This window comes from Sciurus carolinensis, chromosome 1, assembly GCF_902686445.1.
Source record: "Sciurus carolinensis chromosome 1, mSciCar1.2, whole genome shotgun sequence".
Taxonomy (NCBI): domain Eukaryota; kingdom Metazoa; phylum Chordata; class Mammalia; order Rodentia; family Sciuridae; genus Sciurus; species Sciurus carolinensis.
The window spans coordinates 160602788-160674876 of NC_062213.1; the positions used below are offsets into that span (position 1 = coordinate 160602788).

The 72089-nt window shown below is 37.4% G+C and overlaps 1 long non-coding RNA gene across 1 annotated transcript; it reads left to right on the plus strand.

The window, feature by feature from the left end:
- Positions 1-35701: 35701 nt before the first annotated feature.
- On the plus strand, positions 35702-56390 carry LOC124968073 (uncharacterized). The gene is made up of 4 exons (XR_007105633.1): positions 35702-35781; positions 52399-52564; positions 54143-54243; positions 55554-56390. It is a non-coding gene; the product is annotated as an uncharacterized LOC124968073 (long non-coding RNA).
- The last annotated feature ends 15699 nt before the right edge of the window (positions 56391-72089 follow it).

The following is a 72089-nucleotide window of genomic DNA, read 5'->3' on the forward strand; positions in this document are numbered from 1 at the left end:
GAATGGAAAAAAATAGGGTCATGCAGATAAATAGGGATAATAAATAATGCTGCCTCTTATTGGCATTAAAAAGAAGAAACAAAAAAGCAACCAAAAAATTTTCAAGTTTGTACAGTGTTTCAACATAACTCTCTAGCAAATATAAATACATTCAGTAATTTGATAGAAGAAAAATCTAAGCATTCGGTGTGCTGCACAGGAAATGATGGTTGAAGATTAGAGTCCAGTCTTCATTTATGCTAACGTTTATACTCTTCTTGCTAAACAATTCTGTCTCAGTCTAGAATGCAAGACACCTGCCAATTAAATAAACGAGTGCCAGCCTAAAGGAGTACAATACAATGCACATTGTTCTAATTCCCTCCCAGCTATGGGTGAACCTGGGCATGTCACTTATTCTTATAATACTAACAGCTCTATTTCATTGGGCTCTATTTTTATTGCAATAAGCACTCAAAGTAATTGGTTGTTTTATTCTTACAGTTCTTTATGAGTGAGATGCAATTAACTATGTTTTATAGATTGTGTTCTGAGAGGTTAAATAATTTTTCCAAGAAACATCTGGTATCTGGGATACAAGTCCAGGTTCTTCAGACTCCAAACCTCCAACTCTTAATCAATATATCATAGAAGCTCAATTATAGAATAACAGATTTCAAAACAGATAAATGCTTTGGTGACATCACTTCTATGATAGTGAATTGAAATAAGGGGAAACAGATTTGAGGGATCAAGAAGGGTATTGTATTGATAGGAAAGAGAATGGACATCAGTGAGAAGGGGGAAAACTCTCTAATGGTATCTTAAGTGCCTAAAGACAGTGTAGAATGAATAACTTTGGATTCTGCCTTTATCAGGAACTCTGGGTTCCATCTTCATCTCCAGCACCATGCACAGGAGATTTAAACCAATACTGCCAGCAGAAGTACTGGTTCTCAAACCCAAGCTTCTCTGAGGAAGGCCCTTATGGAACTTTGGGAGTATCGTCTCAGTAAGCCAGGCTTTATTATCTAAGAGTGTGCCTGCGGAGTATCAGGAGGAAGAATTATAGGATAAAGTAACCAGGATCTTATGTTTTAATATAAGGTCATTGGGTTCATTGAAACAAGCCTGTTGTAAAATAGGGGGAGAAATTAAGGAGCTATGAATGCAGGGAGAACACCTTCTCTGTATGAGGGAAACATCATTATGGAGGAATTATGAGAACCCTCAAGTCTTATTAGGTACCAATAGGATTTTTTTTCCCTGAGTCATATTTTGTGATGTTAAAAGACTGTCCTAGGAGTAGGGGAAAAAAGGAAAAACAAATAAAGGAAAGGACTGGCAATGGAGAGGTGATAGGTGTAGCCAGGAAACCAGCCCAGGGGCCTTTCATTTGACTCTAGGTACCCCAACTCCATGTGCCCGTTCTCTATAGATAAACACATCTTCTCTGGCACTATGGATTTAATCAAATGCCCTCCCCTACCCACCTCAGCTCCATTTTCTGGATATTTCATATAAATGCAACAGTACAGTATGTAGCCTTTTGTTGCACTAATTTTGCTTAACATAATGTTTTTGAGGTTCATTCATGTTGTAGAACACATCCGTTTCTTTTTATTGCTAAATGATATTCCATTGTAAGGATATACCACACTGTTTATCTATTGCCCAGTTGATGGGAATTTGAGTTGCTTCCACTTTTTCTGTTATGAATACTGCAGTTATGAACATTTCCATACAAGTCTTTGGGTAGACATATATTTTCATTTTTCTTGCCTAGATTACAAAGAGTGGAATTGCTTGGTCTTATATTAAATCTATGACACTTAAAAGAAAACTACTAAACTGTTTTTTCCAAAGTGGTTGCTTCATTTTGCATTCCAATTTCTAGTTTATCCACACCCATATCAACATTTATTTTTGTCTCTTTCTGACAACAGTCATTCTAGTAGGTGTAAAGTGATAGCTCATGGTTTTAATTTATGTTTTCCTAATACCTACTGATGTTGGGCATCTTTTCATGGGTTTATTGGTTATTTATACAGTTTCTTTAATAAAATATCAATTCAAATTTTTAACATTTTTGAAATTGTTTTGTTTTCTTCTTTTCCTAGTAAGCTACTTTTTGTTCATTTTAGATATAAAGGACAGTAGAGTACATTTTGACATATTATACACACATGGAGAATAACTTATTCTAATTATGTTCCCATTCTTGTGGTTGAACTGTAGTGTAGAGTTTGACTGGTTCTTTATATATGAACATAGGAAAGTTATATTCAATTTATTCTACCATTTTTGATATTCCTATTCCTCTTCCCTTCCCTTCATTCCCCTTTGGCTAATCCAATGAACTTCTATTCTCCCCCCCACACACCTTATTGTGTGTTAGCATCCATATATCAGACAAAATATTTGGCCTTTGTTTTTTGGGGGATTGGTTTATTTCACTTAGCATGATAGTCTCCAGCTCCATCCATTTCACAGCAAATACCATAATTTCATTCTTCTTTGTGACTGAGTAGTATTCCATTGTGTACATATACCACATTTCTTTATTCATTCATCTGTTTAAGGGCACTTAAGTTGGTTCCAAAGCTTATCTATTGTAAATTGAGCTTCTAAAAACGTTGATGTGAGGCTTGGGTTTTGACTCCTTCGTAGAACACTTGCCTGGCACTTGTGAGGCACTGAGTTCAATCCTCAGCACTACATAAAAAATAAGTAAATAACATAAAGGTATTGTGTCCATCTACAACTAAAAAAATAACAAACAAACAAAAAACATTGATGTGGTGGTGTCACTGTAATATGCTGGTTTTAAGTCCTTTGGGTATATGCTGAGGAGTGGCATAACTTGGTCAAATGTTGGTTCCATTCCAAGTATTTTCTGAGGAATCTCCACACTGCTCTCCAGAGTGGTTGCACCAATTTGTAGTTCCACCAGCCATATATGAGTGTACCCTTTACCCTGCATTCTCACCAACATTTATTGTTACTTGTATTCTTGATAAATGCCCTTCTGACTAGAGTGAGATGGAATCTCAGTGTAGTTTTAATTTGCATTTCTCTAATTGCTAGAGACGTTGAGTATTTTTTCATACATTTCTTGACCATTGTAATTTTTTTCTGTGAAGTGCCTGTTCAGTTGCTTTACCCATTTATTGATTGGGTTATTTGTTTTTTTGATGTTAAGTTTTTTGAGTTCTTTATGTTACCTAGAGATCAATGCTCTATCTGACGTGAACATGGCAAAGATTTTCTCCCATTGTAAGCTCTCTTTTCACATTCTTATTGTTTCCTTTGCTGTGAGGAAGCTTTTTAGTTCTATACTATTCCATTTATTGACTTTTGATTTTACTTCCTGCCCTTTAGGGATCTTGTTAAGGAAGTCAGTTCCTAGGCCGACATGATGGAGAGTTGGGCCTACATTTTCTTCTAGTTGGTACAGTGTCTGGTCTAATGCCTAGATCCTCAATCCACTTTGAGTTGAGTTTTTTGTAGGGTGAGGGATAGGGGTTCAATCTCATTCTGCTACATGTAGATTTCCAGTTTTCCCAGCATCATTGGTTGAAGAGGTTATCTTTTCCCCAGTGTACATTTATGGCGCCTTTGTCTAGTATTTTTCTGGGCTTGTCTTTGTGTCTTCTATTCTGTTCCCTTGATCTTCATGTCTGTTTTGGTACCAACACCATGCGGCTTTTGTTACTCTAGCTCTGTAGTAAAATTTAAGGTCTGGTATTGTGATGCCTCCTGTTTTACTTTTCTAAGGACTGCTTTGGCTATTCTGGGCCTATTATTTTTCCAAATGAAGTTCATAACTGTTTTTTCTAATTCTGTGAAGAATGCTATTGGAATTTTAATAGGAATTGCATTAAATCTGTATAGCACTTTTGTTAGTATGGTCATTTTGACAATATTAATTCTGCTTATCCAAGAACATGGGAGATCTTTCCATCTTCTAAGATCTTTTTTGATTTCTTTCTTTTTATTGTAGAGGTCTTTCACCTCTTTGTTAGATATATTCCCTTGTGTTCTTATTATTAAGTTGTGAGAGTTCTTTTATTCTGGATACAAGTCCCTTATTGATTATATAATTTACAGTTATTTTCTCTTAATCCATGACATTATTTTTCACTTACTTGCTGTCCAATGTTTCTAATTTTGATGAAATCAATTTTTGTTGTCCTCTTTACCCACCGAAGCTTTGTTGCCATATCCAAGAAACATTTGTTTACATGGGGTCACAAAAATTTTTTCTTATGTTTTCTTTTAAGAAAGTTAAAGTGTTAGCTCTTATATCTAGGATCCAGTCTAAGTTAATTTTTTTTGTGTATGACATAAGGTAAGGGGATAAATTCATGCTTTAGTATGTGAATATTCAGTTGACTCAGAAACTTTACTTGATGATGATAGTTTCAAAAATCATCTAGAGATGATCATCATGTTAGTAAATGTCTTCCTCCATTGGTATATTTTTAAAAATTATTTTTTTAGAGTAGTTTCTGAGCTTCCTAACATCTCCCACTTCCCAAAGCCCTGTGCATAATGACCCTCCTTTCCTTGGTATCCCTAATCATGGGTTCATGGGAATATTCCATTGTCTCCTTATCAGTTCCCAGGAGTTGGACAGATACAATGACTTTGCTCCCATTTTGCTCCCATTTTGATTCTGATGTCAGAACTTGCTTTGCCGTCTGCCAAGGCTCTTTTCCTGTGTTTTCTGCCTGAATGAAACCATTCTATCTGCGGTACTGCTAAGTTCTTATTTTGTTTTTGAAGAAGAGCAGCTTGGGAGTGAAACACTGACGATGACATTTTAGTTTATTGACTTGTTTGCTCTGTGGTGAATCCAAAGTATGTTTTATGAGATTTTAAAGCTAAATGAACACCAGAATTGAACACCAAATTGCTATAGTCTCAATGATCTCCCTCTCTCTTTTTCTCTCTCTCTCTCTTTTCCTCTGAGAAATTTTTAGAGTATAACAGGAGGCATTTTAGAATTCCACAGACTCAAACAAACAAACAAAAACTTGTGGTCAGGCCATGGAGCACATCTTATTTCAACACTGACTCCTGGCACAGTACCTGCCATGTGTTTGTGCTTAAATACAAAGCAATTTTATTTCTCCACTTCTATCCTTCCGTGTGTCCTTCTCTTTGAATTTTCCTAGGAATCCAAACACCTCTGAGCTTATCAAGTTTCATGTGAAAAGTACATCCGCTAAAATACTACTGGAGATCAGTGGGCCACCTTCACAGGACATTGAGAATGATATACTGCCATATTTCATTTGCAGTCTTGCCACCTCAGGGCCAGCAGCTGACTCTCAGAAAAGACCTTTTGTGGCTTCTTAATTTGGAGATGTATTTAAAGTTGGATGCCACACAGCTAGGCTGACCGGACCTTTAGAACGTAGTCAAATGTAAGTATTGCAGGATGTCCTTGAATTCATGGAGGTACTCAAACAATAGGCATAGAATATCTACCCTGCACCATCTCTGAGTCGGGTCTCTGAGTTTGGAACTGGGGCAGAAGGGGGAAGATGGTCTTTGTCCTCAAGGAGCTTCCACCACAATTGGGCGGCACAGAGAATGGACTCTGCTGAGCTGCACTGAGTGCTTCATTAGAGGAATGAACACTGTGCTCTGGGAATCAGAGGAGGCAGTGAATGATGTTGCCTGGGGGTGGGGAAGTGTGTTTATTTTGTTGGTGAGATACTCTTTTGTCACTGGAAGCCCTGAGGACAATTTTTACACATACTCATTTGGCAAGATAATATTTGTAAAATATTTTACTGTCCCCAGATCATAAGGGAAATGATTCATATGGCATAGCAGGACATGAAGCACCAGTCTAACACTGGATTAATATTTTCAAAGTATTCACAGGCATCACTGTGAAAGGACCCAGAAAGGTTCTAATTGCATTGTGACAGTGGATGCAAATTGAAGTTTGCTGGACAAAAATCTGTTTCCTCTAACCAAGAATATCTTTCTCTTCATTTTCTAGTGTTAAGAAAATCAATTCTCCCCTCCCTTCTTATTTTTCCCCTCCTCCACACTCTCTCACCTTCAAGTGTGTTTAAGCACTTGCCATGTGTTAGACCCTGTGTTAGGTGTTGAACATACAAAGATGGCTAAAACAGTCTAGCAGAGGGACAGAAATAAACAAATCAACTCTGCTCACTAAGACACATGCTCTAAGAGAAAGAACACAATATGCTGGTGATGCTGAAAAAGCCCCAATTATTTCTATCTACTTCACTACAATCCAGCAAGGCTTTGGAGAAGGGCAAACATTGAACAGGTCTTGACAGATATATGCTACCTGTTTCAAGTGTGAGATTTTACTAATGACCCATAATAACACCTCTTATCCAAGGTCTTGCATTCTGTAGTTTCAGTTACTTTGGTTCAACAAGAAAGGTGAGCACAATACAATAAAGTATTTTAAAGGGAGACCACAGTTCACATGGCTTTTATTATGGTATATTGTTCTATTTTATTATGCCATTATTAAGCTGTTACTGTACCTAATTTATATATTGAATATTATTCTACATATAGTCAAAATCATAGAATTAGAAGGTGTAGGATTTAGTATTCTTGGGGGCTTCAGCATCCCCTTGGGGTCTTTGGAATAGATCCCCTATGGATCAAAGGGACTATTGTAGAAAGTTCCTAGACAATTGGAGTAATGTATTCAACTATGAGCTCAAGTTGTATAGAAATAATGTTATAAATTGTATATTAAAATTTGATTCCTGAAATTCTGTATTATAAAATATGTAATTGTCCATGAAAATAAGTGAAAAGCAAGAAAATTTATAAGACATTAAATAGTAAAATTGTACCTTTAATATAAAAACTATTTCATGAGTGTTCCTTTGAAGTGTTTTTAAATGAAAGTTGGATTGGCTGAGACTTCTTGAAAATAAGTTGTGATGAAGTCTAGATTAAATATTCCTTGTGCTTGATGTCCTTTGATGTATAAAAGGCCACTAAGTTTTTGAAATGCATTTCTGATAGAAGGGTAGTTTCCCAAGCAATCATATAAGGCTATGAAATCTTGTTCAGGTCTAATTTAAGATCTACAAATTTGAAAGATTGAGAATGATATGAATTGTGCTCCTGTAAGTAGTGTTATGGCCCTGATATTTTCCAAGATGATCTCATACTTGTGTCCTCTTTATGTTCACATACATACACATACACACAAATATAGAAAAGTAAACATGTCTTAACTATACAACTCAATTATCACAGTGACACACCCTTGTAATAAATATGCAGACAAGAATGAGAACATTATCATAAAGTTCTACCTGTGCACCCTTCCCATCTACTCATAAAGTAACACCTATTCTGATTTTGGAAAGCATCAATGTGCTCTGCTTGCATGTGTGTGTTTTAATTAGTTCTATAGTACATCTCTGATGTAGTCTTCAGTGTGAGTGCTAAGATTTTCAATGAGCATCTTTATCATAGTCTACATTTAAATAATATTATACCATCTGTTATAATATTAAAACCTTATGACAGTTTACATTCATTTTTTCCTTTTGTGCTGTGTGCTACTGTTGCAATACATATAGATTATATATATATAATACCTTTATTTATATATTATATGACATATATGATGCAATGGTAGCAACATATGTGTGTGTGTATATATATATATATATATATATATACACACACATATATATGTTTTAACCCTCAAATACATTATTAGTGTTTTTCTTTAAGTGAATCTTTTAAAGAAATTGAAAAACAAAAGTAAATGCATAACTTCATTTCTTTGTGTAGAGTTATATTTACATTTGTGTAATTTTTCTTCAGCTTGAAGAATTTCCTTTAATATATATATTTTTGTGGTAAATATGCTGGTGAAGAATCCTTTCAGCTTATCTCTGTAATGGTATTTATTATGCTTTTATTTTTGGAGAATAATTTTTTCTTGGCCTAGAATTCTAAGTTATTTTTAAAAATTTTTCTCATAATATTTAAAAAATCTTATTCTATTGCCTTGGAACTTCCATATTTTTGATATAAAGTCAATATTACCATCTTAGTTACTCTGTAAGTAATGTGCTTTTACCCTCAAATTTATTTTAAGATTTTCTTATTGTAGAAACTTAGAAATTTGTATTTATACATCTTTGGATTTGTTGAACTTCCTCCATCTTTCAGTTTATATATCATCAAATTGAGTAATATGTTGCCCATTATCTGTTTAAACGTTTTTTTCTGCCTCTTCTATCCTGAACACCAGCTACGTGCTTGTTAGATCACTTGACATTTTTCCACAGCTCCTTTCTTTTGGCCTGGCATGTGTGTTACGTGGGCCTGCTCTATTTTGGATAGTTTCTATTTCCCTGATTTCAAATGTATTGATTTTTCTTCTTTCAATGTCTGATTTGTTATCAAGACTATCTGGGTATCACCTCAGAACTTCAACTTGGTCATTTTCCCACATAGTTCTTATTCCTCTCTTCCTCATGTTAATTTTTCCTAAATGTTTATAAAGGCTGTTTTGCAGCTGACTAATGCTGCCATCTTTGTCATTTCTGGGTCTGTTTCTATAGATTATTTTTGTCCAGAGTCATCTTCTTGGCATGTCTAGTAATTTTGGTTGGATATTCGACATGTTTTTTTGTTGAGTGCATTTTGTTATCATCTTTCTAAGAATGTCCCAAGTTGTTTCCAAAGACAAACAGTTAACTTGTAGATTATCTCAATATTTTGTCAGTTTATTTTTAAAATTTCTTAGTGCAAGTCTTAAGATGCCTTTACTCTGGAACTGGATTAGTCTTACTGCTAAACTACAATCTCCTAAAATATGTCTCTACTGAATAAACTCTCTTCATACTGATTGGTAGGAATGAGAACATTTGCAAACTCTATTTGAGCTCTAGTAGTTGCTAAACTTGAAACTTTCTGGAAGTTGTTCTTTTCCTCATAGTTGTTTTCCATGGGGCTTATGAGGTGTCACCTACGTGTGAAAAGCTTAGAATCCAGCAAATGGTTCATTGGGACTGCTATACAATTTTTAAAATGTTTTTCTTTGCATAGCTTCTTTTTCTCATTCATTCTGTGTCACAAATTCCACCCACTTCTGCCTCCTTGAACTCCAGTCTGGGTCCTCAGTTTAGTGATACCACCATGCTCTTCTTGGGTTCCCCTCCTCTAAACAAGGGTCTGGAAAATGTTCAGAGACATAGATATGGGTTAAACACAGATCTCACCTTCTCTTAGGGAGCAAAGTCTATACTATGAGTTTCCCTATATGTGAATGCAGTTGTTTCAAATTTTTTTCCTGGTGTTTATTATTTTTGGTGATAGGACTGGTGCAGAACCAATTATATCATCATGGTCAGGGCATATTTACAACTTCATGAGACTGCAATCATACATGGAGTCATTCCTTGGTTGATGACTCCTTTTACTCAATATTATGTTTGTGAGTTTCATCCATACTTTAATGTGTAGTGGAAGAAGTTCACTCATTATAGTAGCATATACAAATTTGTGAATAGGTCACAGTTTTCTATCCATTTCAACTTTGTTAGACTGCCTACAGGTTTGAACTAATGATCAGAAAAGGAAAGAGAACCATCATTTATTGAACTATATGCCAAGTGATTTCTTTACTGTATGGCCAATACTCAATAGTATTGCTAAGTAATAGGAACTGTTCTAAGTGCCTTACATTTATTAGCCCACTAAATTTACAACTACCTTCTAAAGTAAGTGATGCTATTATTGTCTGTTTCCAGGTGGAGATACCAAGACAAGACCAAATTCTGGGGCCAGAGACATACACTGAAATAGCATGAAGTGGATGCAAACAGAAATTTGCCTTTAGAGGACTTGCTGTGCTGTCCCTTGGTGACCAAGACATTAACTCCATCTCTTGTCTTTGCTACCACAGTGAGTTGCTATTTCAGAAGAGAGGCAGTTTCTTCTGGGCAAGAGCCAGGTACATCACTTTAAAGTCTGTTTCCTGTTTTTGTCTTTTATTCCTAAGCCTTCTTTCTTTCACTTTATTTTAAAAATAATTTTGTATTTACAAACGGTTTCAAAGTTTCAAAAAGATAACAGAGGTCCCACACACACTTTGCCTCCTCTCCCCAATGGTAGCATCTTGTGGAACTAAACATCACTCTCCAAACCAGGAAACTGACATTGGTGCCGTACACAAACCAAGTTTGATTTTATAACAGCTTCCCTAAAAGTCATAGCACCTGAGAGAGACAATAGTTATCTTTTCAGCAGACAAAGGAAAAATTAATTAAAATGGACCAACAGATTTTCTAAAATTTCCTAAAATTCTGATTTTAGGAATCAAACAGATTTATAAACATCTAGGCAGAAGGAAGGTATGTATTAATGGTAGAACTTTTTCTAATATTCTAATATCATATAACATTATTATATATTAAAATTCTAATTCCAAAGAAAAAGATGAGTTAAATTGTGAATCTTTAAAAAAATACATTAAATCATATTCAATGCTTGACAGCAACATCCATGTGAGAAATTATGGAATACCAGATTCTGAAACATATTGTAAGTGTAACGTTTGTCCAGTATCTCTCTAAAGATTGATGTCTGGCCTCTTTCGGAAAGTTTTCCATTCAGTCCATGGTGGAAACTTTTGCTCTGCAGTATTACAACTCTAAAATCTTTTCATGGAAAAGGGAGATTCATTGCTCAGAAATGAGTGCAAAACCACTTACCCTATAAGGCAACAGAGGGCTGTATGTGCTCTCCTTAGGCCATAAAGCAATCTCACCTCAGGTATTCCAATAGCTACAGCTGCATGAAAATGAGAGTTGTGATATGTTCACAAAGATAAATCTTCAGAGCTTTTCCCAGGGTGGAAGACTGAGACTACTCCCACATTCCCTTCAAATTTAAAAACCAAATCCAGAGTTGATGCTGTGCTGCCTGGTCCTTCCATTTATTTATTTATTACATTTATAGAGCACCTTTCCTCCAGAGCAACATCTTTGTCAGACCTGGTTCTAGGAGGAACAATTGATCACAGAGATGTTGTGGAGCCTGCAGGGTAAGCAGAATATCAAACACCCTTTCATATTAGAATCAGAAAAGGCTTCCCAGGATCCTTATGGTAGCCTTGTTTGTTTCATTGTGTTTGAGTGTGGTTACTACATGAATTGCTGAAATCTTGGAAAAGGTAAAGTTCTTTAAGATCATTAATATATTTATAACCATAAATCATGATTCATTCACTGCTACCTCATCACAAGCAGAATGCAAATTAAAGCAGGAAAGTTTCTTATTTGCTAATTTAAACAAGACAGGAGAAAGAAATAGAAACCTGTCTGGGTATTTGGAATTGGGCTCTGGTAGATCAGCAGACATTTCGGTTTGTAGAAATATTTCTGTCTCTCCAAGCTCTGCCATACTTCTGCTTTCCAGAACACTCTGAAAAACACCAGGCAAAGTTTAAAACTATGAATATCCATTTCAGGTTTATTTGTGTGTGAGAAATCAGGTTTGTGACTGATGTCATGATAGTTGAGTGTTAGCGCACAGACGTAGAAGCTTTCTCATCTTACCACTCATTCTGTGACAGCCCCTTACCACATTTCCTCATAGTGGATAAATAGAAATGCTTTAAAAATTGCCACAAAGGACAGGAGAAGAAATATATAATTGAAAGAACATTAGGCCAAGATTTAGAAAATTTGAATTTTAATTTAGGTCTGTCATTAATTGTCATGGGATCTTGGACAATTCATTTGCTGTCTCTGGTTCTTAGTTTCCCTCATCTATAAATTATTAGAAGTATGGAAATCCTAGATGGTCACCTCTTAGGTTGTTTCCTCTTCTTATGTTCTAGAAGACTCAAATCAGATAGTTGAGCCTGAGTTTTCATATTTCACTAATAAGTGAAGTAAAGTTCAATTTGGTCAAAAGCAAAAAATATTTATTGTATATATTTATTTTAAACCTACTATGTGTCAGGTACTGTGCTAGGTTACCAAAACATTAAAAAAGACACCCAGTCTCCTAAGTAACAGAGTTTATAGTCTAGGGAAACTGATAAAAATTTTAAAAACAAACAAATGCTTAATCAATTAAACTGATAATCAAAGTTATGGGAGGAAAAATGCAGGATATTACTGAGAGTTTATAATAAAATCTGACTATCAAAGCCAGGTGCATACTTTGTTAACTTCTGTTAAAGCATCTCTTAGATATTCCAAAGAGGCATGTTTTTCTCATAAATATTTGTTTTAGGAGAATCAAAAGAGTACAATTTTTAAAGCATCCTTCATAGCACCATTTATATCACAAACTATTTCCTGCATGTAGTTAGTTATCTCATAATAAGAACCACCTGAAATCATGTTGGACCTCCACCGGAAAACATAGACCATCAGTCTAGTTTCCTGGCTTATTTTTGTGCCCTTTCTTCTGGGCTATCTTTCAAGGGTGTTGCTTGAAAGAAATTCTTGGGTGTTCAAGGTCTTGGAAGATAGAAAGCATACCTTTCGTGGTGGTGAAGGGCAGATCTGCTTACCGTCCAGGATAACAAAGACGATGTTTCTCCTTTGCCTGGAGAAAGGGCAGGCACATCAAACAACCATTTAAAAAGATTGAGGTTTCCTAATCTCACTGCTCCTTTCCTGTGACACAATTTGTTGTCAGTACAGGTGACAGTTGGTCCTCTTCTTGTCACACTGAGAGAATTGAGGTTTGAGGGACTGATGGAAGATTGTTGACACTCTGACTAGTGCTATTACTATGAGTAATTTTGGCTTTTGCCTCAGTTTTCCACCGGTATCCATGAAATTATGGCAGGCTAATTTATGCAGTTAAGGCCAAGTCTTGAACCTTCACAGTTATTTGTAATAGAAAATAGGGAAGAAGAAACAAGAGTTTCTTTTGCTCTTTTTGTTTTAGAATGACTAATATTACAGCATAAGTAGATTATTTTCTGTCTCTCTTGAAACCAACAATTGTGACTTTGAAGAATTTAGTATTCTCATCTTAAAAAGATGCACCTATTGAAGTGATTGTCTATTTATTTCAGTGCTACTACTATTACTACTAATAATAATTTAAAAACCAGCTATCCCACTCCTTGGGATTTATCCAAAAGAACTAAAATCAGTCTACTATGGTAATACACACATACCAATGTTTATAGCAGCAGAATCATAATAGCCAAGGTTGAGCCAGCCCAGGTGCCCATCAATAGATGAATGGATAAAGAAAATGTAGTATATATACATAATGGAATTTTACTCAGCAACAAAAAAGAATGAAATTACGTCATTTGCTGGTAGGTGGATGGAACTGGAAAATATGCTAAGTAAAATAAACCAGACTCAGAAAACCAAGGGTTGAATATTTTCTATCATATGCAGAAGTTATAGACAAAGAATAAAAAAGGAGAATCTCATGAAAATATAAGGGGGAGCAATGGAATAGAGGGAGGGGATTAAGGAGAATGGAGAAGAAATGGGAAAGGGGAGAAACTGAAATTAAATGGATCAAATTATGCTCTGTGTGTGGACAAGTATAGCACAGTGAATTCCACTCTTATGTGTACCTCTACTTTTTATGTATAACTCTACTTATATGTATAATTAAAATTCACCAATTATAAATAAATAAATAGATAAATAAATAAAAGGAAGAGCAGTAGAGTAGAGGAAGGGAGGAAAAGGAGAAGTACTAGGGATTGAAATGGAGCAAATTGTTATGTACACTTAGGAATATATCAAAATGAACCCCCACTATTGTGTATAACTATAATACACTAATAAAAACACAAAATAAAAATATATCATTTATTGAGCATGTATTATACCCTAGCACCATGGAAGCATTTTATATGCATCATTACTTCTAAACCTAAGAACAACGAATGAAACAAGATGCTTAAAGCTTCGTGCATTTGATAACTATATCTACTGTCTCATTACTTATTTGTGTAGGATCTCTGGTCATTCAACTTCTTGTCTACATGGTCACTTAGAGCTCTCAACTTCTCCATGTAAGGCTGCTGTGGCTCTCAGAATCACTTAGAATTAAAAATGTAACTCCAGGGCACCATTTTTCCTCCCTCAACTATGGCATTTGGGGGAGGGACACTCCCTTTTTCTACCAGCCTGCAGAGACCAGAAAGTCAACTCTCTGCTAAGATATACATTTACTTAACTTTAACTGTGTCCCTAATCACCTCAGGCAAATCCTAAATCTATATTATCCCAGATAAACTAGAATTGCTCTTTTCTAATACCATTACTTGTGATTGCAGTAGTATGGAAGTATTGTCCTGAGGCTAATTATATTTTAGGTTAGTTTTCTTGGTTTTGAGTGTAAGTATTCCTCTTTTTTTTTTCTTGCACTTTTTTTTATTGTATATAAATGGGATACATGTTGTTTCTCTATTTGTACATGGAGTCAAAGCATACCATTTGTGTAATCATACATTTACATAGGGCAATGATGTTTGATTCATTATTTTTTCCCTTCCCCCCACCCCTCCCACCCCTCTTTTCCCTCTATACAGTCCTTCTTTCCTCCATTCTTACCACCCTCCTTATCCCTAACCCTAACCCTAACACTAACCCCTCCCACCCCCCATTATATGCCCTCATCCGCTTATCAGCGAGATCATTCGTCCTTTAGTTTTTTGAGATTGGACATCTTTGTACCTACAAGATGCCACACACTGGGTAAGGTAGAAGATAGGACTTCAATCTTTACAATAACTGAAAAGAAACTAAGATTCAAAATTTCACAACTGAGCAAATTCTAGTATAGTTGGGGTTGTAGAAGGCAGTCATAAATGTTTTGTTTCTGGAATTGGGTTAGCTATGGATTCAAACTCTGGCTTTGCCTTATACCACCTCTGATGACCAGTTGCTAAGCCCCAGTTTTCTTATGTATATAAGAGAATAATAATAGTACCTACTTGTTATGAATTGGTTCTAATGTATTTCCAAGTGCTAAAGGCTTATTGCCAGCATGTGGCACTATTGAGAGGTGGTGAAACCGTTAGGAAGTGGGGCCTGGTGGAAGGAAGTTAGATCATTGGAAGTATGCCTTTGAGCAGATATTGTGACCCTGGCTTCTCTTCCTCTCTCTCTCTCATTCCTTCTCAGTCACCAAGAGGTGACAACCTCCTTTTCCACAGATACTTGCCACCATGATATACTTGGCCACCACAGACCCAAAGAGAGAAGACCAAGGTATTCTTGGCTGAAACCTTTGAAATCATGAGCCAAAATAACTCCTTCTTTTAATCCAATAACTTCCAAGTGTTCAATTCTGTGAATATTTCAATGAAATTGAAACAGGCACATTGAAATAGATTAGCAATCATAATCTAGAGTTTATAAATTATATTAATTAATATCAATTAGTGTTATTGTTATAATGATTGCATTAAAATATAATTATATTTTTTTCATTACTATATTATGTATTGTGTACTATATTTAAGTTTTTTAAAGGTGTTCCATATCTGGGATAATGGGACAAAATGAGGTAAGTTGATTATCACAGATATTTTGATACAGCAACAGAAAACTAACATATTACTTTATAAGACTATTATAAGTATTTAAAAACAATGCTCTCATAATCCTTGAGTATAGGGAAAGTGGCTGAAAATGTCTTCTTTTGTGTGTATCCCAATTTAAATTAAAAAGTGAATGAGTGGTAATTCATTACTTGATAGGGTTACTAAATAAAACAGTGGACACCCAGTTAAATTGAATTTCAGGTTAATTTTTTTTTATTAGTGTAAGTAAATCCTAAATAGTGCTCAGGACATACTAAAAATTACTTAGTCCTTCTTTGACATCTACATTTAACAGGATGTGTTATGTTTTTATTTCCTGAATCTGACAATCCTAACTCAGGGTTAATTGGTCCCCAAGCCCATGTTTTTTCCACTGTGCAGCATTAAAGAAAAAAAAAAATGGTACTTTCTATACCGTCTGCATCATCTCCAATTTCTTTTACTAAATCCCTATTTCCTGTGTTTCTAATTATTCTTAAAAGTCATCAGAGACCAGTTAAGAAAGGGGAGTTGTGAAGAAATTCAAATCCTACAATATTCTTAGCAGCCTAGTAGAATTTAAGAACAAGAAAAAGCTGAATTAAGTGATAAAAAGCATCAGGTGTTACCCTCCCTAGAAAGCCTGCTTTGAGGTTTCCACACTGGGTTAATTAGTCCCTTCTCTACACAGTGCTCTGAAATGTCCCTCTTCCAGAGTGCGCACGCTTTATTTATTATGTGGGTTCTCAGCCACAGGCCATGATCAGAATCACCAAGAGGGCTTGTTAAACTAGAGATTCTTGGGCCCACTGCCTGAGCCTCTGATTCAGTAGATCTGGGGTGGGCTGACCTGTTCCCAAGAAGGCTAATGCTGTTATTCCTGGAACCACACTATTAAAAATATTAAGTCATTTTTTAAATTTTCTTAGTTTTATTGAGTTTATATCAACAAGTAAAAATTGAATATATTTAAAGTGTACAAAGCAGTGCTTTGATATAAAAACACATTGTGAAATGCATTGATCAAGCTAGTTAATATATACATCACATAACATTGACTTTTTATGATAAGAGGACATAAGATCTATTCTTTTAACTAATTTCAAGTGTACTGTACAATATTCTTAAGTTACCTGGGAATATTCTTACAGTTACCAGGTTATATGTTGGGTCTACAGAAATTGATGTTACAATAGGAAGTTCGTTCCCTTGGAACAACATCTTCCCATTTTCCCTACTCCCTGACTCCTAGTAACCACCTTTCTAATCTGTTTCCTTGAGTACAACATTTTACTTTCTCTGTGTTTGGCTTATTTCACTTAATGTCTTCCATGTTCATTCATGCTATTGCAAATGGAATGAATCATATTTCACTCTGTGTAAGTGTGTGTGTCCCCTTTTGTTATTCATTCATCTGTGGACAGGCCTGAACACTTGGTTATTTCTTCCTCCTGGCTCTTGTGGATAATGCTTCAGGGCCCACACTCTGAGGAACATTCTTCTTTTGGAATTGATAGTTTACATCTTCATTTTCTTGGACTAGATGGTGAGGTCCTTGGTGGTGATTCTCTTGTTGACCTTCTAAAACTCAATTTTCCAAAGTCACCAAAAATTAGCTCACCTCTGCATTACAGATTTGTTCTCGGTATGTTTGGGTGGTTGTTCTGGCCCTAGCTCTTGCCTGGAGAAAAAAAAATGGCCATGGTGAGCTGTTTTAGAGTCTGTTCAAAGTGTTTTTCAAACAATTTTCATGGCTGGACCAGAGGTGGGAACAAGAGAGGGCAAACACAAAACGAGTTGTAGGGCATGTATCCATCCCTAAATAAAGGTTGAAATAATACACACACGCACTCACTGAAGAGGAAGAACATACCATCACCTTAAATGAAGGCAAGGGCAAGAGTAAAATGATTTTTTAAAAGAAAAATTTGGTGAAATAGCCTTCCTCTGATTCAATCAGCTCTTAAGTGAATTTTATGTTATTGTTCCTGAATTGCTATTTTAAAAATTGACTTTGATTTCTTCGTGGGCAGGAATTGTGTCTCATTTATGTATCTGTGTAACATCAAACAATATGTTGCAGTTCCAAGTGCTTAATAATTTTTTGTGTAATTGTTGAGTAAATAAATGTATAGAGCTCAATTAGTCATGATATTCTTGAGCCTAGTGACAGATGAAGAATTATTCAAATATCAAATTGGAAGGAAATTTGCAGTTTTTCCTGTAATATGGGTCAAAAAATAAACATTATGGATTTAATGCAATATCCCTAAAAGAAAATATGTCTCTCTTGGGAGTAGCTTCTGTATTTTGGGACTATGATTCCATAAATTATATCTTTTTCTTCTGGCAACAACTCTCTTACTGTATTAAAGAGCAAAGGTTTTACAGAAATTACAGAATAGTACTGAGAAGAAAAGTCAAAATCAAGTTGTCTACATTATCCTGTCTCTTGAAGCTGTAATAATGTAGGATTTCTTTGTTGTTGTTGTTGTTTTTGTCCTTGGTTGGAAAACTTCGGGTTGTAATGGAAAACATGTCAAGGGGATGCTGATAATTACAATTAATTTCGGGGAAGCTTAAATAACAGTTAGGAATGTGGATGAATGTGCCACAAAGATGAAATTTCCATTAGCCTTTTTTGTACAGTTTAGAGGAAATTATTATATGACCTAGAATCTTTAAAAAAATTAACATCATTCTAAACATTATCCATCATAGAATCTCATAATTGAAGATTTGAAAGATTACATCATTAAAATACACATTTAAAATAGAACTTCCTTTTATATCATTCCTTCCTCTTTTTCTTCTGGTGTCAGGGAGTGCACCATTGCACAAGGAAGATGAGGGTTTGATTGCAATTCCTATGTTGGGCTAAAAATGTCCACTTTCAACATACTGTGAAATATTGATATTAATTCATTTATTTACTTATTCAATTTATCTATTAATGTGTACTATCATAACCACTTTTTGAGGTGGGGAGAGGTACTAGGGTTAAAACAAGGAAAAATATGACTTGCTCCTAGAGACCTTATAGTTTGTTGGGAAAAGAAACGAAACAGACCTGGTAGCAAACAACAAAGAAAGATTGTTTTAATGATGATACACATAAGGCATAGTGAGCATTTTGGAGGAGTGCCAAATCATCCCTGGAGGTCAGAGAAGGCATTATGTAATATGTAATGTTTTAATTGATATTTAAAAGGCGAGTTACATTGTGGACAGGAAAATGGCATGCACCAAGGCTCGAGTATTAAGAAAGATCACTCTGGGTTCTGGAGCATAGACTGGACGAGTATACATGTGAGAGTGCATGTGTGTTGCAAGCAGGGGAAAGGGTGTTATGGGGTGCAACTTAAGAACAGACCGATCACCACTGAGAAGTCCACATTTGAGAGTCTTTATTAAACCAGCCGGCTGACTGTCTTGCACAATGTCCCCAAAAATGGCTATTGGGAGAATAGGCCCAACCATAAGGTTGTAGGGGTTCTTATACCAAAAATCACATCAAACATAAGTGTCTGTTGCTATGATTCTAAATTACAAACTAACATCATAAGATCACCAACAAAGGGGGAAGTGGGTCAAAATGACCCTTACCTAGGTACAAACTAAAGAATGGTTACTAACATCCACACAATTACTGTTTACATGGTACATTGGTTAAGAGCTATAGAGATCAAAAGAGAAATTTTTCATTACATAAGAATTGTCATTTTATATTGCTAAACATGTCACACTAAGTAACTGATAATGGGTAAGGGTGGGGTGTTCCCATGGAAGAAGCTTATTTCCTACATAACATGGAGTCTCAGAGCAAAATGGAGTCTGTTTAGTCATTTCCCTTAGAGTTTGGCCTATAACATTCTCATGGAGTCAGATCTGTCATCCCATCACAAGGGGAAGTTAAAAAAGAGTTGCAGGAGTGACAGGACACAGAGGAGGGCAAAATTTCAGACCAGTTCATCTTTCATCCTGCAGGAAGCTTGAAAACTGTTAACCAGAAGGTATTTCATTATCATATTTTCATGTGAGATAGATAATCTATTTTTTGGGGGGGGAGGACTGGTGATTGAACCCAAGTGACCTTTTTTTTTTTTTGTTTTGTTTTGTTTTGATACAGGGTCTCTCTAAGTTGTCCTCCTGTCTCAGCCTCCCGAGTTGCTGGGACTACAAGCATGTGCCATCACACCAGCTGAGAAAGGCAGTCTGGACAAGAGCCAGTAGGCCATACCAATATGGTTGAGACCAGTTAAGTAAGTGAGAAGCTCATTGCAATGGTTAAAAGCAGACAGAATAAAAGAAAGTAGAGAAGACAGGAGAGAATAGATTTGAAAGGTAATTTGGAGGAATAAGTGACAGGATGACAGGATTAGGGTGGCTGATAGCTTTTGAAGGAAAAGGGAAATGAAGGAAGGTTTCATATGAATTCAGGTTTTGTGACTTTGATCCTCACCTCTCATGACCTAGGACTTGGTATTTTCTGCAAACTTGTTAAAAATGTAGATTTGGGGGCTTCATTGTAGACCTACCAAATCAAAATCTTTATTTTGTCTGAATTCCCAAGTGGTCTCTTTGCACACTGAAGTTTGAGAAGCAATGAATGAGACAAAATCATGGAGAGGGATGTCATACATTGATTCAGGAAACCCAGGAGGAAAATATAATAGTTCTGGAAAAGCTTGTTCAGAGTAGGAAAGGTTAGAGGATAACTTTGGCATATTGAAGAGTTTGAGCTGTCTGTGGAGGGTTCAGTTAAAGAAGTCATCTTATATATTTTCTAGAGTACTAGAGATGTCATTTCTCCAATTACCAGAATACACAAAGTATGAAAATATGGGATTTGAGATTACCCAAAATGTAAACAGAGTCCCAATTAATTTTGATATTGAATTTAAATTCTGAGTCATTATAAAGGTAAAATAATTCCCTCAATTTGGATCTTTTGAGAATGTATCTGAGGTTGCTAAGTTCCCAAAGATGGCCACAATGTTCCATTCTTTAAATATGCACTCTCTTCTTCATATGGAGATGTGACACTTAATTAACTTCTCCTTGTTCTGGACTTTTTTTGAGATTGGCTTTACTAAAACGAAGGCATCTGATATGATAACACAAATCCTTCATGCCCAAGCCCTCAGAGGGCTGGCATACTCTGAGTCCATTCTTGTGGAAGTCTGAACAACATAGGGAGGTCAAGTGGAAGAAGACCTGACACTGCCTTCCACATCCTCAGTGGAGCTCCCAGGTGACAACCAACACCAGTGTTAGGCATATGATTGACTTATTGATGGTCCAGCCCAGTCAAGGTAGATGATCCAGCTTAAGTCAACTTCATGTAATGGAACTGCCTAGCTCTGCTGAACTTCACCGAGCCACAGAATCATGGGATATGGTAAGATGGGTGTATCTTTTAGGCAATTAAGCACCCAAGTCAGTTACACAGCAATAGGTAATACGAATAATATAGCTTCTATAATGATTCTCACAATCTTTGAACAGTCAGTCTGATACAGAGCATATTTGTATTGAAAAAAATATGCTTGTGTATTTGTCAAGAAATAATAGAGAAGGAGAAATAGAATTGAATTTGCAATACTCATTACTTATATTTAAATGCTCAGACATAAGTTGGGGGAGTCCCTTGACACTTATTTTTGCCCCCAGTTGTTCTTCTATTCCCAGTCTCCATTTCTGTTGCCATTACTTTAGTCTTTTTTTTTTTTATCTATTTTCAAATGACTGTAAAGATCTTTATATTTCAGTTTGCCAGGTTAGTCTCCTCTCTAAATGCCACCAGAGTGCTCTTCCAGAAACTTTATTTTAACAAAGATTTTTTTTTTGTTGTTTTTTGCAGTATTGGGAGTTGAACCCAGGGCCTCATACATACCAGGGAAAGACTACCACTGAGCTACACCTCTAGCCCTAAATAAAAATTGTAATGCGGTATCATTAAAGTACATATAAAATAAACTAAGTCATTCAATTATGCTTTTTATCAAGGCAAGAAGGTTGTGATTTTAGTACAACCTAATTGTCTGGTACTATCTGCCTCTAAGAACTCCCTACTCCCCACAATGATTATTTGGATCTGTCCACACTGGTTGATCTGTTCTCTACATCTTTGGCATCTGTTGCTACTACCATGCATTTTCTTGAGCCTTATAACTCTTCTCCCTTCTCATTCTTGATTTTTCTGTACCTACACTCAGAATTAATAGCCCCTAGAAATTCCTATTTTTAAACCGTTTTAACAAAGTGGAAGCACATTACTAAGCACACTCTGTGTTAAATACCTCACATATCATGTGCCATTTAATCCATGAAACATAGAAATTGATACAAAACACAAAACCTTGAAGTAGGATTGTTATTTCCGTCTCATAGATTAAAAAGTTGAGACACAGAAGGATTATGTACCTTGCTCAAGGTTATAGCGTTAAGTTCTAGGTCAGGTTTATCTAACTCAAATGACTGAAATCTTAAGCACCCAATTAAAAGGTATTTCCTTACAGAGTAAATTTTAATTTTGTTTCTGCCCTTCTTAGTTATGAAAGCACTGTCTCTTAAGCTCCTCGAGAGAGGGATCTCTCTATCCTACACTTAGCAAGATCTCACTACTGCTTTGCTAAATGCTTTGCTAATTGATATAAAATAGTGTAATTTGTGTTAGTTAGGTATCCCATTTTGAAGAAATTTCTATATGCCCTCTATTGTTTGAGATGCCAAGGGAGAGAGGAAGAAATCACAGTGCAGTGTTCACTGCTTACTTCTTACATCAACCCTGGGAGGAGAAGACCTTACGATCACTCCCACCCCAGCATGGATGGAATTAACAAAAGATTATGATGTAAAAACATCCCCTTTCCAGTTTCTCATTTTCTTTCCTTTTTTATTTTTTTTAATTTTTAAAGATGTTGACAGACTTTTATTTTACTCATTTATTTATGTGTGATGCTGAGAATCAAATCCAGTGCCTCACACATGCTAGGCGAGCGCTTTACCCTGAGCCACAACCCCAGCCCCCAGTTACTCATTTTCTGTGGAAGCATCTCTCACGTTTTCCATTCCTTCTGTGTTAATAGGGACCACAGTTCCCATTGCTGATGCACATTGCCATAGCAGATATTACCCAAGAGAGGAGGGGACAAAAGCACTTCCACAAGGTATGGTCTAATAATAGACCATTTATTCACCTGGCACGTAATAATAACATTTGGAGTGAGCTCATTGTTTTGGCAATCAGCATGCTCCTATCCTAGGGAAAAAAGGAACAGATCTCCCATTTCACATCTCTGCCTCAACCGTATCCTCAAACCTTTCATTTTGCATCCCACTGTACATACTCGTGATGGAAGTTTGACCAAAGAGTAGAGTACACTTTGAGTAGGAAACAGAAATGTTGAAAGCAGGAATACCTCAAGGATTCTCCCAGATTCTACACATTGCCATGAAAATATGATGAAAGCTACAGTTCTTCTCCTTAAAAAGGTTCACCAGGTCCTAGGACTCCCTATTCATAATTCTCATCTTGTTGTGCTAATATTTTTTTGCATAGCAAAAGAGGCTCTTCTCCATTTCTAATCCATTCCCTAACCACGTACCCTGAGTCCTTTCTGTCCATGTCTCAACTTTCACTTCATGTAATTTCTATGTTTTTTTGATGGTTCATAGGACACTGTGGCCTTCTTGCCTCAATGCCTTTGCATATACCCAACTTTCTGAGATTTGCCCATAAGGCATACTTACCACTAACCTTCAAGCATAGTTATGGTTTGGGTGTCCCCCAAGTGTCTGTTGTAATTGAAGGGTTGCTCTGCAGGGCAATGCTTTCGGGAGGTGGTGGAACCTTTGGGACATGGGGTCTAGTGGCAGGACTTTAGGTCATTGGGGGTATGCCCTTAGAAGGAATTGCTCAGGGAATTCATCAACTCTCATGAGAAGGTTGATATAAAAATTTGAGTTTGGCGTCCCAAGCTTTCTCCACTTCCTGTCTGGAGATATGACTGCTGGTTCCCACACGTGCTCCCACCATTCCACCTGCAGTTCACTATGGCCCCAGAACTGAGCAGATGTAGGCATCCTGCTGGTGAACCTTCAGCACTGTGAGCTAGCTAAACCTTTTCTCTTTAAAACTAGCAGCCTCAAATACTTGGTTGCATTGGTGAAAGATGACTAATACAAGCACTAAGTCCTCTAAGAATTCCAATGTTCCAAGTCAATTTAGGCTTTTCTTTCTTTATATTCCCATTAAACCCCTTTTATAAATGTTTGTATTCTTATGACCTACTATGTAAAGGAATTCACTGAATTTTCTGTTCAATAAATAGTCAAATTGTAGTTCTGTATGTCAATATCTTTGTGGGTTCTATTTCAGATTGCCTGGGTAGACACCCCAGCACTGTCATGTCATGAGTTGTCTAATTTGGGCAAGTCATATGTCTCTGCAGCTTCTATGAATATGTTTCCATCCAGTACCACATCTCTATCTTTTACTGAAGACAAAAATGCATGGGAGAGAGCCCTGAATTGCCTGACTTTATTCACTGGCCACTTTCTGTCTAAACTGGACAAACAGAGGAAGATCTGTAGTGGGAGGCAGCCAGATCTTGCAGGAACATACAACTTGGGGAGTTCCCCCAAAGGGAGATAAGGGGGCAGATGGAAATAGGTGCCAGGGACTGGGAGCAACCAAACCATTGTCAAAGGGATAAGACCCTATTTCATTTCAAGTAAATTCCTTTTCTGTTTAAATAGCAGAAACTATTTCTTTTGCATATAACAAAGAATTCTTTTTTTAAACTTTTTAAAATTTTATTTGTTCTAATTAGTTGTACATGACAGTAGAATGCATTTATACATTTTGATAGATCATGAATAAATAGAGTGTAATCTCTCATTTTTCTGATTATACACATTGCAGGATCACATCAATAATGCAGTCATACTTGTATATGAGGTAATAATGTCTGTTTCAGGTAACCAAGAATTCTGAGTAATAAACCTTAACTAAACTTCTAAGGAAACAGCATGGGAGACAGAGATCTCAAAAGGGAAAATCACCCAAAATAATATTTGGGACCCTGTGAAGTTGTCTTATCCCATCTAGAGATATTTGCTAATGTATACATCTTTATTCCTCGAAAGATCTAAGTTTTTATTGAAATAACCTTTGTGTTATCCTTCAAGAGTCATCCTGTCAAACTTTCTGCACTCTGTAATGCCTTCCCTGACTACTTCCTACCCTAAATTATTTTTCTGAAGTTTCCTACCATCACTCGAGTACCAAGTACATGCTTCTATTTTGAAGGTAACAACTGTGTCTTCAATGCTCTGTTTGCAGGTCTGTCTCTGAGGCAACCTAATTTCTATGAGAAAACAGTTTATCTTAAACAGTTGCATACACTTAATACTTAGAAATCTAAGTAGGTTAGTAATAAAAGAATTGATGAATGAGGACGGAAGTGAGTGGATGAACTGCTGAGTGCAGTTGGTTTGGAATGGAGAACCCTACTTAATTCCCTCACCTCCCAGTTGATTTCCCTTTCCCCCTCCAGCTTTCTGGACTGCAGACATTCTTTTTGAAGTCCCATCGACACAGTCTACATTTGCACCATGGCTAATAAATTAGCATCACTCTGAAAACAAAAACGATTCCCGTTTGCACTTGGAATGTGGTCTGAGAATTAGAAAGGGCAGGGGTGTTATTCTCCCTGAGGCCTGGAAAGTCTGTTGGTGTTTTATTAGGTAAAGATTTCTGTTTTTCCTGGATTTGCTGGTCACTAACTTGCCCCAGGGAGCCTGAACAAATGCCAAGAGGAAAAAGGAAAGCGTGCTCCCTGCTACCTAGAGACCAAGTAACCTCCAAACCAAGAAGTATCTACTATTGAGAATAGAGGCACCTCAGGTGGTGATTCTGAGCATGGATTAAAGGGAAAAAGTAAGCAGTACTAGATGAACAGTGAGTGTGCATGGCTTGGTTATAGCACTGGTGCCAGGTCCCCTCTGCTTATGGGGAAGACATACAAATGAGGGAAAGGGGCTTATTTCTCAAGACGACTATGATCTTAAAAATTTGTATTTCATGAAGGCAAAGAGGAAATGGGTCCCCTTTCCAGTATAGTGTGAAATTCAGGAAAGCTGCACTAATTTGGGGTGATTTTATGCTATAGTCACAACCTGGGTATCTCTCAAAATCCATGTTGATCTCCTTCATGAGTTGTCCTTCCTGTTATGTCACAGACCAGAGAAGCTCTGTGTCCTGGAACATGATCTAGCTATTCAATCACTAATTCAGAAGTTAGAAGATATAGGTGTCACTCCCGTCTCTACCTTTCATAGATGAGTGGACCTAGATAAAACTGTTAACACCTCTGAGCTTCTGTTCCTGACCTGAAAGTCACCTATACTGTTAAAAGCCACAGAGGAGGCTGAGACTGTCAAAGAAGTGTGCCAGCAGAAAGACATTTGCAAATGGGCGAGATGATAAGAACACAAGGGGACAGGAAAGGCTATTTCCCTCTTTTCTCCTCAACTGACCCTCTATCAGCCCCTAGCAAGCCATCAGAACTCTATGTGAGGTTGCAGAAACTAAGAGTGGAGAAACAAACCCAGGATTTTGTCACAGACAGACCTTGATTCAAATCATTCGAGGAACCCTGCATTCTCTGAACTCTGATATCTCCATTCTAAACTGAATATGATAATACCAGCTTTTGGGGGTTCCTATAGGGGATGAAAAGGTAGGCAAAGTAAGAGAATGAAGTTGTTAGAAATATAGGAGTTACTTAGCTTTATCATATATATATATATATATATATATATATATATATACACACATACATACATACATACACACTCAGGACATTGCATATATGCTAGGCAAGTGCTCTGCCACTGTTCTCGTACTCAGCACCTGGTTCTCGTTTTCATTTCTCTCTCTCTCTCTCTCTCTCTCTCTCTCTCTCTCTCTGTTTAGGGTTTTAAAGATTTGAAGAGAGTAGAAAACAGTAATTGCTAAAAGGGTAGACATTCTGGTATTTGCTATCCACAGTCTTTGTTGAATAGAAATTTGCCCAGCTGATTTTAACTATAACTGCTCATTCAGAAATACAAAATGGAATTTCTTTAAGAAATCAAAATGTGGCAAAATAATTTCTATTTTGTCTCTTTAAGAGAAAAATAGGAAGATTGGCAATGGATTAGAGCACAAACATGCAAAGTCATCAAATGAGATGCAATATCTTTCTTGTTGATGGTCTTCCCTCCAACCTGATTAAATATATCTGCCTAGTTAAAGGAAATGATCACTCAGGTTTAAGCGATATTGGTCAGGCAACAGAGATACAGAAAGAAGAGAATTACATAGGTGGCTAATGACAGAGCCTGTTTTTAGTTTGTCCTCTAATGAAAAAGTCTTGGTAAAGGGATGGCAAATATTATAGCCCCATTGGCTAGATCACCCAAGACTTGGGAAGGGTCGTGTTGGTCTTAAGGCAGGCAGCTCAGGGTAGGAATCAATAGCACTGCTGTGCGGTAAGACAGACTGAGGCTTCAATCTTGGTCCTGATATTTACTAGCAGGGTAACTTTGACAAGGCTAATGAACCTCTTTAATGTGGGAAATGGGGATAATATTATAGCCAAATCATAGGGCTATTGTGAAGTTAGGATGACAGAATAGGTAGCTATTATTTAGCCCAATGGTTGGCACTCAGAAAACATTAAAAATAGTGTTTTTACTGTTTTTGAGCTTGTTGAAATCTGGCGACCATGCAGTTAAGTCTTTTGGGTCTGAGCACCTGCTTTGAGGAAACCACTTTGCTCTCCAGGTCAGTCTGGTATTAGGAAATGTGCCGTGACCTTCAAGGTCAATAATTCAGAAACCAACAAGGGGCAATGGGGATTAGAAAAGACAGCTAGACATATATATAGAGAAAGTTGAGACCAGGTGGGATGGACATTACACCCAGATGGTGATGCAATGACTCTGAACTAACTCAGCACATTTATTATATAGATTTTATCATTAACAGTTTATTTGTGAGAAAGTTTCTACAAAGCAGGCAGACTTGAAGTTCATAGTGCTGAGGAGACATTACAGTTATCTTGCTATGCTCAGAATCCTCTGTCCCTGGGAGTTAGTGTCTGTGATTCAAGGTTAAAACTGATATCTCCGAGTTTTTGCACAGAATGAACACTGTCCGACATTTCCATAGCAACTGGGCAATGTTAACTGGTACTTTTGCACAGAAAGATCCCAGCCCAAGAGCACCACAACCATGAGGCGACTAGACACCTCCATCTACATCACCACTCCCCACAGAAATGCAATGGCAGTTAATACCACTGTGAGTTTAAAAGTTGCCATTCTTATTTACATGTCCTTTCTACTAGCTGGGATCATTTCAGTCCATTTCCGAGGTTAACACCTACAGACACACAGAGCTCATAAATGTCAGATTTCTGAGTTCATACAGGTCAGATCCTGATATGTGTTCAATGAACTGTGGAAAATACCTTTGATCAGGCCTTTCAGAAGTCAGCAAACTGGCAGTTTCAGGCTGTACCTCAAAAGATCTACATGTGCCTTCAATGAGTGCTTCAGATTGGGAGAAGTTGGTGGGGCCATCAAGGTCCTATCTGGCTGGTTTAAGAACTTCAATTCATGAGTTCATTAGAATAAATTCCAAAGAAATATTTCTTAAATGTCAGCATACATGCATCACAATCACCCAGAGGGCTTGTTAAAGCTCATATTTTGAAGACACCCCTTTTACCCTCCCAGAGTTCCTGAGTCAGTGCATGTTAGCTGAGGCCTAATTACTTGCATTTCTAACAAATTGTCAGGAGATACTGATGTTGCTATGGTTTGGGCATCACAGTTTGAGAATCAGTGCTTCCAAGTTTTTTAGAATATTCATATTTCAGTATAACTTTTCTTCAAATGCAAAAACATTTGTTGAGTGTCTGCCATGTTCAGGTACCCATGCTAGGTTTTATATGTAGAAGAATAAGCCCCTACCAAGAGATAGATAAATAAACCAGAATGCCAATAACTGGAAAAATTAAATAAGCAAGTCAAAGTACCTCATTTGACTGGTCCCTCCTTTCAAGGAGAATCTATTTGGGAATGCAATCATTCTGAGGAACTTGTTGGGATGCTTTGATGTGAACCACAAGAGTATCTAGTAATAGTAATGAGCAGGGATGTTGAGGAACACTTGTATTTCTTTATCAACTTTTCTAACCTTCAATCTGCCTTCTTTCTTTCTTATTTCTCAAAAATGATTTTTTAGTCTCATTAGTCAAATTGAGTCCCCTTAGTCTCATTAGTCAAATTGGGTACTGTCTGAGAAAAAGCTGCATATGTGTGGCTTTGTTCCCCGTTTCTACATTTTCCTTCAAGGTATTTAGATGGATAAGGTAAACCAAAGCTTGCTTCCTAAGGACACATCTTACCATCTTGATTTTGTTAGCCGGGATGAAGGAAAAAATCTTTGTGGCCTTCAAGGTTATAGCAGGTATCACCATGAATTCACAATGAATTTTATTGAGAACCAGCCTGGGTCATTGTAACATAATATCTTGTTTCCCATGATATTGAAATCTTGTTCATGTTTTTAAAATAGACTTTTAAAGGAGTTTTAGGTTTACAGCACAATTGGACAGAAAGTACTGAGAATTCACATATACCCTGTAGCCATACAGGCACAGCCTCCCTGACTATTAACATCATGTGCCAGAGTGGTACAGTTGTTATAACAGATAAGCCCACATTGACATAACATTTTCACCTAAAGTACATAGTTCATGTTAGTTTTCACAGTTGGTATTGTACATGCTTTGGGTTTTGATAAGTATACAGTGACATGTACCTATTATTTTAGTATCAGAAAGAATGGTTTCACTGCTTTAAAATTCTTTACTCTGCCTGTTTGTCCTCTCTTCTCTGCTACCCTTGACAACCACTGTTATTTTTATTGTCTCCATAGTTTTTACTTTTCCAGAATGTTATGCAGTTGGAATCAACACCATTACATTTTTATATATTCAGATGACTCAAGAATGTTGTGAGTGATTGTCAGAAAGCATCACTGGCAATTTTGTGTTCTCTAGACAAATAATATCTCCTAGACAAACACTTACATGGAGAGGAAAGTGGTTGATTACTAAGCCATATCCAGAAACCTACCTGAATAAAATATACTGTCAAATTCTTTCCCTCTGGTGAAAGTAACTAGATTCTGCAGAATACTGTTTTTATTAGCATATCCTTTCTTCATGTGATCAAAGAAAGAATATAAAAATGATAGTGGTACTTCAACAATGGATAAAGACCCCAGAGGATGTTATCTGTGTTCTTCTCTATTATGGTCTGGATATGAGGTATGTACCAAAAGCTCACATGTGAGACAATGCAAGAAGATTTAGAAGTGAAAGGATCGGTTTATGAGATCCTTAACCCAATCACTAAACATATAACTTGACAGGGATTAATTAACTGGTAACTGTAGGCAGGTATGGTGGAGATGGAGGAGGTAGGTCCATGGGGGCATGACTTTGGGGTATATATTTTATCCTTCTTGAGTGGATTTCTTTCTTTATACTTCCTGGTGATGTCATGAGTCACTTTCCTCCATCACACTCTTTCACTTTGATAATCTGCCTCACCTCAGACCCTAAGGAATGAAGCCAACTGTTTATGAACTGAGACTTCTGAAACTGTTGAGTCCCAAAATAAACTTTTCCTCTAATTGTTTTTTTTAAGGTCTTTTGGCCACAGGAGTGAAAGCTGACTTAACCACCCTCTCTGTAGAACTTCCAACACTATAGATCCTATTTTCATTATAGCATTATGGTTCCCGTGTGAGGTGACTCTCCGAAGTTTCTGTATTAATGCAGGAACGTTCAGAGGTAAAGTGATTATATTGTGAGATCTGTAACCTAATCAGTTCATCCTAGTTTGAATGACTGGGTGGTAACTTTAGGCACGTGAGGCATGACTGGATGGAGTAGATCCCTGGGAGCATGCTCTGGAAGGGTGCCTCTTTCTTGCCTGCTCCCCCACTCCCCATGCTTCTTGATCCTGTCATGAGTTAAGCAGTTTTACACCTCTGAGCTCTTCCCCCTTGATGCAATGATGCAGTGTCTCACCTTGGACCCAGAGCAATGAGCAATGGAGTCGGCTGCCTATGGACTGAGACCTCTGAAACCCTAAGCCCCAAGGAAACTATTCCTCTTCTGAGTGTTCTTCGATGACAAAATTTTGGTCACAGTGACATAATAATTGACTAAGAAAGACTGCAAGTCCTAGAATAATGTTTAGTTGTTTTAGTGTCATGGACTCCTCACTAATTTCATGAAATTATGAAACCTACTCCCTCCCTACAAATAAAAAGAAACCTGAAGACCACTGACCCAAAGCAAAAACAACATAAAACACAACATGTAAACAAACTTTAAAAGGTAATCCAAACTAGCCACACCAGTGTCTGTATGAATGAACATATCTAACTCAACTAGGGTATTATTGTCAGTCATAGATGCTGCACCCCATTCAAAGAGATGCTGATTGGTTATTCTGGTGCAATTTGAAGGTAAAAAAAAAAAAAAAACCTCATGAGAATTATAAAAAAATATTATCAGTGATTAGGAAATAGCTTCAAGTGTCTGAGCTGGCGTAGTCACTGAAATTTTTAACCATGCCAGAAACTTTTCAAATGATTTTTTAATGTAAGTATATCTTTGAATACTTGTTTTTGGAAATGTATGCACCCTCTCACTAATAAGCAACATATATAGTTGGCTATTATATTTCAGCTTTCAGTTTTTCTGTGGTTTAAAGAAAATTGACATATGTATTAGGCTTGGTTGTGTCTAAGAACTTTTCAGTCATATCTCACAGGGTTAACTTTTGTGTTTTTTCATTCAACACAAACTCATTCAGACTATTCAGTGCCTGGTGCTATGCTAGATCCTGGAGTTACAGTGATAATCAGAGACAGGGAAAAGACAGTACATAATAAGATACATAAAAATTCTAATCCCACTTTTAGAACTTATCATTATTTTTGACCTTCTTCAAATTATTTAGCATCTATCTTTGAATATACATTTTATCACTTGAAACAAAAAAGAATAATAATGAATATTCAGTGGAATGGTTATAAGGATTATACCTCCATGTCTAAATTGACATTGTGTTGGCTTTTGGGGGGGTTTCCTCCTTTCATGGTGCTTTTTTGTTCTTCTGATTTTGTTGCCATAGTCTGGAGATACTTGAGTGTCACTGCAGTAGATGTATACTTTTATTTATCAGCCATCACTGTTGAGAAACCCCTCCCTTGGTTATTTCAGTCTTCATGTGTCTCCAGTACGTACATTTCAGGGCAGAATAAGATCTGTTTTCTACTGTTACAAGCAGAAAAAATCCTCTGCCAAGAATTTAGCTCTGATGTGCTTGGCACAGCAAAGCAACAGAGAGAGAAATGAATGATCACTGCAATTATAAATGGGTTAACATTCCACTGTACTCCAGAAGAATAGATTTCAGGCAAGGCTGCAATGAGAGACTAGGGGGAGGGGGAGGTGCACAACCGACTCCATTCAAACACGGGAACAAACCCTTCTAAGAATGACTACAGAATGAAACACCTGCCACCCCATTCTTCACATAAAAGTTTGGCAGAAATACAGTGGGCAATTTGGAACAACTTTTATATTCCAAGTTAAAGGAACTGAACAAGAGGACTATACAAACGAATCCCTGAGAATGGACTTTTGTAACTCCAAGTGCTATTTAAAACCAATAGAGCAGAAGTCAGGGGTCAGAGCTCATCTTTCCCATCTTGCTTCTCCGAAATAGGCTTTCCTTTTGTATCAAGATTTAGTTTGGCCATTTAAAAAATGTAGAATTCTGATTGGGACTCTGACCCTTCAGAGCAGTGTGGTCCTCCTTTCTCCACCGTTGGCTCAGACCCTCCTATTCTGGGACCATTTTACTTCCCTCCTTTTTTCCTTCTACATCTTCCCCCTCTCTTTTGTTCTCTCTCTCCCTCCCTCCTTGCCTTCCATTTTCTTCTATTTCTTTTGATTATCATATAATTTTCATACAGTAAATGCATAGATAGCAGATGTACAATTCACTCAGCTTTTATAAATGTAAATACCTGTGTAACCCACACCCTTATCAGGATAGAGGACACCTGCATCATCCACGATAGCTCTCTTTTGCCCACCTGGAGTTTATACCAGTTACCCCCAAACAACAAATGGCAATGAGTGTTTTGGTTTTGTTTGTTGTAGATCAGCTTTGCTGGAACCAGAAATTTAGATAACTGGAATCATAATGGCATACATACTTTATATTTGTCTTATATTGTTTCTCAAATAATATCAGTGTTGTTAATAAATTACTAATACATGATATTAATGTGATGATAAATTACTGATATGTGATATGTTGTATTGCTGGCTAGTTTTACATTGTATAACATATAAATATGCTATAACATATTTATCCCAAAGCTGGTTGATGAATATTTGCACAGTTTTGGGTTTTATGATAATTATGAATAAAATTGCTCTGAAAATCCCCTGTTTATTTGTTTTTTCCATGAAGTTGTAAATAGTATTATTTATAATTTTATTTTTAAGATAGTTTTTGCTGGCATATAAAAAAGGTAATTGATTTTTTTGTATCCTGAGATTTTCTGTATTTACTTAATAACAATTGCATACATTTGTAGGTTTCTAAGGATTTTCTACATAAATAATTGTGTTATCTCTGAATGAAGATAGTTTTGCTTCTTTTATCCAACATATATTCCTTCTATTTCTTTTTCTTGTCTTACTGCATTGGTTATAACCCCTCAGTTCAACACTTAATAGAAATGGAGAGAGTCAACACCCTTGTCTTATTCTCAGTCTCAGAGGAAATGATTCAGTCTTTCTTCATTAAATGTGACTATATTTATAAATTTTCTGTAGGTGCCTTTTATTGAATTTAAGAAATTTCTGTATATTAGTTTGTTAAGAGCTTTTATGATGGGTGAGCATTGAATTTGGCTAAATCCTATCTATGTCCATACCTCTTGAAAAAATTATAAAAATGTTCTCATTTAACTCTACAGTATGACTTAAAAGGGATTCTTGCTGTTATTTGCTTTATTATTAAATCATAATATAAGTAAGGAGTTTCATAGTTATAATGACAAAATAATAACAATAATGACAGTAGCCTGTGTCTATTGACTACTTACTACGTATCAGGTCTTTTCCTAAGGGCACTTCCAGTATCATTTAAATGATGGTATTAAAGGTGTCCCCCATTTTATATAAAAATCCATCTTATGTCAGTTTATTAATACTTTATAATTATACATATTTATGAGGTGAAATTTGATGTTTTGTGTGTATACATGACATACTGATCAAATCAGTGTAGTTGCCAACCATTGACATATGCATTTGTCATTTCTTCATATTGAGAACATTTAAAAACCTCTTCTAGTTATTTTAAAATATGCAACACCTTTTTACATTTAGTCACCCTATTTGTGTAATAGAACAGCAGAATTTATACCCCCTAATTCTAAATTTGTGCTTATTTACCTCCATCTCCTCATCCTTACCCCTACCCTCTACTTACCATAGTCTCTGGTGATTACTACTCATTCTACTTCTATGAGATCACTTTTCGGGTTTTTTTTTTTTTTTTTTTTTTTGTAGATTCCACATATGAATGAGTCCATGTGTTGTTTGCCTTTCTATGTCTGACTTACTTTACTTAACATAATGTCCTCCAGTTTTGTCCTTGTTTTATCTAATGAGAGAATTTCATTCTTTGTAATGGTTAAACAACATTCTATTTAAATTTACTAAATTTTCTTAATCCATTCATCTGTTGTTGGATATTTAGGGTGATTCCAAGTCTTGGCTCTTGTAAATAATTCTGCAACAAATACAAGAGTGAAACTATTTTTAGATGTACTGATTTCATATCCTTTGGGTATCTACTTAATTGTGAGATTGCTGTATTACAGGGTAGTTCTAGTTTTAATTTTTTTTTTTTTTAGGAAATTCCATACTATTTTCCAGTGGCCATACTAATTTACACTCACACCAGGAGTGTGTAAGGGATCCCTTTTCTTCTAACTGGAGTGAGGTGGTATCTCACTGTGGTTTTAATGTGTATGTCCCTCATGATAAGTAATGATGGGATGATTTTTGTATGTGGTGAAAGGTAGGGGTCTAGTCTCATTCTTCTGCAAATAAATATTCAATTTTCCCAGCACTCTTTATTGAAAATACTATAATTTACCTATAGAGTGTCCTGGCACCTTTGTCAAAAAATCAGTTGACTGTAAGTGTGTAGTTTATTTGAGCTCTCTATTCTGTTCCATTACTCTATAGGCCTGTTTTCATGACAGTATGATACTGTTCTGGATACTACAGGCCTGTAGTGTATTTTAAAGTTATGTAGTATGTTGCCTCTAGTTTTATTCCTCTTGCTTAGGATTTTTCTGGCTATTCTGTGTGTTTTGTGATTCAGTGTTAATTTTGTGATTGTTTTCTATTTCTGTGGAGAATGTCATCTGTATTTGTTGGAGTTTAGATTGACTCTGCAGATAGCTTTGGACATTTTAATAATATTAATTCTTCTAATACATGGACATGGGATATCTTTCCATTTTTGTGTGTCTTCTTCAGTTTTTTTCCTCACTGTTCTATAATTTTTAGTGTAGAGATTTTCCACCCCTTTTATTAAGGTTTTACCTAAAATCTCATTATTGTTACTTTTGGTAACTATTGTAAATGGAATTTTTTAAAGTTCTTTTTCATGTAGTTCACTACCAGTATATAGGAATTACACTGATTTTTGTACCTTGATTCTGTATTCTGAAACTTTATGGAACTTTTTATTAGTTGTAAGTGTGTGTGGCAGGGTGGGTGTAGCCTTCAGGTTTTTTTTTTTTTTTTTTTCTGTATAAGATCATACTGCCAGCAAGCATGGATAATTTGGCTTCCTACGCTCCAATTTGGATGCCTTTCAGTTCTTTCTCTTGCCTAATTGCTTTGACTAGTACTTTCAGTATTATGTTGAAATAGAAGTGATGAAAGTGAGCATTCTTCCCTTCTTCCTGATCTTGGAGGAAAATTTTTTAGATTTTGCCTGTTTCACATCATAGTAGCTGTGGGTTGGTCATGTATGGTCTGTATTGTGCTGAGGTACATGCTTTTATACCTAATTTATCAAGATTTTTTATCATGAGGGGTTATTGAATTTTATCAAATGTTTTTTCTGCATTTATCAAAACAATCTTATATTGTCTTTGTGATATGGTACTATATCATATTTATAGATTTGAGTATGTTGAACCATTTTTGCATGCCTAGGATGACTTCCACTTGATTGTAGTAATTGATCTTTTTTTAATGTGTTGTTGAATTTGATTTGTTAGTGTTTTGTCCAAGAGTTTTGCATATATGTTCGTCAGAGATACTGTACTATAGTTTTATTTCTTGTTTTGATGTATCTTTTTCTGGTTTTGCTGGATTCATAAAATGAGTTTGGAAGTATTCCCTCCTCTTCAGTTTTCTGAAGAGTTTGAGAAGAATTGGTATTAGTTATTTTTTAACTGTTTGATAGAACTCAGAAGTGGTCCTGGGTTTTTCTTTGGTGGAAGAATTTTATTACTTCTTCAATTTATCTACTCACTTGTTTGTTTAGGTTTTCTCTTCCTTCATGTTTTAAACTTGATAAATTGTGCATGTCCATGAAATTATCCATTTCTTCTAGGTTTTTAATTTATTAGTGTATAATTCTCAATAATGGTCTCATAATTATTTGCATTTCTGTGGTATCAATTGTAATGTTTCCTTTTTATCTTTGCTTTTACTTATTTGATTATTCTCTTTTTTCTTAATCTAGGTAAAGATTTGTCAATTTTATTTACTTTTTTCAAAAACTCAACTCTACATTTCATTGATCTTTGGTTTTTCTAGTGTCCATTTTATTTATTTCTGCTTTGATTTTTATTATTTCCTTCTTTCTAATTGTTTCAAGTTTTGTTCCTTCTTGTTTATGTAGCTTCTGTAGGTGCATCATTAGGTGTTTTTATTGTAAGACTTTCTTATTTTTGGATGTAGGTGTTTATTGCTATTACCCCTTTGAACTGCTTTGCTGTGTACCTAAGTTTTAGTATAGTGTGTTTTCATTCTCATTGATCTCAAGAAAATTTTAAATTCCTCTTCTGATATTTTATTGATGCATTGGTTTCCACATATTCACAGTGTTTCAGATGTCTCTCTTGTTATTGATTTGCAGTTTTGTTTTTTTTTTTTATCATTGTGATCAGAAACTATGCCTGATATGACTCTGTCATGGCCTAACATATGATCTGTCCTGGAAAATGCTTCATGTGCAGTTGAGAAAAATGTGTGTTCTGCAGCTACTGTCTGGAATGATGTGTAAATGTCTGAGGTCCACTTGCTCTATGTTGCAATATAAGTCCTATGTTTCTCCTTTGGTTTTCTGTCTAGATAACCTCTTCATTATTGAAAGTGGGATGTTGAGGTCCCCTGCTACTATAGTACTGCAGTCCAACTCTTCCTTTAGATCTAATAAAATTTGCTTCATATATTTGGGTGCTCTGGTGTTGGGTGCATAGCTGACCTATAGACTCTCTGAAATGTGCCTGGCTACTTCTGCTCACTTTCAGTTTTAGTTTCCTTGGAATGTCTTCCATCCTTTCCCTCTCAGCTTACGTAAAACATTAAAGATAAGGCAAGTCTTCCACAGGGAGCAGATAGAGCACTTTTTAAAAAAATTTATTCAGCCACTCTGTAACATTTAATTATAGTGGTTTATACACATTTAAATTTTTTATTGATAGGCAAGGATTTGCCCTATCATTTTGCCAGTGTTTTCCAGATCTTCTATTCCTTTTTTCCTCTATCATAGTTTATCTCTCTGATTTGGTAGTTTTCTGCAATGCTAAGGCTGGTTTCCTCTTTTTTTTTTTCTTATTTATATGTTTATATATCTATATATCTATATATATATTTTTTTGCTCTTTTTTATTTGACTTTTTACTTTTGGTTTACTTTTACAAAAATTCTAGTTATTTAAAAGTAGATCTTTAGGTAAATGATTTTTGCCTTTTATCTTTAATTTTTTCTGATAAAAGATGGAGTGGTATGTTTCCATCTAAACCATGCTCTAATTGCATACCACAGATTTCAATTTCTTATTATTTCATTATTTTTAAGCTGAAAATATTTGCCAGTATTTTGGGGGAAAGATTTCCTTAAAGTTTCTTCTTTCACTCATGGATAACTTAGGAATATGTTGTTTACTCTCAAAATGTTTCAGAAATTGGCTGAATGACTGTGAAGCAATTTAAAAATATTGAAATAATATTAAGAATAATATTAAGGGTATAAAGAACTAAACCAAAGTGGGGTTTTTTTGTCCACTTGCTTTATCATGTATTGAGAAATAAATTTTGAAGTCTCCAGCTATAGTTGTAAATTAACTTATTTCTCTTTTGTGTTCTAGGTTTGTTCCATGCATTTTGAATGTTCATTACACAGTGACACTTTTATCATGACAGGAGATCTTCTTTTATCTGTGCTAATACTTCTTGTCCACATGTCTCCTTCTCTGTTATTTATATGGCCAATGCAACTTTTATTTACAACTTGTATGATATATCCTTTTCTAATCCTCTTACTTTAATTTATATGTGATTTTATATTTTAAAATACAAGTCTTGAAAACAGTATTTACTAGGGTCTTTGTTTTATATAATCTGATAATGGGGATATTTGGCTTATGTATATCTAATGTAATTATTGATATGATGAGGTTTAAATATACTATCTCACAACATATTTTATAATAGTCCTATTTCTTTTTTTTGCTCCTCTTTCCTCTGCTTTCCCTGCCTTCTTTAAGAGTAATTAAGTATATTTAGTATTCCATTTTATTCCCCCTTTTGGCTTTTTGACTGAACCTTTGTTTTAAGTTTGTTTGCTTTTTTACCCTTAGATTTCCAATGTGTCAATAACATGTAATGTCAAAATCTTAAGCTTGATTCTGTACCATCATTTTTGCAATCCTCATAAGCTTTATTTCTATAATTAGGATAAGTCTCACAGTCTACTTTTATAATTTTGCTTTAGATAGTCACTAATCTTTTAAAACATTAAAAATGAGAATAACATTTTGATATTTATTCATATATTTACCATTTTCATGTTCCTTTTTGTAGATACAAGTATTCTATTATTATTTTTCTCATAGTGTAAGAAACTCTTTAACACTTCTTAGGCTAGTATACTACTTCTAGATCCTCTCAGTTATGTTGATCTAATGAAGTTTTAATTTCATCTTCATTTTTGAAAGCCATAAGCTTTATCTCAGGTTAGAGAAACTAAGAGCTGTTTTTTGCTCTCTAGTTTTTGTTCAGCTCTTTTAAGAATTCTCTCCCAGCTGAATAGAGACACACCAGGCCATCCCTAAGAGGAACCCACAACTCCTGCAATTGATTGAGCCCTAAGCTTACCTTCATTACAATTGTTATTTTATTTGCCTTTTAATTTCACTGAAGTTGTGGGAAGCTATTGGCTAGTTGTATCTAGTACAACTCACCATTCAATATACACTCATACCTTGATAAGTGAAACTTTCAGGGTTCCTAATATGTGCAAGGCCCTAAAAATAACGACAAAAGTCCTATGTTACAGAACATCATCTTGGTACACACACACACACACACACACACACACACCCCTTTAAGCCCTAGTTTCAAATCTGTTAATAATTAGCTTTAGGTTGATCCCTGATCATTTTTGACTCATGATTTGCTCATTGTTTGCCCATCTGTGAAATGGAGATAATACCTATTTCACAAAGTTGTGGAAATAACTGATGACATAGGAAAGTGCCAAACCCACTACCTAAATGTAATCAATCATTGCTAAATCTGAACAATTCATACAAACATGATGTGAGCATGCCAAAAGTTACTTATGTAGACGATGTCAAGATGAATTATAACATGAGTGGATTTCTACCCAGGCACAAATAAATTCTGGGAGCATGCAACAGATTTAGGGAAAACAAAAACTCTTTGAAAATGCTAGTTTTATGTGAGATGCTAGTAAAGTGGGAATGTGAGCAATAATATGGGGAAAGATTAAATAACCACTCATTCAATGCAATTCCTTTCGATTCATTTTATTTGAGTTCCTTCTGCAAACTGAATTCTAGTAATTCAGAAATGAAAACTAAAATCTCATCCATCAAGGAACTCATAGTTTAATAAGAAACAAGGTAAACAGTATTAGGTGAGACAGTATTGTACTTTGTCTAGATGTACACACTCTGGCACTACACATCCTGATTTAGAATCTTTACTCCACCACTTACTAGTTATTTGACATCTGACAAACTACTTTATCTCACTGTGAGTATTTGTGCAGGTAATGCTACATGCTGGTTAAGGACAGAATCTCCATATTCTACCATGGTAAAAGTCTACTTCTTGCTCATATAAAATCCAAATGACATTGTGAGTGGGATGTGGTGAGGACTTTCTGTCCCACAAAATCTAAAGTGCAGACATTCACAAATGTTAAGCATGTAGAACACACATTGTAGTTAATAACTACTGTTGTTCTTTTTGTTAATAGTCAAAAATTGTTGGGCAAGAACTGATATTAGTGGGGAGAGCAGAGAAAATGACTTATTCATATTTTATTTAGTCTCTGATTCTTGCTGTTACTTTTGCCCAGGAATCTGGACACTGTTTGACTCCCAGGGCATTGTGGTTTGGAACTTTAGAGGGAACTGGTTTTTCTGAACATGAAACCACACCACATTTTGACCCTTAATAGTCTCTCATAATTATCTTTTCCGGCAGGAGAGTTGAAAAGCTTGATAGGTGCATCCTAAGTACCTTTCCAGATAAACTATAACTGGTATTTATTCCCTCAACTGTGTCTTAATTGGCCAATGAATTCCTGCAATGAGATCCAAGTGTATTTTGGAAAAGGATTTTAAAAAGTCTTTCTTGTGATTGTGAAAGACAAGATCATTGGCCTATGCAGCAGGTCTATGTTTCTGGACAAGTTTATGGTGTCAGAAAGCTTAGTTTTTATGATGAGTGCACAGTCTTAGCAGTTAAAAAGCCTGGTTCTAATTACAGTCTTACTTTGGAACTCTGGGACTTGGAAATCCACTTAATAAAAGTATCTGTCCCATATATTTACTTAGAGGATGGTATAATACATAAGGTCTTTCTCAGTGTCTGGTCAACAACAGCTATTTGAGAAATGGTGATTGTTATAATTATTACTATTATTATCTGAAACACAATAGAATCTATACCATTTTTGGTGTAAAGTAACCTGGCTTTAGATTTCTTCTGGGATGCTTGTTCATTTTAATTCAAATTTGTTGCACCTGTGAGATGACCACATAAATATCACTCAATAAGGTGTTGAGTCTGTAGCAAAAAACAATAGATTTTTGAGCCTCTACTTTGGGTCCCAGTCTTCTGGGATGTCCCCATCTTATTGCACCTTGACAACAATGCCAAGTGGTATAGCTCATTATCCACCATTAGCAATGGGATGGAAAATGGTAGAACCAAGATTTTGACCCATAAATAATGTAGGAAGGTAAATAAATTATACAAAGAACCTTATACAGGCCTGATACAAAGTAGTCAAACTGCATCATGCTAGTTAGCAGCATTTATACTAAGTTTCTTCTTTTTTTAAAATTTATTTTTATTGTAAACAAATGGGATACATGTTGTTTCTGTTTGTACATGGAGTAACAGCATACCATTTGCGTAATCATACATTCACATAGGGTAATGAGGTTTGATTCATTCTGTTATTTTTTCCTTCCAGCCCACCCCTCCCTCCCCTCTTTTCCCTCTATGCAGTCCCTCCTTCCTCCATTCTTGCACCCCTCACACCCCCCCATTATGTATCATCATCCGCTTATCAGTGATATCATTCATCATTTGGATTTTTGAGATTGGCTTATTTCACTTAGCATGATATTCTCCAATTTCATCCATTTGCCTGCAAATGCCATAATTTTATTGTTCTTCATAGCTGAGTAATATTCCATTGTATATATATACCACAGTTTCTTTATCCATTCATCAATTGAAGGACATCTAGGTTGGTTCCACAGTCTGGCTATTGTGAATTGAGCAGTTATGAACATTGATGTGGCTATATCTCTGTAGTATGCTGATTTTAAGTCCTTTGGGTATAGGCCGAGGAGTGGGATAGCTGGGTCAAATGGTGGGTCCATTCCATGTTTTCTAAGGAATCTCCACACTGCTTTCCAGAGTGGCTGCACTAATTTGCAGCCCCACCAGCACTGTATGAGTGTACTTTTTTCCCCACATCCTCGCCAACACCTATTGTTGCTTGTATTCTTGAAAAACGCCATTCTAATTGGGGTGAGATGGAATCTTAGTGAAGTTTTGATTTGCATTTCTCTTATTACTAAAGATGGTGAACATTTTTTCATATGTTTGTTGATTGCTTGTAGACCTTCTTCTGTGAAGTGTCTGTTCATCTCCTTAGCCCATTTGTTGATTGGGTTATTTGTATTCTTCGTGTAGAGTTTTTTGAGTTCTTTATATATTCTGGAAATTAGCGCTCTATCTGAAGTATGAGTGGCAAAGATATTCTCCCACTCTGTAGGCTCTCTCTTAGCATTGCTGACAGTTTCCTTTGCTGAGAGAAAGCTTTTTAGTTTGAATCTATCCCAGTTGTTGATTCTTGCTTTTATTTCTTGTGCTATGGGAGTCCTGTTAAGGAAGTCTGATCCTAAGCCAACAAGTTGAAGATTTGGACCTACTTTTTCTTCTATAAGATGCAGGGTCTCTGGTCTGATTCTGAGGTCCGAGGTCCATTGTGAGTTGATTTTTGTGCAAGGTGAGAGATAGGGGTTTAGTTTCATTCTGTTGCATATGGATTTCCAGTTTTCCCAGCACCATTTGTTGAAGAGGCTATCTTTTCTCCATTGCATATTTTTGGCACCTTTGTCTAGTATGAGAAAATTATATTTATTTGGGTTTGTGTCCGTGTCCTCTATTCTGTATCATTGATCTCCCTGTCTATTTGGTGCCAATACCATGCTGTTTTTGTTACTATTTCTTTGTAGTATAGTTGAAGTTCTGGTATTGCGATACCCCCTGTTTCATTCTTCCTGCTAAGGATTGCTTTAGCTATTCTGGGTTTCTTATTCTTCCAGGTGAATTTCATGATTTCTGTAAGGTACATCATTGGGATTTTAATTGGAATTGCATTGAATCTGTATAGCACTTTTGGTAGTATGGCCATTTTGACAATATTAATTCTGCCTATCCAAGAACATGGGAGATCTTTCCATCTTCTAAGGTCTTCCTCAATTTCTTTCTTCAATGTTTTGTAGTTTTCATTGTAGAGATCTTTTACCTCTTTGGTTAGATTGATTCCCAGTATTTTATATTTTTTGAGGCTATTACAAATGGAGTTGTTTTCCTCATTTCCCTTTCAACTGTTTCGTCACTTGTGTATAAAAGTGCTTTAGATTTATGCGTGTTGATTTTATAGCCTGCTATTTTGCTGAATTCATTGATGAGGTCTAGAAGTTTTCTGGAGGAGTTTTTTGAATCCTCTAAATATAGAATCATGTCATCAGCAAATAGTGACAGTTTAAGCTCCTCTTTTCCTAGTTGTATCCCTTTAATTTCTTTGCTAATTGCTCTGGCTAGAGTTTTGAGGACAATGTTGAATAGAAGTGGTGAAAGAGGATATCCCTGTCTTGTTCCCGTTTTTAAAGGGAATTGTTTCAGTTTTTCTCCATTAAGAATGATGTTGGCCATGGGCTTAGCATAAATAGCCTTTACAATGTTCAGGTATGTTCCTACTATCCCTATTTTTTCTAGTATTTTGATCATGAAGCGGTGTTGTATTTTGTCAAATGCTTTTTCTGCATCAATTGATATAACCATATGATTCTTATCCTTAAGTCTATTGACATGATGGATTATGTTTATTGATTTACGGATGTTAAACCATCCTTGCATTCCAGGGATGAACCCCACTTGATCGTGGTGCACAATTTTCTTAATATGGTTTTGGATACGGTTTGCCAATATTTTGTTAAGGATCTTTGCATCTATATTCATCAAGGATATTGGTCTAAAATTTTCTTTCCTTGATGTGTCTTTGCCTGGTTTGGGTATGAGGGTGATATTAGCTTCATAGAATGAGTTTGGTAGGGTTCCCTCCTTTTCTATTTCCTGGAATACTATGAGAAGTATTGGAATGAGTTCTTCTTTGAAGGTCTTGTAGAACTTGGCTGAGAATCCGTCCAGTCCTGGGCTTTTCTTGGATGGTAGGTTTTTAATGGCTTCTTCTATTTCATTGCTTGATATTGATCTGTTTAAATTGTGTATGACCTCCTGGTTCAGTTTGGGAGGAGCATATGTTTCTAGAAATTTGTCAATGTCTTCGGTAGTTTCTATTTTTTTGGAATACAGATTTTCAAAGTAGCTTCTCATTATGTTCTGTATCTCAGTGGTGTCTGTCGTGATATTTCCTTTTTCATCACAAATTTTAGTAATTTGAGTTTTCTTTCTCCTTCTCTTTGTTAGTGTGGCTAAGGGTTTGTGTATTTTGTTTACTTTCTCAAAGAACCAACTTTTTGTTTTGTCAATTTTTTGAATTGTTTCTTTTGTTTCAATTTCATTGATTTCAGCTCTGATTTTAATTATTTCCTGTTTTCTACTACTTTTGCTGTTATCTGTTCTTCTTTTTCTAGGGCTTTGAGCTGTAATGTTAGGTCATTTAGTTGTTGACTTTTCATTCTTTTCTGGAATGTGCTCCATGCAATGAATTTTCCTCTTAGTATAGTGTCCCAGAAATTTTGATATGTTGTGTCATCATTCTCATTGATCTCTAAGAATTTTTTTATCTCCTCCCTGATGTTTTTTGTTATCCATGTTTCATTTGTAGCATATTGTTTAGTCTCCAGGTGTTGGAGTAATTTCTGTTTTTTATTTTGTCATTGATTTCTATTCTCAGTCCATTATGATCTGATAGAAGACAAGGCAGTATCTCTATTTTTTTGCATTTCCTAAGGGCTGCTTTGTGGCATAACACATGGTCTATTTTCGAGAAGGTTCCATGTGCTGCTGAGAAGAAAGTGAATCCACTCGTTGATGGATGGAATATTCTATATATGTCTATTAAGTCTAGGTTATTGATTGTGTTATTGAGTTCTATGGTTTCTTTGGTTGGTTTTTGTTTGGAAGATCTATCTAGTGGTGACAGTGGTGCATTAAAGTCACCCAGAATTATTGTGTTGTGGTCTATGTGATTCCTGAAATTGAGAAGGATCTGTTTGATGTACAGGGATGCACCATTGTTTGGGGCATAAATATTTACCATCGTTATGTCTTCCTGATTTATGGTTCCCTTAAGCAGTATGAAATGTCCTTCTTTATCCCTTCTGACTAACTTTGGCTTGAAGTCCACTTTATCTGATATAAGGATGGAAACCCCCGCTTTTTACTGTGTCCATGTGCGAGGTAGGTTTTTTCCCATCCTTTCACCTTTAGTCTGTGGATGTCTTTTTCTATGAGATGAGTCTCTTGCAGGCAGAATATTGTTGGGTCTTTTTTTTTAATCCATTCTGCCAGTCTATGTCTTTTGATTGATGAGTTTAGGCCATTAACGTTCAGGGTTATTATTGAGATATGATTTGTATTCCCAGTCATTTGGCTTATTTTTTGCTTTTAAATTGGTTTGCTTTCTCCTTTGAGTGGTTTTTCTCTAAGGTAGTTCCTCTCTTTACTGACCTACATTGTTATTTTCCATTTCCTCCTCATGGAATATTTTGTTGAGAACATTCTGTAGCGCAGGCTTTCTATTTGTAAATTCTTTTAACTTTTGTTTATCATGGAAAGATTTTATTTCATCTTCAAATCTGAAGGTTAGTTTTGCTGGGTATAGTATTCTTGGTTGTCAACCATGTTCTTTCAGAGCTTGAAATACGTTGTTCCAGGCTCTTCTAGCTTTTAGAGTCTGGGTTGAGAAGTTGACTGCTATCCATATTGGTCTCCCCCTATATGTAATCTGATGCTTTTCCCTTGTGGTCTTCAAAATCCTATCTTTATTTTGAATGTTAGGCATTTTCATTATAATGTGCCTTGGTGTGGATCTGTTGTGATTTTGCGCATTTGGTGTTCTGTAAGCCTCTTGTATTTGATTTTCCATTTCATTCTTCAGGCTTGGGAAATTTTCTGATATTATTTCATTGAATAGGTTGTTCATTCCTTTGGTTTGTATCTCTGTGCCTTCCTCAATCCCAATAATTCTTAGATTTGGTCTTTTCATTTTGTCCCATAGTTCTTGGAAATTCTGTTCATGATTTCTTACCATCTTCTCTGTTTGGGCAACTTTATTTTCAAGATTAAATATTTTGTCTTCATTGTCTGAGGTTCTGTCTTCCAAGTGATCTAGTCTTTTGGTGATGCTTTCCATTGAATTTTCATTTGGTTTATTGTTTCCTTCATTTCAAGGATTTCCTTTTGGTTTTTTTTTGAGAATCTCTATGTTTTTGTTGAAATGATCTTTTGCTTACTGCAGTTGCTCTGTCAGCTTATTGGTATTATCATTCATTGCCTGCATTTGCTGTCTTTTCTCATCTTTTGCTTCACAAATCATCTTAATTGTGTATAATCTGAAGTCCTTTTCTGACATTTCTTCTAACATACTGTCTTTGGATTCTACTACTATAGAATCTAGATTTGTTTGAATCATTTTCTTCCCTTGATTTTTAATGTTGTTCATGTTCTAGCAGTGCAGATCTAGGGTATTGCAGATTTCCCCCTATAGGCTTATAGTGGCCCTATAGGTTTCCAAAACCCTTTCTTTAAGGGGAGATCAATATTAGCAGTGCCCTATTCAGACACTATGCAATCCTAGACCAAATAGCGCCTATGAGGACAATAACAAAATTGTCATAATAAACAGAATGAGTTCAAATATTATCTTCAGTAAAACAGATTTGCAATAAGGTCAGCAGTTTCAAATGGAGGACAAAGAGGATGCAGAGGGATGTAGATGGTGGCTGTTAATGGGATAAGAAAAGAATATACAGAAGTTCTAGATAATAGAATGGGTGAGAGTGTAATCAAAAGAAATTGGATGTTAGCATGCAAAAAAGGGAGAAAGAGACTCTGAGGGAACAGGTAAACAAAAGGAAAAGAGAGCAAGAAAAGTAAAGAAATAAAAACTTAATTTTTTTCAATCAGGAGAAAAAAGAAAATCTACAGTATAACAGTCATATAGTAATGAAACCTCCCAGAGTTCAGTAGCCTGATGCATGAGAGGTACCTGACAATGAGCTTCAAGCCTCCAGCAGACATCTCAGGATGGGTTTTGTCCCACCTAAAGATCCGAGCTATGGCTTCCAGGATTATCCAAGATGGCTGCTCTGGCTTCAAAACATGTTGGCACATGGGGAGCTGCAGCTCAGGGTGTGGCCGTGGTCAGCAGGAGGTCCTGGAGGCGGGATGCAATTGGTCAGGCATGGGTCCTGGAGGTTGGGTGTGTTTGGTGTGGTTGTGGGATCCTGGAGACCGGTTGCAGTCAGTCTGGGTTCCTGGTGATGGGGTGCAGTCAGTTGGTCTGGGGGTCCTGGTGGCAGGGAGCAGTCAGTCGATGTGAGGGCCCCAGAGGCAGGGAGTGATGGGTTGGGCTGAGGGATCCTGGAGATGGGGCTCAGTCAGTCCGGCCAGGGGTCCTACAGGGCCTGGCTGTTGTCTCAAAATGGTGGTAGCCACGTGTAATCAAACCTGCAGGTACTGAAACACTGCAGGCAGCTGGTGCTCCACTGGCGGTCGGTCGTCAGTTTGCTGACTGTTGTCGGATGATTGGAAGGTGAACCTCATGCGTTGGGTGATGGATAGGAGTAAGGCAGGCAATGGACAGGCGAGAGGCAGGCAAATGGCAGATGATAGGCGCCTGACAGTGAGCAATCTGCACTCAAAAAACGCGTCGATATGCTGGCAGACTGCACGTGATCATAGCAGACAAATGGGGTAAATAGCAGAGGATCAATAAGCACTAAGTTTCTTCTTGCATTGATTAGAGACAATAGTTTGGTGAAGGAAAGTTGACGATTTTGTCCTTTGGTGGCATGTAGAAGGGCTCTGTACTTTCCTGGCCCCCAGAAAGCATGCGGCCCATGATCTTGGCTTGGGTTCCAAATGTGATTTCCTAAGGAAAGGATCAGGGCTTCTGACCAGCCTTGTCCTTCTAGCCTTGTTTTCTCCTATAAGCCAGCCCCACATTTGTTACTTTCTCTTGTTCCACTGGTCAGAATCCCTGTTCTTAGTTCTGGTTGGTGACCTCTGGCCAAGTTCAACTCTTTTCTCCAGGGAGGGCTCAGTGTTCTTGTCTCTCTTCACTAGACCTGGTTGGACACCAGGCTTTTTGCTGCCTCCAAATATTCAGTGCTGGTTTCTGCATGTTCACCTTGGCACCTGTTTAGTCAGCTGTTTCACTGCTGTGACTAAATGATCTGACCAGCACAATTGTAAAGGAGGAAAGGTTTATTTGAGAGCTCAGGGTTTCAGAGATCTTAGTCCACAGAAGGCCAGCTCCATTCCTCAGGTCTTAAGGTGAAGATGAACATCATGGCTGGAGAGGGTGGTGAAGGGAAACAGTTTATATCATGGTGAACAGGAAGCAGAGAGAGAGATCCCACTCTACAGATACAAAATATATACCCCATAGCCACACCTGCCCCAATTTCCACCTCCTCCAGCCACACCCTACCACTTCATTTAATCCCATCAGGAATTAATTCACTGATTTAAGATTCTTACAACCCAATCATTTCTCCTCTGAACCTTCTTACATTGTCTTACATGTGAGATTTTGGGGGACACCTCACATCCAAACCATATAGCTCTCTCAAGCTTTAGGAATTGTAGAATCTGGTAAGAAGCCCAGGATCCATTCCTCCCTAACACTATCCTTCTTTAACTCACTTTTAACTTCATGGAGCCCTGAGGTATTATAATAGTTCTTCACCAATAAATACCTATTTTATATAGTCACCTTCAAACAAAATTGAAGGCAAAGTTCATCTTGTCCATTTCTTTTCTCATCTCAACAAAGGTCTGATTTCAGCATTCTTTAGGTGCTCTGCTGACCATGACCTTCTCCAGGGCTCTGTCCTCAGACTTGGCTTACCCAGTGATGAAAACTTTGGGCTTCTACTGTATCACCTTCTGCTTCATTTTCTCTTCCACATTTAGATGTGCTACAGGGCCTTACTAATATCCTTGGATGACTTTTTCTATAACATCACATGCCATCCATATGGGGGTATTTGGGGTCCCAAATTGAAACTTTTGTCTTCTTCCTCATCAGAATTTAGCTGATAATCAACTGCATCTGTTAGGATTGCATGCAGTGGAACATAATAGAAGTCCATCCAGAGTAGATTAGCTAACCTGGATTTCATATTCCTCAGGAACACAAAGTCTTGGGAAGAGCCATCAGAAGCAAGTGACAATGTTGCCATGAAGGACTTAAGTCCCTTCCAGCTTTTATCTTGATCCTGTGACTCTTTATCTTATAATCACAAAACGGAGAAGGTTCATGAACAAAAGGCATGAGTCATCTGAGCCCATTTCTCTTTGTCAGAAAAACAGTAACTTCTCTGGAAGATGAGGAAACCTCCACTCCTGCATCCACCTTGCTCCACTCCAGTGGCTTCTGCCTGTCTTTCACTGGCCACACCTGTATCACCTGGCAACTTCTAACTTCAAAAAAGAATGAAAGAATATGGGAATGCTAGCACACAATACAGGGGTGGGGGAGGAAAGAATAGAAGTTCATTGGATTAGACAAAGGGGATCAAAGGGAAGGGAGTGAGGGGTGAGAATAGGAGAGACAGTAGAAAGAATCAGACATAGCTTTCTCAAGTTCATATATGAATACACAACCAGTGTAACTCCACATCATGTACAACCACAAGAATGGGAAGTTATACTCCATGTGGGTATAATATGCCAAAAATACATTCTACTGTCATGTGTAATTAAAAAGAACAAATGAAACAACAACAACAACAACAACAAAAGAATGAAAGAGGGGCTGTTTCAACTCCACATGGTCAACTCTGAATTTGGAGTTGTATTCATACAAAAGAAGAGGACAATCATTATAAGAAAGGAAACCTGAAGTATTAGTTTCACCCATTTATATGGACTTTATTCCCTAGGTATTTCTTTGATTCATTACTTTCCCATATTGCTTCATTGGATGGTTACAGTTGACTAAGTTGTCACTCCTTGTTTTACCTTTACCCTTTAAAAATCCATTTTCTGACCACAATGATTTTTCTAAAATGGAAATCTAACTTGTCCCGCCCTGTGTCATCTCTTCAGTATCTCTTTATGCAAAGGCTTTCATGTTTTGTTTCTGATACTGCTGATTATCAGTGACGAATTCTGCTCCCTCAAATGCTGAAGTTTAAACATTAGAGAAGTGGCTGAGGCAAGCATAGAAAGCAAGTTTTATTTAAAAAATAGTAACATAGACTTCTCCTGGGAGGGAGAAGGGGTCCAGAGTTGGTGTCCTGTCATCCCAAGAAGTGAGCAGGTCCTGCCTTTTTTATACATTTTAGGTTTTCTTTGTTCTCCTGACTTCTTCCCCTTTTCTCTCTCCTTCCCGTGTAGGTGACTAGGCCCAGGAGATGTTAGTGGGCTGGAAGGGACAAGGTAGAGTGATGGGGTAGGAAGGGAGCAGCAGCCCACTGGGTCATTAATTAGAAGTTCCCTGTCTGCTCAGAGGGTAATTCATTTACAACATTCTGGAAGGGGCAGTATAAGCAGGTAATCTTGGTAATCAAAGGGCTCTGGAGGCATTACCATTCCAATCTCCCGGACAGGTCTCCAATTTCCAGGACCCAAACCTGCCTCCATTTTTAAGATCTGACCCGATTACCTATCTACACTGACTGCCTGTCTTTAGTTCTTGCTTCAGTTTCATCTACTTTTTCATTCTTACCTTCTATGTCTTCTATTCCCCATCCTGTGCTTCACACTCATTTACTCAGAAATAGTGGGAGTTCTTGCCTCATGGTTCTCTTTCTTACAGCCATGAAAAAGCCAAAGTCAGGTTCTTGCCCAACCTCTTCTTGTTTGTATGCATTGAAGATGTCCCTGGGGCATCTTTATTACCATTCATTTTGGCAAGGACATATTTCCCATGCAGGATTGGCTGTATAGTTTGTAGGGCCCAAAGTCATAATAAAATGTGGAGCCCCATGTCAAAAATTATTTAGAATTCCAAGACAGAGCATTAAACAAAACACAGGCCCTACTAAACACAGAACCAGCTGCCACTACATAGAAGTCAGCCTGCTCCTCTGTGCTGTGCACCTCAGGCTTCCTGAGGACCTATTTAACTGCTGGTGGACCTATGTGACTCTGAGGACAGTAATTGGGTAATAGTCATCCCTTATTGCTGACAATGACTGTGTCTATAAGAAATAGAGTGAACTGGGCTTTCTTTTTTACTTCCCTTGTTTCAAATAAGCAACAGAATATTTTTGGAGGACTGGGCCAGCTGGTTTCCTTTTCATTATTCTGTGGCTTTGGTTGTTTAGTGGACCTGAGGAAAGTCCAGGGACAAGAATCAGTTCCTTGCATTGGAGAGTCCCAGGGTTTTCCCAGTACTTTTGCTTCAGTTGGGCTCACTGAACTCAGGTTAATCAACCTGTGGGGAAACTTCTACACATTCTTGAGTCCTGGTTTTCATGGCAAATAGTGTAGTTATTGAGCAAGCACTTCTAAGAAATGACAACAGATTGTGAAAAACAGTGCAAATTGCAGGAATTAAATAAGTTGGTAACAGCAGGACTATAACAGGTGAGAAAGGAGGAGAATGCAGGAATGTGAACCCTGCAGAGATGTGTATACAGGCTACGTGCAGCTGCAGACTAGGCACTAATTTGGGTGTTTTTTGGGGGGAGGGCAGTGACTTTGTGGAAAGAGCATTGATCCAACATGTGTAGGTCTGTGTTTGTGTCCTAGTTCCATTGCTCACCAGGGAGCTGATCCTGGGAAATTGCTGAACTGTCTCAGTTTCCTAGATTACACTTGTAGAAATTAAAGACAATAGTACTGCATGTGAAATGGTTAATAAATGAGTGTATTAGCAAAACAAGCCAAACTACAGAGCACTAGCAGAACATAGAAAGTGCATAAGTGGTTTCCATTCTGTATCTTTTGGTTCCGTACCTGAACTACAAGTTCTTTTAATACAAACAACATTCTTCCATTTCTTTCTCAACTCCCATCTCCTGAGAGTTCTAACTATGGATCCTTATTTAACACAGCATGTGATGGTCTGCCTGCCCCTTCCTGATCTGTAGCCTCCATAAGAGAAGAGGGTCAGTAAGAGTATACAGAGGCTTACAGATGGATGGACAGACAGACAGAGATAGTTCTATAATTTAAAAGCTGTGAGATTTGGGGCAAGCAGCTTAATGTCTTAAGTTTTGGTTTTAACAGGGATCATTTTTAGAAGTTTTGTCAAGGTTTTATGAAATAATGCTTTATGAAGCCCAAATACAATTGAATGTCAATATCGATTTCCTGATATGTAGTTTTATTCTGTTACTCTGCACCCGTTGAACCTGCACTGTAGTAGTTGCTAAAAGGAGTGAATTCCAGTCCCTACCTGCTTCCCCATTTGTCTATGTGACACTGGGCAAAGTTGTTTTGCATCGGTCAGCTGTTTTGCAGATAGTCACATGCCACGTTGAATGAGAATCTAGAGTTCCTCTCTTCCTGAACAAATGAAGAAGAAATATATTCCTGATGCTGGTTAAGTATGTAGACACAGCCGTGCTTGAAGCCAGCTCTTCCATGAGTGAACTCATCCAACCCTAGTTTTTTGAGTAAGTCATTTTGTATTGGATTTCTGTAATTTGTAACACAGAGTTATCTGGCTAATACTTAGAGAATGGAGTGGGAAACTGGATATTCACATGTTGAAGGGTGAAACTAGACCCTTATCTATCACTCTGTACAAAATTAAACTCAAAATGGATCAAAGACCTTAATGGAAGACCCACATCTCCAAAATTACTAGAGGTAAACATCGGGGAACACTTCAAGATATTGGTACAAACAACAATTTCCTGGAAAGGATTCCAAAAGCACAGGAAATAAAAGCAAGAATTGGCAAATGGGATTACATTAAATTAAGAAACTTCTGCATAGCAAAGGAAACAATCAACAGAGTAAAGAGACAACCTACAGATTGGGAGAAATCTTTGCCGGTTATTCATGTGACAGAGGATTAATATCCAGAATATATACAGTATTCAAAAAACATAACAGCAAAAGAACAAGTGATCCAGTTAAAAAATGGGCAAATGATCTGAATAGACACTTCTCAAAAGAGGAAGTGCAAATGGCCAAGAAGTATACAAAAAAGTACAATTCTTTTTCAGGGAAAAGCAAATTAAAAGTACACTGAGATTCCATTTCACCCCAGTTAAAATGGCTGTTGCTAAGAACACACATACATCCAAACACATACACACAAAAACAATACTGGTAAGGAAAAAGTAGACCCTATAAACTTTTGGTGGGAATGCTAAATTAGTATAGCCATTATGGAAAACAGTATAGAGTTTCCTCAAAAAGCTAAAATGAGAACTACCATATGATCCAGCAATCCCACTCCTGGGTATATATCCTAAGGAAATGAAGTCAGCATACAAAGGAGGTACCTTTATACCTATGTTTATTGTGGCACTATATACAGTATCCAAAATATGGCCCAGGTGCCTATCAACAGATGAATGGATATACAAAACATTGTAGATATACACAGTGGAGTGTGAAGGGAACAAGGCTGCAGCCACTTCTCCCCTGATTCTGCCCCACATCATTTTACAATATAGATTGTTAACTTCCTCATCAGTCATTGGTGTGATTAACCCGTGAACTTCCACTACTTAAAAATAGTTCCCCTGCCATTTGCACTCTCTCTCTCTCTCTCTCTCTCTCTCTCTCTCTCTCTCTCTCTCTCTCTCTCTCTCTCTCTCTCTCTCTCTCTTTCTCTCTCTCTCTCTCTCCCTCCCTCCCTCCCTCCCTCTCCCTCTCTCCCTCTCCCTCTCCCTCTCCCCTCCTCTCTCTCTTCCTCTCTCCCCCCTCCCCCCTCCCTCTCCCTCTCTCCCTCCCACTCCTCTCACTCTTGCTCTCTCTCTCTCTCCCTCTCTCTCTCTCTCTCTCTCTCTCTCTCTCTCTCTCTCTCTCTCTCTCTCTCTCACCCTTCAGGGCAGATACTCTGCTCATCTGCTTAATAAAAACTCTCCCTCTCACTCTCACTATCTCCCCTGCTCTCTCTCCCCTTTTCTCTTCCCCTCCATCCTCTCTCCCCCTCTCTCACCTTTAAGCACACTTGCTCATCTGCTGAGTGCTTTCATTGGTGCCATGACTCTAATGGCTCTTCTATTGCCACTTAGGCGAGTGGAATCTCATCTGATGCCCCAGACCCCCAGATGCTGGTCTCACCTTCCATTTGCTCAGACGCTGGGTTCCACATCCACTGCTGGCCTTTAGATTGGTGAGTTTTCCCCTAGGTCGACTTAAACACTCCTCTGCTGACCTGAGACACAACCATTGATTGTCCAGTGCCCTCAAGGCACTCGAGGAGTGGGGTTCCCCCAGTCATGACTTTTAGAGTTAGTGCTGGTCCCTTTAGTTGACCTTATCTGATGGGTGGGTCGCCGATCTTTATGATGGAGATTCCCTCTCTGGATTGAGGCTCCTCTTCACTTTTCCTCTCGAAATTCCTGGGGCCACGTCCTCAACCCCCTCAACTTTTGCCTGGCACACACTGATGGGGATGACAACTCCCATCATTGTGCTGCCTCCTTGTCTCCAGTCGACTAATCTGTGACCTCAGGACAACGTGGAGACTGACTTGGCTCTTTATCAGACTCCACCATGGGATCTAGGTCCTCCATTCTGGCAGATTCACCCCTGGGGTGTCTACTAGACATTCTTAAACCCCTTTACCTTGTCCCTGACCTAAAGCCACTAAAACTTACTGGCTTGTGTAATGATATTTGGCCACAATAACCTTAAGATAATCAATCAAAATGGCCACTTAATGACACACAACTTCTGTGAGTAAGCAGGCAAGTTATAAAGAGATTTCTCTACATTCAAGTTTTCTCTTTCTTGTGCACTAAACTTGATCTTTGCTCTTTTGGTAAACCTGAACACTTTCTTTTGGCAATGAAACCTTGTCTTCCCCCCACTTTTTCTCCCCCTCCTAATCCCTCCTTTGACTTCAACCTGGCTAACGGTACCACCCCCATACTGGTCTCCTGTGGCAGAGGCCCCTCCAGTTCCTGCTCCTCCATCTCCTTTGCCCCACTCTGTTTCTGCTCCGCACCCCCACCCAGCCTACCCAGTCCTCCTGCCATGTGGTCCCATGCACATGTTAGCAGCTTGCTCTGCTGGATAAGATGTGGAGGGTGGTGGAGAACAACTTCAGCATTGGGCTAAGCAGCCTGGTTGCTTTCCTGGGCTACCTGTTGCTACTGAAGAACTTCTTCACTGACATCTGGGTCTTCCTGGTCATCACCTCCTGTCAGTACTCCCTGCTCAAGAGCATGCATCCTGGTGCAGCATCTACCATGCATGGCCACAATTGGTTGATAGCATACAGCTGGCCCATCTACTTCTACATCTGCTGTCTGATCATCTGGTTGCTGAATGCCTTGGGCTCAGGACAAGCCCTTCCCACTCATCTCCCTCTATGGCCTCACACTCTTCTCTGCTTCTTTCTTCTTCTGTGCCTGAGATGTGGCCACCATGTTCACCTTATGCTTCCCTTTCATTTTCCTCCTGGGCCTCCTGCCCTAGGTCGACACCTGCCTCATGTACCTGCTGGAGCAGTGTGGGACCACCATTCACAGTCCTCTGGCTTCCACTCAGCTGACACTCCTGAGGCAACAGGAGGTCTGAACCTGCTACAGCCAAGGCCCATGGTTCTTCAGGGTATGCAGGTGTGCCAGGTGCCACTGGAGATCCCAGAGTTTGACCTACTGGACCAGAACTCCCTGCATGAATCCCAGGAGCAGACACTGATGAAGGAGGGGCCACCCCATCCCCAGCACAACTACAAGTAATCAGTTCTATGTCCATGCCCAGCAAGAAGCAGTTACTGAAGATGGACCTTTGCCCATATGCTCAAAAGGGATCTTATAAAATGGGTGAATGAAGAGAACAAGGCTGTAGCCATTTCTCCCCTGATTTTGCCCCACATGATTTTACAATCTAGATTGTTAACTTTCTCGTAATTCATTGGTCTGATTATCCCACGTACTTTCATTACTTAAGAATAGTTCTGCTGCCATTTGCTCTCTCTCTCACTCTTCTCACTCTCACTCTTGCTCTCTCTCTCTCACCCTTCAGGGATGACACTCTGCTCATTTGCTTAATAAAAACACTCTCTCTCTCTCTCTCTCTCTCTCTCTCTCTCTCTCTCTCTCTCTCTCCATCACCTTTCAGGGCAGGGCAGACACACTGCTTGTCTGCTTAATAAAATCTCTTGTGTGAGTTCCTGCATCTGGAGTGGTTTTCTGGGTGCTTTCAGAGTGTTATTAAGCCATAAAGAAGAATTGGAAACCTGTAATTTTCAGCAAAATGGAAGGAAATGGAGGACATAAGGTTCAGGAAAATAAGTCAGATGCAGAAACACAAGCATTACTTGTTTTCTCTCATATGTGGAAAACATTTTTTTTTTAATGAACTGAATATAGAAGAGGGACATTAAGAACTGGGAAGAGGGTTTGGGGAAGGGGGGAAAGGGAAGGAGAGGGCAGAAGAAGGGTGGTGGACATGATCAATGTATGTCATAATCATGTATGGAATTTCACAGTGAATCCCCTTAATTTGTATAATCAGTATGTGTTAATTAAGTAATAAAAAAAAAAAAGGATTGGTTTGAGTTGAGTGGAAGGGCATATATTTTTTTATCCAAAATGCTCTCCTATATGGTACGAAGCAATCCAGCTATAATGCTCTCCCCACTTGTGGTAGGCAAGAACTTGTGAGTTGTTCCCTTACATGGCACAAGGGACTATGCAGATGTGATCACATAAGGGGTTAAGATGAACAGATTATGCTGGATGATTCTGATGGTGCAGTGCATTCAGAAGTGTCCTCACGAGAGCAAGGTAGGGAGTGAAAATCAGAGCAGATGTGGTAACTAAAGCAGAGTTGGGAGAGATGAAATGACTGCCTTCAAATTTTGAAGAGGACAACTTTTAGAAGCCAGAAAGGGCCAAGAGGTAGAGTTTCTAACACAACCTCTAGAAAGAAATCAGCCTAACTACCACCTTGATTTTAGGCTAGTCAAACACATTTTGGACTTCTCAACTGTGAGCTAAAAAGTTAGTGTTGTGTTAAGCAACTAGTATATATATGATAATTCATTATAGTGACACCAATAATCCAAATTACAACTCAAATATCCAATTTGTGCCTTTCAAATAATATGAATAATCAGTACTAAATATGGAGGACTGAACATGTGCCCAGTCAGTCATCTTTATGTTTATTTTCTCGTGTGTATGTGTGTGTGATTTATCTCATATCCTCATAACAACTCTGAAAAGGGTAAGGATAGGCCATTACCTGCATCTGTTACAACTTGGTCCACCTGTGATCTCAGGATCACAGCACTCAGTGTATCCATCGTATTGCTCTGGGTCACAAGTAAAAGGATGATAGTAGAATTAACTTATATAAGAAAATTTATTTGACAACCATAATTTTGAGTATCAAAGTGTTCCCAGGGTTTATTAAACAATAGGTCAATGACGTCATCAAAGGCTCAAGCTGGTGCTGTCTTCAGCTGTCTCTTCAATATTTCAAGAAGTCCATAGCAGCTGGAGCACTACTACTTCCCTCAGGTACAACCAGAAGTAGAAATGGGAGGCTTCTCTTAACCCATGCTTTTTTTTTTTTTTTTAACTTCAATAGCTATCTTTCCCCTAAGTTTTCCACCTAACCTTCCTTTATTTTTCTTTTTGGCATTATTTTACTACATTTTGAAAGTAGATTTTGGTTTTCCAAAACTTTACCAAGCTTTCATCACCACTTTTGAAAAACACAAACATTGAAGTATCACCATTCATAAAATATATGAGGTAATACCATTCATAAAATATATACGCCAATAGAGCTTACCTGTTTAAGTTTGCACTCATTACATTTGTAGTGAAAATATGCATTACTATAAGCAAATAACTATTATATATTCAAAGGCAATCATGCCTGGAAAGAATTGTACATTAAAGGGCATAATATTTCATTAAAATTACTTTTATTTATCCTTTAAGTTATGGTTATGACATTATACATACATATATGTGAATGAAGGTTATATCATCTGTTCTTTAATTTAGAGTAATAAAAGTATTATAAAATATTTGTTATAGAATCTTTGATGGGAATAAGAATGACTGCTATAATTCCTCAAACAGTTTGTCATTTAAAAAGTATATTGCATGTCCTCACATCTAAGGGACATTATAGATTTGCTCCTTCTGTTCAGAATGCTGTCTCCTGCTTGTCTGCCTGATAGACTCTTTGTTCATCTGTCAAGAACTGGCTCCTTTCTTGACTATGTTCTGTTTTCTAACATGACTGTGTGGCTACTCACTAGAAATTGTCACATGGCATCAAAGTCATGTGTGAGTGTCCATCTCTTTATTGGCTTCCTATGGCTGCTGTCACAAATTGCCACAGATTTTGTGGTTCAAAATAGTACAAACTTATCCTAATAGATCTGTAGTTCAGAAGTCCAAGGTGGGATTCACCAGGCTAAAATGAAGATGGCAACAGGACTGCCTCCACTCTAGAGGCTCCAGGGAGAACTTGTGTCCTTCCCTTTCCAGCTTCTAGAGGTTGCTCACATTCTTTGACTCCTGGTAGTCTGACTCTTCCATCTCTAAAACCAATCATGTTGCATCTCTCCCCCCCCCTTTTTTTTTTTTTTTTTTGTCTCTCCCCAGAGTTCTAGCTTTCTTTCTGCCTCAGACTTTCCTTTCTTTTGCTTCAGGATTCTTGCATTTATTTTGCACCCTCCTGGATAATTCAGGAAATCTTTAATTCCATCTGCTACCTTTGTTCCCTTTGGCCATGTGCTATTCATGGCTTCTAAGAATTAGCATGTGAGCACCTTTGGGAGCTCTGATTCTGCCTACAGCAATTTCCTTCACTTGACTGGGCACTCCTTCATAGGAGAGATTGTTCTAATTACTCTTTGCATTCCCAGCACCTATCACAGTTCCTGGCACATAGTAGATGACACCCAATAATGCAACCAAACAGATGAGTGACTTAATAAATGCATGTAGATGAAATTAAGTGCTGTGGCATGAAAGATGAGATTTCAAAAGTTAACCTATATTAAAATGGGTGAATGAGTAATTTTGTTTTGAGAGATGGATAGATAGAATTCAACAAAAGTAAGTGTAGCAAAATGTTAATCATATGTAAGCAACAGGAATATGGGTGCTCACAGTAAAATATTTTCAACTTTCTTATATGTTTGAAACTCTTAATAACAAGATGCTGGGGAAAATGTTAATCTAGGTCTTCACATACTAAGCTACCTCCATTAATAGTTGTTGAGAAATGGATAAGTTTAGTGAGACTCTGCCTGCCAATTAGCTATAAGGTTAAGAAGGAGATCAGGACAATCTGTCCTTTTCATGTTTCTTATGCACTGATCCTTTTATGGAAAGTATTATGCAATATTATAGGCACTCCATTTGGAGGTGCTTATGTGCAGAAGGAGCACTTGCTGCAACAAGCCTGCTGATGAGAAGCCCGCCAGCTAGTCCCAGTAATCTGGGTTAGTGTTGATCTTGGGCTGTAAAGCAGCAGGTGTCTCTTGTCTAATGTCTTTGGGGAACCCTATGGTTACTGTGCATTACAGAGGATGGATTCTATCCAGTTATGTACATGATACTCAGATGGAAAGAGAATGAGTGGGAAGTGAGGTCAGAGATTTTCAAGTCCAATTATGAGCATTAAATTTTATGGTTTGTTTATGACCATGTCTAAAAAAGTAAATTAACTCTTTGGCCAAGAATAAGACAGTAATTACTTCAGTTAGTCATTTAACAAGCATTCTCACTGAGCACCCACTATGGACCAAGCCCTGTGTTAGATATTATGATATATGAATAGATAAATAGCAGGCAGACATTTGGTGTAGGCCATCCACTCTAGACTCTAGGGAGCTCTCAAGGCCTACAACTATCCTCCACACCCTACTCTTTATAGAAAAGGATCTCTGGTATAGTTCAAGGACAAAATAAATATTTTTACAGAACAATGGAGCCACCTTAGGGAGGTGTACACTTTGAGAGTGTAGAACCACAATACTTGGATCCACCTCACAGCTCACCCTCTTCTCTCTCCAACTGGTGTCATGCTATGAAGAAGTCCTGAAGAAGCATTTTCAGAACCATGTTTGCCTTTGGAAGGCCAAATGTAACAAGAGTCAGAGGAATGCCCAGAATGGATGGTTTAGGCCAGTTCTGCCCTAGATCTAGGGTAAGGGTGGGTGAAGTGACACAAAGTTGAAAGAAAAAAGGAATAAAAGGACTTCATTTATTTAACTCACCATTGGCCAGTAGAGAACTACAGAGGGATTCTGGCTGAGCATGGAACTAGCACTAAGAAGGAGCATCTTTTCAGATAAATGAGGATATATTCTTATATAGGTCTTATGTATAGGTAGACATTTTTATAGACTAATCCAGAATCTCTATGGAGGTAAATGTCTTACCAAGAAAGAGTCAGGACTAAGACATCTACCTCAGGAGACAAATCTTACACCTAGCTCAAGGAGCTTAGGTTTTAAAATGTAACATAGGCACCCTCACAATTACTGATCATGCCTTTTAGCCTCTGTTGTGTGATATATTTTACATGCTTATTTCCTCTACTAGTTTTTGAGCCATTAAAATCAGGGACTATTCTTTATTCCCCTCTCTATTCCTTGTGCCTTGTATAGTGTCAATTCATTCATGAATAAATATTTTTGAATGAAGTAAATAAAGAATAGAGCCTTTATGGAGGTAATTAAGGTTAAATGAGATTGTAGGAGCAAGTCTCTAATAGAGTAAGATTGATGTCCTCAAGAAGAAACATCTCTGAGCTCTCTCCATCTCCTGCCCCCCCACCTCCCTTTCCTCTCACTGAGGAAAGACCATGTGATGATACAGCTAGAATGTGGCCATCTGCTAGCCAAGAAGAGAGCATTTACTCAAAGCTGATTCATCTGGAATCTGGATTTTGAACTTGGAACCTTCAGGACTGTAAGAAAATAACTTCTGGTTGTTTAAGCCACCTAGTTTATGGTACTTTATTCTGGTAGCCTGAGTGCCATCAAAGTACAGTGAACTTAGAGCTTTTGAAAGCATAAAGACATCACTTTCGGCTGAGGAAGGGAGGACATATCAATGAGGAAGTACACTGGAGAACCTTGAAGTGTAGAAGATGCAGTTTCTAGAAAGAGGACATGATATACAAAGGCTAATGAAGGGGAAGGGTAGAAAGTCAGATCACAAGGAGATGACATGTATGAAAGTGGGGTTTGAGAATTTAAATATTGGGGGATAATCTAATCTCCCACTACAGTTTTTTAGTTTATTTTCACAAGCATCAGAAAGAACTATTGCAATTTGAGCAGCAGTACTAATGTGGTCAGAAAGATGCTATGAGAGAAACAGTTTCAGTATCCAGGTTTCCTTTCTAAGAGTGACTGACATCAGGCATGACCTCACTGTTGACAGTCCCAGTAGGATAATTCTATCTTCTGTATAATACATCAACCCCCGAATTCATATGTGATACTCCCATAGCTGCAGGACTTCATTCTTGACATCACTTCTACTACAAGAGGTTACACTGGGGCCAGCTCCTATCCAAGCAGTTTATCAACCTCGGGTCACAAGGAAGCCATCGCGGGAGGAAACAGTAGCTCAGGAGCCTCCTTGAGTTTACCACTGGATTTATTTCCAATACCTTTGTAATCTCTTCCTTAGAGCAGTAAATTCTGAGTTCACAGGGCTTTGCGTTTAATTCCAGTATTTGGATCCTGAGAGCTTTTAATACCTGTGGAGTTGGCTGTTTGCAGAGAGTAAAATGCATCCCCATTAATCAGCACTGGACTGAGTCATGTTACAAAACCACAGATTTCTACAAGAAAATTAAAAGGCAATATCATTTCACTTCTGCTAAATGTTTTCTTATGATTCAAGGGGAAAATTGGGACACTCTATATTGTGTCCAGTGACGCTGCCAAAAATATATCACCCAAAGACAGGACAAATGAATGTATAAATAGGAATTACTCAGAAGGAGTTAGTCATAAATCACTGAATGAACCGGAACCCAGGCTGCTTCTTTGTGTGTCTGTGCATTGCTTAAAATGTGAAACATTATTGGTGACTTTTAGAAAAACAATTTGATTTTTGTTGCATTAGAAGATTGTGGGAAATAGGGAAGTATAATTTCCCTAGGTGAAACAAAAGGAAAGAAATAAAATTTTCTGGTGACTCTGGGATTATAAAAACTACTTTGAAAAATGGAATGGTGTTTGTTGAAGAACCGCAATGGTGTGGTTTCTGGAATCCTGAGTTTTCATCTCGAACATTTAGAAATTCGGGTATGGTGATGGGCTGGCTTTGGGTCAAAAATGCACTATAATAAATTGAACTGAGGCAGCAGCAGCAAAAATTATGGAACTTTATCTGCTGGAGTCCTGTAATTCTTTCATAGTACTTCTAGAAAACCTCTCTTACCATTTTAAAAGAAACTTCTTTTTTGTTGTTTGGAGTTAAGTTAGGACAATTATTTCAATTATTTTTTTAGGAAAAATAAGAAACAGAGTTCTGTTTATTAAAGTAGAAACTGTAGAATTATAACAAAATGATTCTAAGTGCATGAATATAAGTGCTAAACATTTTAATAAAATTGCAGATGTGGTTAATGTTAAATGGGCATTTAAATTTTCTCATCAAATTTTCTCTTGGTTAAAAGTAATAAATTTCTTTTTGTTTAGGAAGAAAGGGGTTGAGATTGCTACTTTCATTTCAGAACACCTACAAAGAGGTTTGTAGACGAATTGACTAGTTTCATCACTGACCCCAATATTACTAGTTCCTTAGAAGTCAGCCAGGAGTTGGCTGAAAAGGCCTGGGCTGTCAAATACATAGCCAAACTGCTGTGACTTCTCAATGGCCCATTTTCTGAGTTTTATTTTTTACATGTAATCAACCACCCCAAAAACTATTGACTGAGAACACTCAATGTTTATTAGTTCATGATTCCATGGGGTTGGCAACTTGACCTGGGCTCAGCTGAGCGGTTCTTCTGCAGATCCTATCTAGGCTCAGTTATGTGGTTGTGCTCAGCTAGAGGACTAATCTGGGACTTGTTGGTCCAGATGGACTCACTCACACATCTGGAGTATTGATAAGACAATGTGGGCAATTGAATCACATGCCTTTGACATCTGGCAGGCTATCCCTGGTCATTTCTCATGGTGACTGGTTTTTAAAAACAGCCAGAGGGAGCAAATGCCCGTGTGCAGGAAGTCTCTGGAGATTCTGCTCTCATCATGTCTATTCATGCCTTATTGTTCAGAGGAAGTCACAGGCCAACCCAGATTCAAGGGATGGAACAATAAAACTCCAAACACAGTGGGATAGTTCTTCCTCTTTACAGGTTGGTAGAAAACAGTATTAGCGATATCAAATGTTGAGCTCTTGTAAAAAGGAGTTGCAAAAGATAGTAGGAAGTGTGTGTGTGTGTGTGTGTGTGTGTGTGTGTGTGTATTTTCATTAATTTATCATATTCAATTTTTTCTTTAATGATTTGATCCCAATGGTAGATACATATTGTAGCCTGTGACTTAGGAATACGTCTTAGTGCTCTGAACCCATTTCCTCATTGCTTCAGGGGACTAATAATAGTAAATATCTCATAGGTTTATTTTGAGAATTAAACAAGTTAGTAGTTGTAAGGCTTAAAACAATGTTTGTGATGGAGTATAAACTAAATAAATTGTAGCTCTTACCACTCTGGATCTGAAATGCTGTATTTGCTTTCTACTAGTGCTTTAACAAATGACCACAGACTTAGTGACTTTAAAAACACACACATTTATTAGCTTACTATTCTTGAGGTTACTGGGAAACCTCTGGGTTTTACTGAGCTAAAATCAATATGTTTATGTTAATCTGTTTCTTTAGCCCTTAAGCTTCTAGAAGCTGTATGCATTCTTTGACTCCTGGGGCCTTATTTCATCTTCAAAGTCATTAATGGCTACTGGGGTCTCCCTCATGTCATATCACTCTGACCTCTGCTTCTTCCCTAACTCAACTCTTTTGCTTATAAGACACCTTGTGATCATATTGGACCCACCTGAACGATCCTGCCTTATCTCCCTATCTCAACTGTCTTGATTTAATCACATCTGCAAAATCTCTTTTTCCATGTTAAATACATAACTGCAGGTTCTAGAGATTAAAATATGGACATGTCTAGGGAGACATTATTCTGTCTGTACTGAAAATTCTCCATGCTAGGAACTTGGGTCATTCATTACAAAGTAAAATATGTTTAAAATATGTTAATAAGTCCTTGCTTAGCTGTGCTTCTGAGGGAAAGATTCTAGTACTGATGAAGAAATTTTATTTTCTATGATGGTGAGAATATCTCTTTCTACTATAAACTGCCAAGAGAAGAAACAGTTATTTTGAGTCATGAGACAAAAATGGTTTCCTACCTCTTCTCAGAGTGTGGTAAAGAATATACTATATATTCACCAAACCAAACTTATTTTTCTGTGGACATTCAAGTACATATACTTCCATCGTACCTGCTTCTTAGTGTAGTCTTGAAGCAAATTCTCACAAAGAAATGAGCAGTAGTGATCACGCCTATGATGAAGCAGATAAGAGAATGGTGTGTGTGTTCCACATGGCAACTTCTCTCTTGGGTGGCTTCATATGGGGATTCACAGAAATCTGAGACCCTAGGGATGGGAAGGACTCAAAATAGAAAGGTCATTGGATCCTAAGTGACTGCATGATAGAGAGCCCCATATTCCTGAACTTTGTGGTTGTTTCTTCAGCAATTGTCCTACTACGACTAATACAAGAAGTCATCAAAACACTGGTCTTCAGAAGAAACCCTCCATCCTTAGCCCAGTACCCTTAGTGAAAGGGGATAGAGTTTGTGCTTTATCTTGTCTACATCCTTTTCTTCTCACTTCTAGACAGCAAGCACAGATTTTAAATGCTGAGAGAAGGTGGTATCTATTGATCTTATCATGCTTTTGGCCAGAAAAGTTTCACAACATTACAGAACTTAAGAACCACAGAGTCTGCTAGCAATTGTCTCATCTTGTATCCTTACTGAACAGATGAGGAAGTTTAGGACCATAGAGTTTCAGTGATTTCTTTTCAACTTTCTGCTAGTGTAACTCAGTGGTGGAACTGGGGGTTGAATTAAATGCAACACTGAGCTCATCAGTCAGCACAGTGTCTGGCAGACCAGGGGGTTTGTGAGAATGTATGAATGATCCACTCATCTTCAATGTCCAGCTCAATGCCACATTCTCTGTGGAACCTTTCTGGAAATCTCCCATTTCAACTTCATCTTTCTCATCCTCTCTCCATGAAAGATGATATTGATCTTCTATATATCATTTAATAAAATCTTCCTAAAATGTTAATTTACATGCATCTGTCTAACCCTGGAGTGACAAATAGATTTGATTTCTCATATCACACTTGATTGATTGGTAGTAAGGCTGGATTGTAATAGTAAAATAGAACTTGAGATCTTATCCAACTCAGTGGAGAAGAATGTCACAATTAGTAATGTTTTCCATGGGAAAAAGAATAGAAAATAATAATACCCACATCATGTTTATCAATTCCATTCTATTGTTTATTAGACTTGAAACTTCCTTAGGACAGAGGAACATGGATTTTTCTTTTCTTTTCGGGGGGGGTGGTACTGGGGATTGAACTCAGGGGCACTCGGCCACTGAGTCACATCCCCAGCCTTATTTTGTATTTTGTTTAGACAGGGTCTCACTGAGTTACTTAGTGCCTCACCTTTGTTGAGGCTGACTTTGAACTTGAGATCCTCCTGCCCCAGCATCCAGAGATGCTGGGATTATAGGCATGTGCCACTGTGCCCAGTTTTCTTTTTCACAACCTGCATGGTATGAAGAAGAGTATCTTGTATATAATAGATAGGTGTTTAAAAATATTTGTTGAAGGAGACTGAAATAAAATTCACAAAATATTGAATCTATGTCTCAAAATTATAAACTTATATCTGCTCCTCACCCACTTATTTTCCTTCTTTCTAAATATTAAAAAAAATTGAGAGGTGTCCTGAGTTTTGTGGTCAATTTACATTTAGCAATTAATCTATTGGAAATATTTACTTCAAAATATTTATCAACTCTCCTTTTTCTAGTCTTCTTACATAAAGGGCATTCAAATTAGTGTATTTCTTCTATAAGAGCGTACTAGAACTAGTAACCTAGAAGATTGCCACTGTGTACCAGGGAGGAACTTTGTCTGCCAAATAACAAATTCCCTAATATAGTTAAGACTGTATCTTAAAAAGAAATAAAGAGAACAAAATGAAAAAAAAACAGCAGGCAGGAGAGAGAATGTGAAGATATCAACTAATACTGCTTTAAATGTAAATGAAGAAATTCAAACAATAACAACGAAAAGTGCTATCATTGCCATTAATAAACTCCATGTACTATCTGATATTTGTTTTTTAAAAATCAAAACATATGACTTTTATACCATAGTATCAAATTTGCATGCTTTCCCAATAAGTCAAAATTACTGCTCAGGGATTCTGTCTGAATAAATGGCAAAGGAATGAACTGACTTGTAGTCCCAGGACATGGAGGAAAGAATACACTATAATGGCATAGACATTGGCTCTGTATATGAGCAGGAAAGAACTAGACTGCATCAACTAGACTGTGTTTGGGAATTTTAACTGGTGCTTTACTTAGCACTGAGATTTAACGTTTGTATCTGTCTTTGAAGGCTGTATCCATATATCAATTTTTGCAGTCCAAATCTGGTCCTCACTATTCTGCCTGCCCTCTCTCCTCATCATCACTACCCTTGTTCAGGACCTCAGGACCTGTTACCTAGGAGCTTACAAGCACCCTCTTCTCTACTTTCCCTGCCTTGAGCCTGTTGCACCGATGCACTTCTCATCAGCTTCCATTGTTGTCTTGCTGGAGCTTACCTCTGATGACATCATCTGCCTTCAAAAAGCCCCTGTGAGTATGTACTCTCATGCTGCCTCTTCCTTGACTTATTAGAGTCTCCCAAATGGAAGGAAAGGACATTTCGTAGAAGGCCACACTTCTTTGCACATTGTACTGCCTCCACAACCTTCACTGAGAGTCCTCAAATACTTGAAAAATATAAGGTTGAGTTACATTCAAGGTTAAATTTCAGACTCTTAAAAGAAATGGAGACACAGACCAAAGTTAAATATAGATATATATCCCTTCTCCTTTCTACTGTGGGTGGAAGTGTGTGTGTATGTGTGTGTGTGTGTGTGTGTGTGTGTGTGTGTGTGTGTGTGAAAGAGAGAGAGAGAGAGAGAGAGAGAGAAAATGTTGGGGAGTGGTGATAATAAACTGCCCATTAAAAACTGGTCTCTTGTCTTTGTGTGCATTTTCTTTCTTTTTTTTTTTTTTTTGCGGTGCTGGGGATCAAACCCAGGGCCTTGTGCTTGCAAGGTAAGCACTCTATCGAATGAGCTTTCTCCCCAGCCCTTGTGTGCATTTTCTATGCACTGCTCCCATGAGATTCCATGGGTCAGGTCAGAAGAACTTGGTTATAATCTTACACTAGAGGCAAAAATATCTTCAAATCAAAGTGACAAGAACGGTTTATAGGTCAAAGCCTTATAGTAATTAATAATTTGAATTTCAATGGTGGGAAGCAGGTTTTGAACCCTATTATAACTCTTTCAAGTGTCTTCAGGGCTGGAAGTAACTAGATGGGGGATTTATAATTCTGGAATCCTAGTCAGATAACTTTATAATTTATCTCAAAATAATAAAGACTTGTTTTTAACTTCAATTCAGAGAGGAGTCCTGGAGCACTTCCTCTTTGATAGGCACAACACGTGACCCAGAATGAAAAGATAAGTAAGGTTCAATTTGTTCTTGAAGCATTAAAGCTTTTGGAGAGGTAGACACATAAATAAGGGAGATGCAGCATGAAAGTATTGTAAGAGACAATGTATACATTTCTATGGAATATATATATATGAAAGTAATTAATATTGTCTAGGAGAAAATTATAATTTTCAGGAAAATGAACTTGAGTGAATGAAGACGGGGGAGTAAAACTGCAGAGGGTCTAAGACACTAAAAGAGGCCTGCATGTAAGATGGCTTCTTTGGGGCAAAGAGGTGCAGAGAGAGAGGTTGGTTAAGAAATTAAATAGGAATAGTAAATTCACCAATTGATATACATTGTATGTGAGTTTCTATTTTTAATTCTGCAGTGTTGGGTGGGCTACATTCCCTGAAGAACTTTGCTACTAACTATGCAACTTTTGAACAATTTTTACCTAGGAAGTGATGTGGTAAATCTACGTCTTAGAAATATAAAGGGACAGGGGAGTAGGAAAGATGGTGGAATGGGATTGTCATCATTAACCTAGGTACTTGTATGATTGCATGAATGGTATGAATTCTAAATTATGTACAACCAGAGAAATGAATAGTTATGCTCCATTCACATACAATGAATGGGAATGCATTCTGTTGCCATGTATAACTAATTAGAACAAGTAAAAATTAAAACAAAAAAGTATATAATATTGGTGACACAGTGGGCCTTTAGTGAGAAACCACTTAGAAGATTTTCGTACTAAGAGATAGAGTGATGAAGACTGGGTTAAAGGAATTAATAGTGGGTAATAAGAAGGGAGATGATGTGTTTGAAATTTGGTTTATATTATTGCAAAGACTCAATTGTTAAAGTGCTATACAGATTCAATGCAATTCCAATTAAAATCCCAATGACGTACCTTACGGAAATAGAGCAAGCGATTATGAAATTCATCTGGAAGAATAAGAAACCCAGAATAGCTAAAGCAATCCTTAGCAGAAAGAGTGAAGCAGGGGGTATCGCAATACCAGATCTTCAACTCTACTACAAAGCAATAGTAACAAAAATGGCATGGCATTGGTACCAAAATAGAAAGGGAGATCAATGGTACAGAATAGAGGACATGGACACAAACCCAAATAAATACAATTTTCTCATACTAGACAAAGGGGCCAAAATATGCAATGGAGAAAAGATAGCCTCTTCAACAAATGGTGCTGGGAGAATTGGAAATCTATATGCAACAGAATGAAACTAAACCCATATCTCTCACCATGCATGAAACTAAACTCAAAATGGATTAAGGACCTCGGAATCAGACCAGAGACCCTGCAGATTATAGAAGAAAAAGTAGGTTCAGATCTTCAACATGTCATCTTAGGACCAGACTTCCTCAACAGGACTCCCATAGCACAAGAAATAAAAGCAAGAATCAATAACTGAGATAGATTCAAACTAAAAAGCTTTCTCTCAGCAAAGGAAACTATCAGCAATGCGAAGAAAGATCCTACAGAGTGGGAAAAAATCTTTGCCAATCATACTTCAGATAGAGCACTAATCTCTAGAATCTATAAAGAACTCAAAAAACTCTACACCAAGAATGCAAATAATCCAATTGACAAATGGGCTAAGGAAATGAACACACACTTCACAGAATAAGATCTACAAACAATCAACAAACATATGGAAAAATGTTCCACTTCTCTAGTAATAAGAGAAATGCAAATCAAAACCACCCTAAGATTCCATCTCACCCCAATTAGAATGGCGATTATCAAGAATACAAGCAACAACAGGTGTTGGCGAGGATGTGGGGAAAAAGGTACACTCATACATTGCTGGTGGGGTTCCAAATTAGCGCAGCCACTCTGGAAAGCAGTGTGGAGATTCCTTAGAAAACTTGGAATGGAACCACCATTTGACCCAGCTATCCCACTCCTTGGCCTATACCCAAATGACTTAAAATCAGCATATTACAGAGATACAGCCACATCAATGTTCATAGCTGCTCAATTCACAATAGCCAGATTGTGGAACCAACCTAGATGTCCTTCAATTGATGAATGGATAAAGAAACTGTGGTATATATATATACAATGGAATATTACTCAGCCACAAAGAATGATAAAATTATGGCATTTGCAGGCAAATAGATGAAATTGGAGAATATCATGCTAAGTGAGATAAGCCAATCTCAAAAAATGAAAGGACGAATGATAGCACTGATAAGTGGATGATGACACATAATGGGGGGTGGGAGGGGTTAGTGTTAGGGTTAGAGTTTGGGTTAGGGAGGGGGGCAAGAATGGAGGAAGGAAGGACTGTATAGAGGGAGGGGAGGGTGGGAGGGGTGGGGGGAGGGAAAAAATAACAGAATGAATCAAACAACATTACCCTATGTAAATTTATGATTACACAAATGGTATGCCTTTACGCCATGTACAAACAGAGAAACAACATGTATCCCATTTGTTTACAATAAAAAAAAAAAAAAGACTCAATCGTTGATTGGTTGTGGAAGATGTCAAGGATAACCATGAAATTTTTCAGTGTGGGCAGTTGGGTGGATAGAGATAAATTAAACTACCTAGAAAAGGCACATTGATAAACAATATTTAGAAAAGAAGATGATGGTTTTGTGTATAGTGAAGTTTTTTAGTAATCTTTTGTATAACGTCTTACCTGAGATGTTGGTAGACAATAGGAAGTGGGAAATAAGGAAACAAGTTAGGATTTGGAATATAGATTTGACATATAGGTCTCAGCATGGAGGAACCTTTGAAAGGACAGGGGTGATGGTCTTCAAAAGAGGGAGATAGAGTAAGAAAAGAGTTTGGAGCAGATCTCTTACAAACTCAGTAATTCAAGGGTGGACATTCTTTCTTTGCACATTTTCTAAATTCTACCTTCAGTCTAGAATTCCAACCCCTGCGCTTTACATCTCTTCATTGATTTAGAATGCATGGATTTTATGCAATATTCTATTTCAAGAAAAATTATAGTTATCTTTTAAACATTCTGCAAAAAAAAAAAAAAACACAATTCCTTACCTCCTATGTAAAAGCTGTTGGATTCTCTTGTGGTAGGTTTGGAAAGAAATATAAACTAAACTATGATTCCCACACAGACACAGGTTAAATGGGCCATATCCACAGGCAATACTGTTAAAAATCTGCAAATGGTGCCAGGTACCAAGAAGTACGGAGCGATTCTTAGCATGCTGAAGGGTGGGGCCACCCTCCTGCAATGCCTGCGCCAGTTCTCAGGAAACACCTTGAGTTGGTGAAGAACTTGAAGAGAAGAGATTCTTGCAATGGAGGAAAGGAGGCCTATTTAGGAGAAGTGTCATCTGAGAATTCCAAGGCTGAAAAGGGAAGGCATAGATAATGCTCATAACTGAGGATCTCATTATGCACAACTCCCAAGAGATCAGAATTCCCTGTGTCATTGTGCCACTGGTACTTGAGCTTGAATTTGACTGTCTTATGATTTGGGAGTCTGAAAGAAGTCTGTAGTTACTTGAAAATGAATGGGATATTTCAAAGAAAAGCCAAATATTGAATCCAAAGCAAGCAAATATCCACCCTTTCCTAATGGCTCTGGACAGGGGCACAGAGGCAGGAAAGCCGGGCAGTGGTATTTCATGTGTCTCTTGCCAAAAGCCACAGGCTTTTCTTTCTAGTTTATTTTAAGTCATTCTCTCCAAACTCACCTCATAGTTCAGATTGCCAAGACCCTTACGTTCTAGTGGTCTGCTTTCCTTTTCTCACACCCTTCTCAAACATACTGTGGTGTTTGATCTGTTGCCAAAGACTGACCACTGGGAAAATTTGGAAATGAAGCCACTCAGTATTTTGTAACTAGAAGGAAAGGGGGTATATATAATTCTAAAGGTGCTGCCTACCCGGAATATTTCTTCTCTTCATTTGGAATCTCTGTATTTCCAGAGAGGTGTATGAAGGTATAAAGCAAAAAGAATAAAGAAGCATCCAAAAATCCCAACCATAGTCTTATCATCCCAAAGCAACCATAGCTCCTTATTAGCTGTATTTTTACAGTCATTTTAATTTTGGTTTCTAAAATAGTTTAGAGATGATGGTTATTTCCTTGCTTCATCAGTATTTTTCCCATGCATGTAAAACCACAGAACTGATTATATGCATTTTACTTTCATACCAAGTAAA